The sequence below is a fragment of the Theobroma cacao genome, chromosome 1 (genome assembly GCF_000208745.1).
Source record: "Theobroma cacao cultivar B97-61/B2 chromosome 1, Criollo_cocoa_genome_V2, whole genome shotgun sequence".
In the NCBI taxonomy this organism is placed as follows: Eukaryota; Viridiplantae; Streptophyta; class Magnoliopsida; order Malvales; family Malvaceae; genus Theobroma; species Theobroma cacao.
The window spans coordinates 13,683,494-13,754,360 of record NC_030850.1 but is presented as its reverse complement, the minus strand read 5'-3'; the positions used below and the strand labels follow the sequence as shown (position 1 = coordinate 13,754,360).

Genomic DNA, 70,867 nt, shown 5'->3' with positions numbered 1-70,867 from the left:
GTTTATGTTTGTCATGTGATCGAAATGTTCATTCTGCTAATGCACTGTCAAAACGCCATTCAAGAACATTGTTATGTGAAAGATGCAATTTGCAACCTGCATTTGTTAGATGTGCAGAAGAAAGGATTTCCCTGTGTCAGAACTGCGATTGGATGGGTCACGGTACCTCTACCTCGAATTCAACACATAAGAGGCAAACGATTAATTGTTACTCCGGTTGCCCATCAGCTGCAGAACTTTCTTCCGTATGGTCATTTGTTTTGGAATCCCCTTCAGCAGGTGAATCTGCTTGCGAGCAGGAATTGGGTCTGATGAGCATCACTGAGAACGCAGAGACGACTTCCTGGGACCCTACAGAAAACACCATTAGCCAGAATGGTACTGGTGTTGCAGAGGTGAATGATGACCTTGATGCCGATAAGGGGAGTAGTTGGGGTGGATCTGCATCAGTTCCTGAACTCAGATCTGCACCACGACTTCTGGATCAGCCAGCTGGATCAACAGATTTATTGCCCAAGGTAAATGATGAATTCGGAATATTTATTTTAGATATACTGTTTTTGAGATACCTTGAGGCCTTTGGTATCTCAGTTTAATGGGGTAAAGAACTATGATAAGCATTTCAAGAAAGTTGGTTGGCTTTTTCAAATGTATCATGCAATCTGTGCTAAATGCTGAAAAACAAATTAACAGTGAGTTTTTAGTGATAACTGCGCTTTTTGGTCAGGAACAAGCGTTGAGGTTAAGGTCACAACTTACTTTTCATATTAATTTCCTTCTGCGGAAGAATTTTATTCCAAACTTTTAGCTTGACTTAATTGGGCTTGGCTTCTGTGTGTGTGTGCTAATGTAAAAGATATCAGTTTTTGACTAAAACTACAGTGTACCACGAATTTGTATTCAGCTTGTTCTTTTAGTGGTCTCTTTAGATATTTTTATTTCTTGGCCCAAAAGCAACTTAAGTTTTAGGGTGATATTATAGAGAACTATTAGGCCTTTACAGTATGATTATAGAAATCTGTAACCTGGTCATTTATTCTGCCAAAACATAATGCCTATTTTTACCATGGGTTTTTAAATGTGGAATCCTGATCTCCTCTAATTTATGCACATGAATGACTTTCTGGACTCTAGGCTAATGCCACATCTATGTGGGTGAAGTTGTATCTTTTAATCTGGAGGGAGAAGGGGGGTCTGAAAGTAATGGATTGAAAAAAATGGGGAAAGTTGGTTGAGGTTATTGTTGGAAGTTATCAAAAAAAAATTTTAAACATTAAAAGTGTGATTAGAATAACCATTTGTTATTAGTGAATTTGTTGGATTTTAGCATTAGATGGTCCAAGTTCATTTTTGACATATTTGCAAAAACCTTCATTGTTGAAAATTTCCGCAAGTTTCGTTTAATTATCAATAGAGATAATATTTTCCGTTTTAGGAACCTTTACAAATTTTTACTTTATTAATGTGCAGTTATGTTGCCCTCAAACAAAGTGTCCTGGACTTTGTGAAGATGATCTCTATGCTGACTTCAACATGGATGAAGTTGATTTGAACCTTGAAAACTATGAAGAACTCTTTGGGGTTACTCTCAATCATTCAGAAGAACTTTTTGAGAATGGTGGAATCGATAGCTTATTTGGGACGAAGGATATGTCTGCTGCTGATTCCAATTGTCAGGGTGCAGTGGCTGCTGAGGTTCTTTCATCTCTTTTGATCTTGCTTTATGGTGCCTGTGTTATCTTTTTTCTGATGATTGTATTCTCATTTTCCTAGATGTTATGCTTTTTTCTGGTGTTCTTAAATAGTAGTTATGACATTTAGCCTATACCATATTTCAGCTGTCAGTTAACGTGAAAATGGAAGCATTCCTTGCCAAATTAAAATAGAGAAAACAAATTGATACAGCACTGAGAAGCTTTAATTTGATGAATGGGTTGTAAGCTTTAGTTGTTGGTAAAGTACAAGTTCAGTATGGTTGTCATTGTTCTTTTTCAACTAAATTTTCCATGCTGTTACTCAATGGCAATTATTAATTTTAGTGCGGTATCGCTAGCATCAATAACCTTGATTTTGAGACATGATTAATGTACCAAAAAGGAAGTTTACTATCCTTCCATGTGCTGGTTCTTCATTTTGTATAAGTGATCAGAGGCAAAAATCCCTGTTTACTTGGGTCAGTATTATCTGTAGGAAAACAATAACCCTGATTTTCGGACATGACCAATGTACCAAAAAGGAAGCTTACTTCCTTCCATTTTCTTGGTCTTCGTTTGGAATTGTGAGTACTCTTTTGACAGTTTCCAGAGGTACTAATATCTGATTTTTTAGTGTCATCCAGATTATTGGTAATTCAACTTTCTTGTAAATTTTGTATGTGTCAACAGTTTGCATACCAACATTGGCAGTTTAATGTGCTTGGATATTACTTGCATGTTATATCTCCCTTAGGAGTCACACTGTAAAGAATCATTCTATAATTCAAGCCCCTGAGCATTTTAAGTTTGTACTTGGCAAATGTTCTTATGGTCAGAACTAAATATGCTTGTCCAGGGATCATCTGTTGGATTGGTCAATGCCATCCAGCCAGCATGTAGCAATGCGGCATCTGCTGATTCCATGATGAGCAATAAAACTGATTCAGTTCTTTGTTTTACGGCAAGGCAGGCCCATTCAAGCCTCTCATTTTCTGGCCTTACTGGAGAGAGTAGTGCAGGAGATTACCAAGATTGTGGGGCTTCATCAATGCTTCTCATGGGAGAGCCTCCTTGGTGTCCTCCATGTAATGAGAACTCCTTCTCATCAGCAACTCGAAGTGATGCTGTCATGCGTTACAAGGAAAAGAAGAAGACACGGAAGTAAGTATATGCCAATAGCCCATATAAAATGTACATATGTTCTACTTTGACCACCTTGACATATAGTTACTAAGTTGATGACTTTGTGGTTTTAGTCCTTCTTGCTTTACAACTTTCTGGAATTTAGATGTTCTTCCTTTTTATTCCCCTTCTGGCTCTGAATTTCTAGTTCTATGGGTATGGACTTATTATATGGTTTACCAAGTGGACAATATCATGCCTCAAGTTCTTGTTCCTCTCTTGCTCTCTTTAGTTTTCCTTCTTGTGGACCTTCTCTATTTGTCTCTTAAGTGTCAATTTAGTTGTGTGCTTTCAGTACAGACCCGACAACAGAACTCACATGCCACCAAATAAAAGCATCATGTCTAGATAATTTTAATATTTGTGTTCTTACTTGTATCTCATTATCATAATCTGTAAGCTGTGCATTTTAGTTACATTGAAGGAGTTCATTTTCACTGTGGTGCTCTCTTCTAAGTAAGGAAATGTGGATTTGCATTCCTGTAGCTATCCACAATCCTTGCCTCAACTCTTAACATTTGATTTTACTGCAAGTCTTGTTCACAATCCTCAATTTTTTTAAAAAAAATATTATTCCACCTGTTGGAGGAATTTATATGTTTAAAATTTGTCCTTGTTGCACGGTGATAGGTTTGAGAAGCGTGTGAGATATGCCTCTCGGAAAGCAAGGGCTGATGTGAGAAAGCGTGTAAAGGGGCGCTTTGTTAAAGCTGGCGATGCCTATGATTATGATCCATTGAACCAAACCAGAAGCTGCTGAGAGTACAATTTTTTAACCATGCTTAGAAAAAGGAAAGAATCACAAGATGTTAGTTGGAAAGAATTGGTTATTGTTACCTAAAATGGTGAAATTGTTGATGCTCTTATATGTTTTTTTAGCTAGTTAAATGACAGGCTGTATGCTTGTATCACAGGGCTCCAGGTTTTTATGAGGAGAAGTTGGATATAAAAATGCCATGAATAAATCGCCAAGGCCTGGTTCTCCGTTACCATAAAGATTGATGGATCAGGACATCATTTGGCAAGATCTGCCTTAGATCGCCGTTGCTGCTGAGCCTTTGGTTTCCACCTGCCATTACTGTTGAGCAAAAGTTCACCTGCTCAATTCGTTTTTTACTAGGGAAAGGAGAATGCTTATTGGTCCTCCAGACATATTTATGCTCAGTGTTGGTTATGTTGACAATTATATATCTTCAGCTCTTCTATAAAAGCTGCTGCTGTAATGACATGTGAAGAAGCCCAGCTAACAATTGTCAAAGTCGCCGGCAAAAAGCATGCAGCTGTAATTTTGCTCTTAGTTTTTTTCTGTTGACATGTATAGCATAGATCTATATGTGCAGTTGAGAGAGTGACATGTCCGCCGTGCCCGAGTAACAGTTGCTAGGTCAGGCAATAAGCATGCAGTTGTAATATTTCCTTCCTCTGGTGGTGGACGTGTACAACACAGGGTAAGCATATGCACTTAGGATGAAATTGTGTGTAATAACTTATACAAAATACATTCTCTATATTCTTTTATCCCCCTACACTGAATGTGAAAAGATTTCAAGGATATCCACTCTGCCTATGCTGCAATTTTCGAAGGGTTGGGTTTGTCACTTTAATATGCAGTGTTTTATCGTTCTTGACTCTCACCTTCGATGGGCGTGCGAGCTCTCGACTTGCCGTGCCTGTTTCAGGTTTTCTAGTTTCTTTACTAGCAAATAAATAGCAAAGCAAAAATGATTCAGCATGTTTTGTTTTGTATCTTGGACCTTTAGTACTAACCTCTGACAGATGTAGCTAAAATGAACAAGTGCAACGTTTGGCATTGAAACATGGCAATGCTTGCTGAGAATTTGGTATATCTGTTCAAACCAACAAGAATCAAGAACCAACGGGGCTTTTAGCTGAGTACGTACCATCCTTTCGTATACAAACTTTCCTCATGGTGTGGAGTGAACAATGCCATCTTAATAGCATCTCCCAAGGGAGAGTGAATTCATTTTGGAAGATTTGAAGCTCAACATGAAGAGAATTGTCTACTGCAAGCCGACCAATGAAGAGGACCCAGCAAAGGGCTCCTCCGTCTAAATGATAACGGTATTTGAGGTGAATGATCTCGTCCTTGATACTTCCTGCCGAGAGTAACCATGGCTTCAGATATGTTCCATATACAATTCATTTTACATATCGAAGCTAATTTTGCATTGATACCCCGACCCTTGTGTTTCACAAACAAATTTTTTCAAACAAAAATATTATATTGGTTGATTGCACTTGCTTCTCTAATTCATAGGCTAATAACCATGCTCCAAAATTTTCATTTCATTCCATCAAGGATGGGTGAAGATAGGAAGAAAAAACAACCATTCCTCTGGGTTGAATTCATTTATAATGATAACTGACTATTGCACAGCATTGGAAACAAGTAAAAGAAACAAGAAAAAGAAAGGGTCATTTCTGTGATTATAACAGGTCACCTCATGGTTGGCGAAAACACTATTACCAACTGTAAGAGATAACATTTAAGCTCCTTAAGTTCAAAGGATATCAATCATCATCTGAACCACTATCCTCAGACATCCTTCCAACATCATCAGCTACTGCTGAGTCCTGTGTGCAAGTAGCAGACAAAACTTGTTATCCAAAAAGAACAGGTAAATGCATGCAGTCTCTGCCTGCATTTGATGTCTGTGTCTGGGAGAGAGAGAGAGAGAGAGGCATGACTTGTGTAATATTCAGAAGAATGAATATTCTTACCGCCATTTTATCCCAGCTCTTCAACTTAGGATTTGTTAACATGTAATTATCACGCAATGGGGCCCAAGCAGGTCCATCATCATTCCTAGGATCAGATGATTTATTACCCTGCATGTCATAAAACGGAGTGAGCAATTACAGTAAAAACTTCTGCAAAATCCAAAAAAAAAAAAGAAAACTAAATGCATTTAATGTGTAGTCCCCACTCAAGTATGGGCCCAATTATATAGTTTTTACTTAGCTTTGCACAGACAAAATGATCGTATTTTCTAAATTTTAGTATATCAACAGCAATAATATCCAAAAGTGCATAGTGGAATGATATAGCAGGATGCAAGAAACTTATAAAATAGTTAAGAAAATAACCAACCTTACTAGAAGAGTCATGTGCTGTCAACGATGGCTTGCCTAGCTCTGAAAAGAAGGCTTCTTTCCTTCGCTTCCTTATCACTAGCATGATGCATGGAATATAAAGTCAGAAAACTGGAACTAGGGTAGTAATCACCTTATTAGGGTTGTCCATGGCTAAACAAAATTTTCTAGTAATCTTTTAATAGCAGAAAAAATTAAGTACCATGAGCATTCATATTCGCATATAAAGAAAATGTATGGTCAACAATATTTTTGGCAAGGCATCTCTATAAGTAATACTGATGATAATAACAACTGTAGATCATATTTCAGTTTCAGCCTCTACAACTAAGGTTTCAAAAGCATAACATATTTAACTGTATTATGACAAAATCCAATTAATCTTTTCATTTGTATATCATGCATGCAAATATAGTTTCTATAAGCTTCAACACCTAAAAAACCAGTGATCAGATCTTGCTGCAGATATAGGACAAAGATGCATGTTTACTCCAATGCATAGAAGTAATGATTATGCTTCAACCTTCAATGCTATGCTTTTGAAAGCATAAAGTGTTCACCATTTAATTATAGAAAAATGACAATAATGTAAGTCTATATGTATATATACCAATAGGCTTGCAGTCCTACGTGAGGTGAATTATAGAATGACAAACATATCAGATGATTGTCTGGCGATAATAGTATATCATGTCTTTCTCGTGGATCTGATCATAAAAAACACTAAACACAGCTGTGAAAGAAGCTTTAGATAAGCAAAGAGCCAAGAATAAGCATTTCAAGTTATTCAAAAATGCCAAATGCCAAAAACAGGGCCTCAGCTTAGGGATCCAGAACAGGGTTTTCTTGGCAGCCAGGATGTTAGATAATGCACATTTCACAAAATCAGCAAATTTGCTTTCAAATGATCAACAATATATACAACTTATAGCCGTAGAGATTAGCTGCATACTTTTCGCATCTTTAGACCTTGAAGGGTCCAATCCTTTCTGAGCCTTTTGTGCTTTGTTCACCTACACAACATATCAAACAACAAATTTAGAACCCACAATTGATAGTAATAACTAACAATCTAACAAAACAAACTCAAAAGACTATTAACTTTTGACAGTAAAAGAGGGATGGTTGGGCTTTCATAAAACAACTTACAGCGTTAAATAACTTGACCACTGAAATTCCCAGCAACACATAAACAACAAAACTTAATTAGCATGAGAAAAAAATATGCAATAAATTAAACAAAAATAAAGGTGTTAAAATACACTACCTCCTTTTGTAGCAATACCAATTAGAAACTTCTCACGCGAATCCAAGTAATTAGCAGGCTTCACATGCCCCTTTTCTGCAACCTGTAACATTCATAGCACATATATAAACAGCACAGCAACAGAAAAGTCATGAAAAAAAATTTAGTAGTATAGTTTTGGGAAAATACCAAATGTTTTTCTTTCTTAGCTTCTCCCTTAACTTTCCTTTCAGCTTCCTCTTCTGCTAGCTTCTTTGCAACAAGCTGCTTATGCCCTGATAATACTGGACCCTATTTTAGAAAAAAAAAAAACAAAAAGGTTCCAAAAGTCACTCATTGAAAAAAAAATAAAAAAGGAGAAAAAGAACCAAGTTTGGAAACTAGCTTTACCAATGAATCATCAGCTACACTCCTCTTTATAATGTTCTTAAATGCCAACCTGAATGCTCTAACACCTTCTGTAAACCTCATAATCCCAGGTTGAATTTCATCATCTTCAGCTTCTTCACCTTCGTTTTCGTCAGAGGAATCATCTCCGCCGCCGCCCATTCGGATATCATCAAGGGCTGCCTCCTCCTCCTCCTCCGCCTCCTCCTCATCATCGGAATTGTAGTCACGGGCGCGTTTCTCAAACAGATTTCTCATCTTTTTACTCACTCTAAGCTTTTTCCCTTTACCCTCCAACATCTTAAGTTTCTTATTCTTGGGTTTGTTACCTTTCTTTTTACCCAAATTTCTTTTCCTTTTCCCAGGAACGCTGCCTTCCTCCACCATCATCATGTTCTGCTTTCAACAGAAAAAGACCGAAACAAAAGAACGAGAGAGAATTGCTAAACCCTTTTTAAACCCTAATAATACAGAGTGAGAGGGGAGTGTCTGAAACTCAGGAGAGAGATGTTCTCTTTTCCCCAATTAACTTTATATAGTTTGTTTTGGAATTCTTTGTTTGGGCCTTTTTCTTTCGTTATGGGCCTTAAGGCTCCTCTTCATTTTTTGCTATTGGGCCTTATTTTCAATGAGAACCAGAGCTTGGGATTGGCGCTGGCACTTGTACCAGCCCAGTAAGAAGCGGGCTTCTTTTATGTCTTTATTTTCGTTTATTTGTTATTTGAGGTAATTAAAATAAATCAGTCATTTTAATTTTAACTGGAATTTAACTTAGCAAATTCTGTCAATTGTGGCCCACCACCCATACAAGCCACCAGTGACGCGGCTCACCTAAGGCCACACCCCGCAACAACTCTCTCTTAATAGTTACATGTGGAAAACCACTTTTTATAACTTGTAATACCCTTTTATTGATATGTTCACGTGACATTATCTGAGAGTTCCATAAAACCCTCTTTTTATATAAAGTTATAAATAGATATATGTAAAAATCATGCCTAAAGAATTTGGTAGTGAAATAAATTTTATTTTACTATGTAATAAACTTATGTCATTTATTCATTTTATTTTAATGTGCAAATGTTTCATATTCATTTTTATTTTATTTTTTCTTTAACCATAAAGTAGTTTTATTTCTAGACTCATTAACAATTAATCTTTAGTTATTAAAATAATATTTTAATATTTTTCAATATGATTATATTTAAACTAGCTTTTAACCCACGCAATGCATTTTTTTATTTTATAACTTCAATTTTTTTTTTTAATATAAACTCGTAAAAATTACTTGATTCATATTTTATCAAATAATCTTTTGTTTTGGTTAAAACATGTTCTTTTATTAATATATAAGCTTAGAAAGGATATATATATATAAATAGGCACACTCCATTAAGCATTTGTTTTAATACTACTATATTAATTAGATTAATTAGAGCTCTGAATTATATTAAACTTACAATTAATTGAGTATTATAACAATGGAAAATGTTTATGTAATTAATTTGGTCTTCCCGGCATAAAGTTAAAATCTTGCATTAATTTCTTTTTGAAAAAAAAATCTTGTTGTGGAAATTGCCCAATAATCAACAAAAATAAAATTTAGTGAAAATAAGCAAACAAAAAAACACAAGAATTTACGTGGTTCGGCCTCTTGTCTACGTCCACGGAGTGAAACTGTTCTTCTATTATTGAGAATTTAAAGTACAATAAATTGACCTTTATGGTTTCCCAAAACAACTCAAGATCCCTTGCACACTCTTCCCCAATAACCTCCCAAGAACATTCACTCAAACCACTCTAGCTCCACCTAGAGCAAAAGATAGAGTTACAAGATGTTCCATCTCTTGAGCTCTCAAAGCACTATTTGCAATTCTAAAGCCTAGAAATCCACTTTTTTAGTATAAAAGTCCAAAGTATAATGGATTAAAATTCAATGTGGAATAAGAAGCTTAAAACCATACAACTATTCAATATTGTATACAAACAAGAATCCTAATCAAATAAGGTCTAGAATTCTAGTNCCTAATCAAATAAGATATAGAATTCTAGTCAACCTAAAACTCAACAAACCTCCACCTTTGACTTGAATTCAAACTCCTTAAACCTCTTCCACTTGTCGCACCTAATTGCAACTTCCTAACTCCACTTACTTTCCAACACCTTAAACAACTCTCCAAGCATAAGACTTTCTAAATCATTGGCCTTTATAATTACCACGACTACACATACCGAATCAAGCATGGTCCACAACACTTGATTCCACAAAACGGCCAATGCACCTGTGTAGCCATCAAGTCAATGGCGCTAATTGACTTCGGAAAGGGACCTGGACGGCCCTTTCAATTCACTATTGACAAGATTTTTCATCCTTTCACCATCGTCTACACCATGGGAACCTTTCATCACCTCCTTGACAAATGAAATCTCATTTTGGTAGCTACCATCCCCTATGCACTGTTTCCATCCTTTCGAGGCCTCACATTCTAGATGATACAAGTCATTATGCAAATTCCCCCTCATCAGGACCATGTCGCCTTGTGTGACTTTTACTACTCCATCACAAGCAGAATATCCATACTCTTTGGAGTCTAACAGGTTCAATGATATTAGATTCTTACGCATCTTTGGGACATAGGCCACACCACGCAAAGAGCGCACAACTCCATCAAACATTTTGATTTTCACCACTCCAAGACCCATGACCTTCACTATTGACTTATTACCCAAAGTCAAATTCTCAGCCACCCCTTCTTGAAGTAAATCAAAACAATCCTTTTGATAACATATGTGAGTAGCAAAAGCAGAATCTAAATACCAGTCAGAATTTGCATCCATATTTTCTGAAATTGTAAGGACATCACAATCATCACCTTCAGCAACGAAAGCACACTCATCTTTGTTCTTGTTACTTTCATCCCCTTGTGTAGGACAATCCTTTTTAATATGCTCATACCCTTTGCATTTAAAGCATTGAACATTGTTGGATCTAGACTTGCCACCCTTAGATCCCTTACCAGTTGACTTCTTCCTATTAGTCTCAATTACCAATGCCAAGCCATATGGATCTCTATCTCCTTCTTTACTTTTCTTTCGGGCTTCATGAGACATTAACGTTGCTTATGCTTGTTCTAACGTTATTATATCCATCCCACATATAAGAGATTCCACAAATACCTCATAGGAGTCTGGAAGCGAAGCCAGGAATAATAGTACCTTTTCCTCTTCCTCCACCTTGACATCAACCTTCTTCAACTGATCAATGATTCCATCGAATTCATTCATATGTTTCATGAGGTCTCCATTCTCCTCCATCTTTAACCGATACAACTTTCGCCTAAGCTGCAACTTGTTAGAAAAACTTTTCGCCAAGTAAATTTTCTCTAACTTTGCCCATAATCTTATAGTAGAATCATCATCAATAACATGATTAAACACATTATCTCCAATGCAAAGCCGACTAGTGCTCACACACCTTTCCTCCAACTCTGCCCATTCAACATCCTTCATGTCATCTGGTTGCCCTTCCTCCTTTCCTAGCAAGGGGCGCATTAAACCTTACTGCACAAGAAGATCTTTCATCATTCTCTGCCACTGCGTGAAACTAGTCTTCCTATCAAACTTCTCAATTGAAAAATTCGTAGAACTAGTAACTTTCGACATCCTTGTTGAATCTTGAATTTACCGAACCCGAAGCTCTAATACTAGTTTGTTGTGAAAATTGCCCAATAATCAACAAAGATAAAATTTAAAGAAAATAAACAAACAGAAAAACACAAGAATTTACGTGGTTCGGCCTTTTGCTTATGTCCACGGAGTGAAACTGTTCTTCTATTATTGAGAATTTAAAGTACAATAAATTGACCTTTATGATTTCCCAAAACAACTCAAGATCCCTTGCACACTCTTCCTCAATAACCTTCCAAGAACATTCACTCAAACCACTCTAGCTCCATCTAGAGTAAAAGATAGAGTTACAAGATGTTCCCTCTCTTGAGCTCTCAAAGCATTACTTGTAATTCTAAAGTCTAGAAATTCACTTTTATAGTATAAAATTTCAAAATAGAATGTGATTAGGATTCGATGTGAAATAAGAAGTTTAAAACCATACAACTACTTAATATTGTATATAAATAAAAATCCTAATCAAATAAGATTTAAAATTCTAATCAACCTAAAACTCAACAAATCTCATAAAAAATATATTGAAAAAAAATCTCATAAGAGTCTCAACTCATAAGTAAACACAAGCATTGGCCCTTGGGCAACTCTCAAGATTAACTGGTATGTATTATGTCATTGGAAAGGGGGTGGTTGAAGATGAGAGGGGAAAGGACGGAGGTGGAGGATTGCCCAGGACAAAGAAAAGGAAGGAAGGGACACAAATTCAGAAACACAGTCCTTTCTTCCTTAGCCCAAAAAGATGGGTACGCCCACGTGATGTTCAGGCGATACAACGAACCTGCCTAGTAATGTTACATGTTCCTAAATAGATGTCTGAGTCTAACACGTGTTTCACAATTTAACCATTTATTTTTATTTTTAGTATATTATATGCTATGATATGCTATGCTATTCAATTCTCCAAGTGTCTAGGCTCAGCGTATGTTGTCCTTGGCGTCAGAAGTGGACCAACCTCCATTTTTTGCACATTTTCTACATGATTTTATTCAATCAATATTCATTTTTAACCTTCAACTTATTATTGTATTAAAAAGTAAAATTTTAATGTAAAAATTATTCACATGTTGTGTGAACAAAGATTATAACTCAATAAATAATTAGATTACAATGAAGTTCAAAATGAGATGAACTCAATCTCAAATATTTATTATTTTCGTAAAATCTTTGAAGATTATGAATACCAGATCATAATTATACTTGAAGGTGACTAGATCTACCACTCAACTTCGAACGTCGTGACTTCAAATATTCCCAAATCAGCTTCACTAAATAACTCCTAAATCCAATGTACCTTACCTGCTACCTCTTCATACTCTGACTGACAGTTATGACATCAGCCTACTGCTTGCCACCTCTTCATCTACAAACCCCTAGATTCTTCTAAGGTTAAAGTTATTCAATGTCACTTTAATTAATCTGAATACCGTAGGTTCCATTTCACCGTCAATCATTGATATTGGACAATTTATACATATATATGCAGAGAAATGCTGTCTTTTTTATTTTATTTGGTTTTTCTGATTTTGAAAGTTAATATGATCACAGTCATTGTCAAATTGGGAACGATAATCAACATTCTTTAATCACTTCTCCACCTAAACCAATCATGCCAATTAGTGCATATGGGTTCGTGACACGTGTCCTTCTGGTGTAGCAATAATCATGCATTGCAAAAAACAATGGACCAGTACTTTTGCTGTTTGTATAATAGCCAGATTATCTTTCTTTTACTTCAGAGTTTTCCTTTCCAGTCATTTGCCTTTGAGATTCTTCACTCATTCTTCCTTTTAACTTTCCAAGATTTCAATGTCAACTAGCAGTATTTCTATTTGAAACTGACAGAAGAAATGCTCTCTCTCATTCTGTCTCTTATGGTCAAAAGTGAAATATTTGGGGTTACTTGCCTTAGCTTCTTTAATTCACGAGTCATTTTCCAAATACCAACACTTTTGAAATATTTGACTTAACCTTAATTAGTTCATGGTACTCCACGAACTTACGCACTGAATTCTCTTTCTATTGGACAAAGGAACGATCAGAGATTAGGCAGAAAAGCAAAAGAGAAAGAGTGGTGCATTCATTCATATCCAAATGTTGGTTTTGCCACACCAATCTTCATTGCGAGACTTTCTCTTTACAAGTTTCTCATCAGCCTGAAACAGTGGCTACAAATAATGCTACATTTGCAGAATTAAATTATACGTAAAATGATTAGAAGGGTTGGTCCCAACGAGTTGACTGTGTTTTAACCATTTTAAGATCAAAAATTATTTTATTATGTGAATTCATATACGTCATACTATAAACTTTAATTACATATCGCATCTTACTTTATCAAATTTATGAATCACATGGTAAGAATGGCCTATAAAAAGTTTGGAAAGAGTGACGACACAGCAATATTTGTGGTTAGTCAGAAGGCTAGAATGGGAGAGAAAAAATCTAAAATAGTCTAAGGGGGAGGAACTTTTTTACGTTTTAGGTGCATTTTTTAAGTTTGTTCGGCCACAAGGGACAAATTATCCCTCAATTTAGCACTCGGCGTCCCCCACAGCACTAACAAATGAGGAAAAATACAAATAAAAAAATCTAAGTCAGTAGACAAGCCGTATCTTTCACTTGAACCAAAATGCCACCCAATTCCTGTGTTAATCATACATTAAAATCTGGACCAAATCCCCGTATTACTTTACAAACGTAAATATAACTCGTTGCCATCCCCCCCAGCCCAATTTCTTGTCTTGTTCGTCTTTCCTTTTCCAAGCAATGCCACTTTCTACAGCATTGATGGTGACGAGTCATAGGTTCATGGAACGATACTGCGTCCAGACAAAAGATGCCTGTCGGATGTTTCTTGCACTATCATCTTTTGCCTAATTTGCCATTGCCACCCTCTCAAAGACTACAGTCAACAACACTTCACAATCAAATTGGGTCTTTCTAGAGCACTGTTCGTGCAACAAGCAAACTCCATGGATGCAAGCAGCCAGGACAGTGGCCATTTCTTCGTCTTCCTTGTTCTTACAAGTGGAAAGATAAAAATCCAACGGATATGAACGTCCAAGGATTCAAGAGATGGTCCCACTGTCCTCCAAATCGATGGAGACAAGACTTGCTATAGGAATAATGCAATAACATTGTCACAGATTTAAAGCACATCCGACTGCTTGACACATGGACATCAAAGCTGGGGGACTTTGGATTCTGTCCCAGATCCCATTGATCAGCTGACATTTTTCGAATGCCCCATTTAGAATTTGCCACGTAGAAAAGAAATATTTGGAATCAAGACTGTGGAGATAAATGTACTTAGGTCCCCCCACCCCGCCAAGTATATTGTTTTCTATGTGAAAATGGTTCATCATTTAGCAGAAACTGAGACACATTTGTAGTGCTGAGAAAATGACTAAGGAAAAGAAATGAGGGCATCGTCTCAAGTTGGGGACAAGTAATCACAGAATAAATGCCACTTGTCAATGTGCAGCTAAGATATGATGAAGGGAAGGAAGGGAGGGAGCGGCCTACCCATTTCATTGTGACAAACAGAGAATAGGGCCAAAACTGCTTTGTCTTTTTTGCTTCAAGGCTCCATCTTTCAATTTCGACAGAGTTAATTGCTCATTTATGGTGTGCCTACAACAGGACAAAGCTGGACATTTCATGCTAATCTCTTGCTTATCAGACTTCGAATGTGTACGATTGACGTGAAAAGGCGACAGCCATTTGATTTTTTGTTTACGTATATTTTTAGTGCAAGATTTACATTATTTGGTAAAGTATAAGAGTTTGAAATACACAAAGCAAATCAATAGACTCTAAGAAGCTAAATTAATTAGGATTTACCAGCAACGTATTTTCAATACTAATATTTGAATTAGTTAGAGATGTCAACGGGTAAGTATTAATTACTTTTAAAGTATTTTAATTAGAATTATATTATTTGATAGAATATTTGAAAATTATAAATATTCGATGTAATTTTTAAATTGTTACTTGAATCCATACTTAAATATCTTAAATACTACTTGTTAAATATTTGATTAAAATAGTCAAAATAAAATTTTATGTATATTATTAGTGAATATTAAATTAATAAATTAAAGTTAGTTCATCTAAAAAAATTATAAATTTAAAATCATATTTAGAACATTTAATGTATTTTAGTAAGTATTATATTAATTATAAAAAAATTATAAACAAAAAATAATGTATATATAATTAAAATTAAAAATTATATTTCTAATTGAATTCGAGTATTGATCACTACTTGTACCCTACTCAAACGTAATAGTATTACCATCCCAACTCGATTATGGAGTACCGTAACCTTATTTAATCAAGTCGAGTAATGTAGAATACCCAATTACAAGGTAACTATTGATATTGATAGAACTAGTCTTGGATTTGAGTATGATTTTGGCTTCAACATCATGCCTTGCAAGTTGTTGGAACCATTTATTATACCAATCTTAATAGAAAGTTAGATTGGAGAGAAATGTTTGGTCAATAAATCTGCCATCTGATTGTTTGATGCAATATATATATATATATATATATATATATATATTAATATAGAAGANCAATATATATATATATATATATATATATATATATTTAACATGAAGCAGACCTGGATCAACTGTTTCTTTAACAAAGTGTGAGACTGACACATGGGTATGTAGCACTTATATTGTCACAAAATATGGCTGGAAAGAATAGAAGAGTGCTGAGCTTTAAGGTTCAACAAGTAAAGACTAAATTTATGTGAGTTTAGAAACTATTATAAGAATAGACCTGAATTATGCCTTAGTGGATGAAGGAGCAACAATCTTTTGTTTCTTTCAACTCCAAGAAACACTAGTACCACCAATGTAAATAATATGTGCAGAAGTGAATGCCCTATTGTCAGGACTTTAATTTGGTTTTTCCTCCAACATTGATATTAGATGCTTTGAGATTTAGCACCATTAAAAACAGAAGCTTAAAATTGGGCATAAATAGAATAGCTAAGGGTAGTTCAAGAAAACCCAACTTGCCAATATGATCAGGTTTTGATCTTTAGGAAGTAAAGTTGCCAAGTTGGTAACTATGAAAGAAATTTGTACTAATAAGAAGGAAGGTTGATGATGCAACTTCAATTTTCAATCTAACTTATATATAGATATAGACTGATGTGTAACAAATGCATAATGTCTACTGAAACGCCCATGTATTTTATCATCAACTTGATAAATTAATTTTAAAATATAAAACTTTCTTATTATAATAGATTGTTCAAAAAGATCTCCCGTTCTTCCATCAAATATTTTGCTTTTTCTTGGATACTCGGGTTCAAATATTTATGGATTTGCTATTTGCTTACCAGCAGCATATAATTCGGAAAACATTAATTTTCTCGAAACCTCTATGATATTTTTTGCAAATTAGAATACGCTGCAATATAATAAATGTGGTCGTTAGGATTAATCATTTAAAAATGATGACGTAGTAAGTAAAATTTATTCGAATGTTTATAATTGATCAGCGTTGTACTTATATATATATATTAATAATTATTATTTGTAGATTTTTTTAAAATCTTTCATATATTATTAATAAAATTATTTAAAATCTTTTAAACCCTTTTACAATTTTAAATAGTTAATAAGTTGCAATTCATTAACAATTCATAAAGTTATACATTTTTCAATGCATTTAATATAAGAATTTCACTGAATTCAAGAATTAATGTGGTATAAAATAAAAAATTTGTGCTGACTAGGGCTCAAAGGTTCTTTGTAAAGTTAATTATTTATAATAATATTTTTATTTTAAATGTTGTAGTTGATAATTAAGGTCACAAGTTTTATAACTAAAAACTAAAAGCTTTGGTTAACTATATACAAAGCGAGTGAGAGAGTACAAAGGTGTATAATATTTTGTTGATAAGAAATGAAAATATTTGTTTTCTCCAAAATGAAAGAAGAGAGAGTGAAAAAGGTTTTTCATTAAATAAAAAAAGTAAAAATAATAATTATCCTGTAGTCAAAATATTTGACTTGTAGTTTCCAGTTCAAACTTGAAAACTTTTCACAATAATTTAGATACTATAAGTGGGAAGCGGGAACTTCCAGCTAAAACAGAGAAAGAGAGTTTCTTTTCACTTTCCCCTTTTTGCTGCTATAACTGCTGAAAGAATCTTATCTAATCCAATGTAAAAATTAAGTTAACTTAAGCTTAAAGACACAACGACACTAAACTGAAGTAAAAAGACGGATTGATGATATAAAGTAACCATGGTTAAAGGGACATAGAGTCCGGAAAACCCGGAAGAGTAACCATAGTTTACGTTTTCGAGTTAGGGTGGGGGTTGCTATAAAAGGAGAGAACGATGGCACAGCAGCCATTACCAGACTTCAAAAAGCCTACATATTTCATTTCTCTTACAACCCCAGTTTCCTTTCTCTATGCTTCATTAATCCCATGCAAAAAAAATCGTGCTTATTTCTTGTTCTTGATACCTTTACAGAGCAAAGTTCACCATTTTTGTGTAAGTTTCTTTGCTAAAAAAAAAAGTTTATTTATTTATTTATTTATTTTTGTAAAGCTGGCTTTTGTGTTCTTCCAGGGTCTTTAAAGAAATGTTGGTTTTTTATAATGAGCAAATGAAAGATGTTATGGGTAACTTTGTGGGGCTATTTTGATTATGTATGAAAATGTTAGATCTCATATTACCTTGGTGATGCATTTTTTGTTTTTTCAATTGGGGTGTGGTTTGTTGTTTATTTAATTGGTTTTTCCAAATTGGATTTGATATCATTTCCTTTCCCCTTTTGTGATAACGTTAATTTTCTATTTTGACCATGTTTATTACATCAAGGTTTGAGCATGGCTAGATCTTTAGAAGCGAAAAGCCTATGAAAGGTGTTCCATTTAGCATTGATCTTTGCAGGGATGTTAGATATAGAAAGTTTTGAGTGCTCTCAATTCACCTGTTGCTGGATTCTTCATTTGTAATCATATAAAGTAATTATTTGCCTTGGAAATAATCTTTCGATTTCTTTCAGTCTTTTACTTTATGGAATAGTGGAATCAAAATCTTTATTTAAAGCCTATCCTATAGGCTATAAGCTTTCCCCAATCTTTCCACCAGATGTGCATCTTATCACCCTCTGGGTCATGTGGCCTCTAATAAGAAGCCATTTTTAACTCATCCTCATCAATGTTGTACTTGTTCTGTTTTATTCATTAAAAATATCAGAATTCTTTGGTGATTTTTCTCCTCTAATGTTCAGTAACATCACTTTCCCAATTGAATGCTGGTTCTCTTGCAGTTTTCCAGGGTTTGCACTCATCAGTCATCACTTGTCATCTGAAGGTTTTCCCCCTCTGCTTTTAAGGTAATTTTCAAAATCAATTATAATGATCTTACTTCTCTTTTTCATTGGTGTTTGTGTTGGTCACTGATTTGTTCATCTTTGAGGTTATCTGCATGTGAGTTTTGGAACTAAAAACTTTATGATCTGCTTTTCCTTTGCATAATTTGATAAATTTTGCATTGTTCTATTCTTTGTATGGTATTTTAAATGGCTGTTTGATGTTTTCCAGGTCATATATATCAACAAGAGAGTAGCATCGTTGCTTTTCCTTAATTAGTTCCTTGGCAACTGATTAATATTATCTTCTTGCAACGACCTTTTCCTTTATATAATCAGTTGTTCAGCTAAACTTGCTTAATCTTGAGTTTCTCAAATTGCACATCCCTTTTCTGAATCCCTCATCAAGATTCGACCTTGGTACAAAAATGGGTCTCTCAAGTCTCCCAGCTCCATCAGAAGGAGTGCTATGTATACTCTTGGTAAACACAGCGTTATCCATATCTATAGTTAAAGGCATAATCCGATCAATCCTTCACATTGTTGGTATCCATCTCTCGTCATCCTCATCAGCTTCAGACTCCGTTGAAAACCCCTCAGAATCATTTGACTTCCACCTTAGTACTTCTGATAGTTACATTGACGAGTTCCGGAGTAGGACCCCAGCAATTCGGTTTGATGCTGTATGTAGCTGCAAGCGGCCTGAGCATGACTGTCCAGTTTGTCTGACTCAATTTGAGCCTGAATCAGAGATTAACCGTTTGTCCTGTGGCCATCTATTTCACAAGGTGTGCTTGGAAAAATGGTTGAAGTATTGGAACGTTACATGCCCTCTTTGCAGGACTCCCCTGCTGCCTGAAGAGGAGGCTTCTTGCTTTTGGTGAGAATTTTACGAGTGTGCAGAGTTGAGGAAATTTCCTTGTACAGCGTGTTTAGTGTACAGGTATTTACATAAATGTTATCAGCCTTGGCTTAGAGTTAGGTGTGTGTTGTTACCCTCAAGTTTACCTTGATGTGGTGATTTGTTATTGGATATCAGAATTTAATGTGCATATTGTGAGGGTTTCTGATGTTACATGCATCTCACTACTGTCTTTAGCTTCTATAGTTCATGGAGATTTTGTTTTCTTTTTTGCTTCGCTTTTTAGTGCAATGAGATAGATTGAACAGAAAACTAGGTTAGCGTAACTAAAATCTGCTGACAGGATGTGTTTTAGAATGATATGTTGATGTCAGGTTTCTGATGTTTTTATGGTATCTATCTGGCTTCTATCTCAGATCATGTTTCAACTTTCAAGTTTGTGTTAGGATTTCTATCTTTTTGTCACACTCTAATGCCTTTGAGTACATTGAAATGATGCCATCATTTTATTTTACCTGTTACAAGTGGGATTTATGCTACCATAGCTCTTCATTTGTTTACTCAAAAGTACCCAAGTCCTTCGTCCTATGCATATTGGAAACCTTGAAGTGGAAACCTGGACAAGGCATCAACCATTTTTCTATAATAAACACTTAGAAGATAAGAGTCATGTCACTTATTTACCAACATCCAACTTTCATGCCTTAAGTCTGGGAAAGAGTTTGAACATGTATAGTCTACTCCATTTACTTGGGGTGTTCAACAAAATCACCAAGGTTTGGTTTTTTGGCCAAAAAGCAACAAGATTTAATGAATGATGTTATATATTGGGAACTGAGATCTTCTTGTCCCTTTACTAGCTCTTCTCCAAAGAGAATGCCCATCTCAGCAGATTTCAAGTTTGGAATCAATCAAAAAGTTTGAATTGCATCATCTTCAAACAGGGGCAACTATCCCTTAGTTTACTAGTCTTAGTCTGCGAATATTCTCCAGTATCAGTTACAACAATAACAGCCATACACCTCTCCGCATGTAGTACAGAAGCTGAAGCATGGTTTTGTCCCTATATTCAACAGGTAGATAGCTTATCAAACATCTGTTTGTAACTTCCATGGTCACGACATGCAGTTTTGGCATGGAGTCACGTTTTTGATTTTAATGGAAGAAAACATTTCAACTCATTCAAGCCAAGTTACATCAAGGAGGTGCTAGACATATTGAGTTGATGACAAAAGGGCAAAATGATTTTTAGCTTCACCATTGAACCCAGAGTTTTACAAGCTTTGACAGTACTTAAACCAAAGGGGACAGAGGCTGAAGGGGAATACAAAATTGATTTGTTAACTTGGAAGACACCACATATTGAATGTGTTCTTTATGTGGTCCTTGCTCTTTGATGATCACTGTATTTCTTTGCTTGGTGTCCAATTTCTTATCCATGGCTACTTGACTGTTTCTATTACTTTAAAAAAAAAAATAAAAAATAAAAAATATGTATTCGCACACGCATACACTTTAACCATTTTTAACTTAAAAAAAATATCTATCTTTATTTAAAGAGCAGGATTTAAATTTCTTTGCCAGTAATATATAAACTTGCTAATTAAATTGAAGAATTGATCAATCAATTCAAATTTCAAATATTTATAAATTATATATGTTTTTTTATAATTTATATAAAAGTAAAGTTGAAAAAAGAATTTGATTGATGAATAACCATATTTATTATTATGATTTAAAAATTTTCTCATTATTAGTATTTATATTTATTTAATTTATAAATATATAAAAATTTTAATTAAATCCAATGACTTTCATTAAAAAATATTTTACTTAAATATAATAATATTGAATAATTTATAGCTAAATATTATAAAAATTCAATTACGTATAATTGAAACATTAATTATCTTTTGTATATCATTATGTTTCAATTATAATTTTCTTTTATTTATAAACAATTAACTTTACACAAATTAATTTTATATTTTTATATAATTATTTTTACAAATAATTGAAAAACAAGTTCAGTTGACAATAAATATTAATAAAGAAAAAAAAGAAAAAACAAAAATCTAATAAAAATTTCCAATATCATAGAGCACACGTGTGACAAATGTACAAACGTGCCACGGAAGGCGCCAAGACAAAAAAGGAATCCCCGTATTATCTGCCGTTAACGCAAGAAAAAAACCCCATTTATCCATTTATCCTCCAACTCTCCAGTCCAACGCCTTTACGCTGTCACCGAGCTCCAGACAGTGAACCTCCACTCTCTCTCAAATGACGAAACTGCCCATATTATCTCCTAAAAGTTACCAGCCTGGCCATGCGCTGCTTCACTGAGCTGCGGCACCCCACTTTCATGGCTATCTTAGAATCTTGGCCTCGGCCTTGCAGTCTCTTCTCTCCGCGAACACCGTCTTGTTTGCTTCGCTCCTTTATGTTCTTATCACCGTAAGTTCCGCTTTTCTCCAACTAGGTTTCCATTTTTCACAATGTTCATCGCCTTCTTTAAGGATTACGGATGAATGGGTTTTTTATAAAGTTGTAAAAGGCGGGAGCTTTTATTCAATTACTATGGTTCTTTTGATTTTCTTTAGTGTTTAAATAGTGTTTAATTCAGAAAGTCATTTCTTGCATTGATTCGATAGCCTTCTTAACGGTTAGGTTTTATTATTGAATTAAAACTTTAAATGGGGTTAGTTTTTTATATATATATATAATTGGGGGAAGGGGGATGTGAGCCCTGCTCTTTAGGCAGGGACCATGCACCAACCAATGATCCAAATGCTTGGGTGCTCAAATGGGGTTAGTTGGGTGGGAATAGTATGCACTAACAGGAGCTTTAGCATTCCTTTGTTATGGAAGTTTTTGAATGGATAATTTGCATTTCATGCTAAATGCAACTATAAGGACAAGACCTTGTTGAGGAAAGAATAGTTTTTACTTGTTGTTACACTCATTCTGTTGGTTATCACCATATTATCAACCTCTTTTTTGCAATGATGTTTTAACGTAATTCCAAAGTCAATCAAGTTGTATTTTGCAATAGTAATGATGCTTTAATAAACATGTTTATCAATCTTCTTGGCTGACCTATAATTGAAATTGTCAGACACATTCATAAGAGAAAACAGCACCTAATGAACTCGAGCTGTGAAAATCATGTTTGTGCTTTTTGTTGAATTATTCTTCTTTAACGTCTGGAGTCTGTTTTGTTAACTGGGAAAACTACTTGTTCAGAAAGCAAACATAAAAATTGGGTTGAAATGATGTTTGTATTTAAAATTCTCATCACCTTTGCTTCCGCTCTCTCTGTCCAAATCACTATTGATTGTACTGTTGAAGCAGGTTTACAGACCATCACATTGCCCTTGGGAGTGTGTTCAGATTTACACTTTGTGCTGGAAATCATAATTCTTTGACAAGATTGCCAATAATGTCCATGAAGAAAGGTAAATGAGAGTCCGATTTTGCAATTTTTTATTGACTTATACCATAAGTTGCCTTTATCATGCTGTAGATGTGATAAGATTTCCTAATCTGACGGAAAACACTTACTGTTGTTAGATTATACACAACCAAATATATTTTTTAGAATTTTCTAGTTGCAGAGTATGGCATCTTGGTTTTCCAGCTGACAGGTAACAACGGGAATGACAGAAATATAGACTTTTTATGTTGTTCCTGGAAATATAAACCCTTTGAAGATTATTACAATTGCTCAAAAATGTATCCTTTAAATTAATAGGAAAAACCGTCCACTAGCTTTCAGACTTCTCTTTTTTAACTTCATTTGTGAAGCTGACATGTTTATCTTTATAGTATCCACATCTCATGTAACCCTTTCAGGAATTACTTTCCTATAGTTCAGAATGGCTGATGAACTAGACTAAATTTCTCAGGCCTGTCGACCGTCACTTTTGAAGGACTATGTGAGGTAGTTTGGACTGTAGAAGCAGATTTGGCAGAAGGTCAACTTCTCTACATTAGTGGGGAATCTGTTGCCTTAGGCTGCTGGGAACCAGAGACGGCAATCCTTATGTCTCCTACTGTACATGCAAACATATGGAGGGCTGAAGTGAAGGTAGTGTCATCCAACTCTGATAAGTGGCAAGATTTTTCTGTTGACAAACTTTGAAATGTAAAACAATATCAAAAGTGGAGCAAATAAATCTATATCTATGGTTTATATTTAACGACATGTCAAATAGTAGTCATTCTATCCAAAATTTGTCTTCTTTGCACTTCTTGCATATGAGATTATACATTTTGGATAGAAGGATTACTGAGCCTAGTTAATTCTTTCTTGGTTCACTTCACCAAGGCAGAGTTTCGGAGAAGGTCCATGAGAAGACAAGTTCTTTGTTATCGAGTTAGTCTAAAGTCTCGAGGACTCCTGTCTGTACATAAGCCTCCTTTTTATTCTTTTCCCTCCTAGGAAATAATGAAATTTTTTCTGAGAAATAATAACGAATAGCAATATCCTTTAGCTCTCTTTATTGTTTACAAAGGAATTTTGATGTGTAGGGTCTGTCTTTTTATTAAAAAAAGTAGCTGGATAATAATTGTTACCAATTCATGCAAAAATGAACCTGACCATTTGCCTAACTTATATTTACTGCATAGTCCATCTAATTACCTTTTATATTTGGCAGATAGCGTGCGGTGTAAGTTTCAAGTATAATTATTTCATAAAAGGAAAAATGCAGCCTTTATCTGACATCACTTGGAGACCTGGACCGCAATTTTCTTTGTCAGTTCCTCCATGTAAGAAGCAAGAAAGAAGGATTGTGGTGAGAGATTCATGGATGAGGTCTAAAACTGAATGCTGTCCACCTCATGTATGGGGGTCATGGATTGAGGAAACTGATATTCCTATAAAACCTTCAGTCTCAGTTCAAGTTGAAGGTAATATCTCTATTTTGGGACTTTTTGTATGCAGCTTACTTCTTTAAAATGTTTCTGAACACTCAACTGGTTCCAGTGCTTTGACAGATGAAGAGATGATGAAACATCTCAAAAGTGATCTAAACGAGTCAGAGCCATTCTTGAATGACCTTACAGTCAAGGATGAAATAGAACCAAGTGATGTGGTTGCAATTTGTGATTCAGAGGAGGGATTATATTCTTATACACTTCTTTCTGAAAGAGACCAGCCTGTCGAGGAACCTTGGTTTTTTCATTCATCTCCATTCTTTTTCACATATGGGGATGATCTGGAGGCTGATATGTTAAAATACAACGACAGTGTCAAAGATGAGATTACAAGGTTGGAAGCAAATAATCAGCAATACCAAATTACAGAAAAATTCTTGCCCGAAGAAAGCAGTCCTATAATTTCCAAAAAGGACTCTGTATCTACTGTTATATTGATTAACTCTTCAATATGTACCATGCAAAGGATTGCTGTACTGGAAGATGGTAAATTGGTTGAGTTGCTACTTGAACCAGTTAAAAGCCATGTGCAGTGTGATAGTGTATATGTAGGAGTAGTTACAAAACTTGTTCCTCATATGGGTGGCGCATTTGTAAATATCGGAAGCTCTAGACATTCTCTTATGGACATAAAGCACAACAGGGGACCATTCATATTCCCTCCATTTCGTCGGAGGACAAAGAAACGAGTCAAAGGTTTGGTTTCTGGAGCCCCTAGTCAGCATTTAGCAACTAATGATATTGAACCTCCCTCAGAAGATGTTTTCATTGAAGATGCAACAGAAGATGACTCTGAGGATGAGGAGGTGCAATTTATGCATAATGACTCTGAGGATAATGATGTTGATGAGGATTTTGATGTTTCAGAAGTCACCAATGAGAGTGTTAATGGTAGTGTAGTTGACTATGCTGAAGTAGATGCTGATTTTGAGGACTTGTCAGATGGAGAGCATCACCTAGTAGAAGGAAGTCTTCTTGGTTCCTCTTCGTTAGGAATATCTAATGGCTCTTCAGTATCACATTTCCAATATATAAAGGATGCTGATGAAAACAAGTGGGACCATGTCCGAAAGGGAACCAAAATAATTGTGCAAGTTGTCAAAGAAGGATTGGGTACAAAAGGTCCTACATTGACTGCTTATCCAAAATTAAGAAGCCGATTCTGGGTATTTTCCCTTTTACCTTATTTCCCCTCCTTTAATCCCCTCTCTGCTCTTTCTCTAATCATGGTCCATTAAGTTGCTTGTTTTTATGAACTATTTCACCTGGGTTGCAGATATTACTCACTTGTTGCGACAGAATTGGAGTCTCAAAAAAGGTCACTGGTGTTGAGCGTACGCGTCTGAAAGTCATAGCAAAAACTTTGCAGCCTCAGGGCTTTGGTTTAACCGTAAGGACTGTTGCTGCTGGCCATTCTTTGGAGGAGCTGCAGAAGGACTTGGAAGGTTTGCTTTCAACTTGGAAAAATATACTAGAACACGCTAAATCTGCAGCTCTTGCTGCAGATGAAGGTGTAGAAGGAGCAACACCTGTTTTGCTGCATAGAGCAATGGGTCAAACACTCTCAGTTGTCCAGGATTACTTTAATGATAAGGCAAGGCTCTGTCATTTATTTTGTCTCCCATCTTCGATTCACCTATACCTTTTCAATGCTTTATTTTACATCATAAGCTTACATGATAGTCGCTCATCCCCTAATATCACTACTTTTTGTATCTACCTTCAGGTTAACAAAATGGTAGTTGATTCGCCAAGAACATATCATGAGGTATTGCATTATTGGGACTGAAAGGCAATGGATGCATCTGTTTCTGCATGCAGGCATGCATGTGCATTTTTGTTTCCATTGGTGGTGTATACTTACTTTTGTGTTTTCTATTTGATGAAATTTTAACTCATAGTTAAATCTGAATTGGTTTTACTTCTAAAGCAAAAATTGGCTTATATCTTTTTACCCAGAATTTCTGATTTCACTTTATAAGTGCTATTCATACATCTCACTCTCTTTTTATTAATTATTTGCTATGAAATAGGAAGATCTCAACTTCTCTTTTTGGTGTCAGGTTACAAACTATCTTCAGGATATAGCTCCTGATCTTTGTGATCGAGTAGAGTTACATGATAAAGGAATTCCCCTTTTTGATGAATTCAACGTTGAGGAAGAGATCAACAATATCCTTAGCAAAAGGCGAGGATTACTTTGTTCTGCAAATGCTTTCAATTTTTGGCATTATTTGTAGCTGTGAGGATGGGATCTTGAGCTATTTGTTAATTCTTATAATATCTCCAGATTGATTTGATTCCTTATAATCAGCTGATCTGGAGTTCCTGGGTTAAAGTTTTAAAAATTAGCAGCATTCGGGAGTTAACTAGATAAAGTTTCAAACACCAGAACCATGACAAGAGGCTTAAAAGATGGTTGTCATTCTATCTTTTGTGCCTGTAAGAGGGGATTTTAGCTATATTTAAAGCCATTACCTGAATTGGGGTGCACAGACCCAAAAACTGACAGTCAAATATCGGTTCCCTTAGTTGGTGTCAGACTTTTGTAGGCATCTCGTGGACTGTTTGGTCCATTTCTTGAACTTAAATGTTCAAGAACAAGCTATGATTTCAGAAATGATCTGAAAAAGTATATAAATAAATAAGGTGAATAGTCGTAATCCATTCCTATCAAATGAGCCAAACTGATCATTGCTGTTTTAAAATTACTAATATTTTTCCTCAAATTCTTAATTATTAATGTAAGGTTGCCTCTGTGTTATCGGGCAAAATTTTTATACCTTTTTGTTCCCCGTCTGATGTCAACTACAACTCTTGCAACAGGGTTCCACTCCCTAATGGAGGCTCCCTGGTGATTGAACAAACAGAGGCCTTAGTCTCTATTGATGTGAATGGAGGACATGGGATGTTTGGTCATGGAACATCACAGGAAAAAGCTACTTTAGATGTCAACCTTGCAGCTGCAAAACAAGTATGACACTGTTTTTCTTCTTTTTTAACTTTGTATGCACATGCCATGATCAGTATATAATAAGTTGGTGTCTGTCAATTGCAGAGAGGAAATATGCCGCTAGATCATGGATCCTAAATTTTTTCTTTACTTTGATCAAAATATAATTAGTTTCTGTTTCTCAGTTTCTTTCTACTCTATCTATAACTATTTTATATCGCATCTGAGATGGGTAATCATTTTTTCTTTTAGTGGCTGGAGGTTGCTGCTCTAAACTGGAGCCTTGTGTATGCCACTAATTAATCTGCCTGATATAAACATTTATATTAAGATGTAAAAAGTTGGACTCTTGTTCCCTTTGATATAAACACAATCATGCTAATTAACATTCAAATTAAGAAGTTTTGCATTCAGTATGTGTTAGAGGAGGAGGTAAAAGGGGAACAGTATCGGTGTGAATATCTTTAACTAAGTACTTCTTTTATGTGCACAATTAATCTTACTTGCAGTCTCTTGTTCTTTTCATATGTTGTTTTCAATAAATTATCTGACCATGCTTACCATTACACTGAAGGATTTATTACTTATTGAACAATATTACTTTTCAGATTGCAAGGGAGTTACGGCTTAGGGATATCGGTGGCATTATTGTAGTTGATTTCATTGATATGGAAGATGACTGTGAGTATCTAGAACTACTCAATCACACCTTTGAAAGGCTATATATTTTGCTTAAACCATCACATATATATTTCAGTTCGTATGAATATTTTCTATCCATCTCATTAGGGGAACTGCTCCAGTGCACCTTGAAGATGCTAGATAACATACTGTCTCTCACCCTCTTCGTTTTCCTAATATCTCTAGTAGAACTACTCAAGTGCACCTTGTATATGCTACATGCTTGAACTAGTAAAACAAGTTGTGTTCTAACTTCTAAGGAGGAAGGAAATATCTCACTGATGTTTACTTGGCTCTCTAACTTTCAGCAAATAAGAGACTAGTATATGAAGAAGTTAAGAAAGCAGTTGAGAGAGACCGATCAATGGTGAAAGTCTCTGAATTATCGAAACATGGACTCATGGAAATAACAAGAAAGAGGGTATGCTGGTTTCTGAATATTTTCTTTGTTTAAGTTTTGGAGAACTTTCACAGGGTACCAACAGATGATGCAGATCTAATCTTGTTCCCAATTTATATCTAAGTTCGAACTTATGATAAAACCATATTTTCAGATTACAATATTTGCTTTTCAATTTTTTGAGTGAATTACTTCTTTTAACTTATAAGTGGTGGTAATCTTGAATAGGTTCGGCCTAGTGTGACATTTATGATTAGCGAACCATGCACTTGTTGTCATGGTACTGGGAGGGTTGAAGCTTTAGAGACCTCCTTCTCAAAAATTGAACAAGAAATTTGTCGATCACTTGTAAGTTATATATATTTTCAAAACATTACTGACTTTGTCAACTGGCAGGATAAGGGTTGGATGAAGTTTTGTTCTAATTAATGATTATAAAAAGAAGATGATCTGTTGATACCCTTTTTCTTTTTTGGCATCAGGCTGTGATGAAACAGAAGGCTGACCCTGAAAATCCAAAATCTTGGCCAAGATTTGTACTGAGGGTTGACCAACACATGTGCAATTACTTAACTTCCGGAAAAAGGACAAGACTTGCAATCTTGAGCAGTTCTCTGAAAGTTTGGATTCTTTTGAAGGTACACCATGTTCATTGAGTTATATTCTTGTTTCATTTCTGCAGTGTTAAAACAATTTAGTATAATATAAATACCACAATTCCATCTTATTGCCCTTTGACTTAGCATTCAAATATTCAATTGCTGTTTGCTGGGTGCTTGGCATTATTTGCCTATAAACCTGTGTGTTCATCTTCTCATCATCCCTTGATTTCCTTGAACATTCTTGAAATCTATTTAGGCTGTAATGTGTCCAGTTCTGGATCATGCTTCATTTGAACAATTTATCCATCTTCAACCTTGACATCCTTGACCACTAATATCATTTGTGCTTCTGCAAAAATTGGCTGAAAACGGTGTTATTTTTGTATGTCGACATTGCCTGAAAATAGAATTGTCAGGATGATAGTATATATTCTACACTGGTATGTTTTCACTGATCACCAGAATTTTAATACCACAGGTCGCTAGAGGTTTCACCCGTGGAGCATTTGAATTGAAACCATTTACAGATGAGAAAGCAGACAAAAATCAGCATCAAGTTGCAATTTCAATGTTACGAACTGCAGAAGCTGGAACTGGCAAATCTGGCAAGAAACTGACTCTGGTTCCAGTTAAAAGGGCTAAGGCTAATAGGAAATAATTAAGAGATTTTGGTGTTCTATATGCTGGGGCTTCTTCCTCTGGGTCATACATTCAGAAGAGAAGGATCAGGGTAACAAAGAGGGTACAGGGGGAAGAGGTGGTTTAGTATCAAGTTGTTTTCCAGGTCTGCCTTCTAGCTGTTAGTACGATGCGAGTCAAGCCTGGCTAGGTCTACTACATTGTTTTGCTTTTTGAATTGTTTGGTTCATATTGATTGGCAAGCCAATTTTGATTCTGAGAACATCTATCTTCACAGCAATGTTCAATGGTTCCTATTTTCACCTTGACTCTACCCCTATATCATTTGCTGAAGATAAAAGTTGGTTTAAAAAATTTATAAAGCTCAAAATGAGTATAGAGTTTTCCACAAAATCAACCGTTTTGGAAGGGGAGGGGGGGCAGCATAGAGCATGATCATCCAATCAAAATCTTGGGGGTGTCTGTCTGCAAGGCAGCGTCTTCATCTTGCTTGAGATGAACACTTTATTAAGTGCCATCACCCTAGCTTGTAACAAGTACCAAGTTCTCTACTTTTGTCATTGAACATTGAGGCTATGCTTCAAGCATTGGCAGTGCCACTCGGCGCAAGAAAAGAAAACAGGATGATCGAATTTTATTTAGAGTTTAAAATTTATCTCAAAGGGTTGTTAAAGGCAAGTTTGTCCTTAAAGTTGCACATGTATACGCCCTCGTAAAATTTTGAACATGAAGCTGTGGTATCATTACATGCTGGGTTAAAGATTATAATAAAACATAAGAGCTGAGCTCCGAGATCTGCAGCTCCTAGTCACTCCAACGCCATTACGTCTACTACATTGACTAGCAGTTTACTTTGTGCAGATATGATGATGACAACCTTATGATTCAGGAAATGGCATATTTCAGCATTCTTTCCATAGAAATTAGCAAAGTTCTTCCTTTCAATCTTTATTACAGAGCTCTTCTTTTAGATTTTACGTCTTTTAGATTACTCTAGGCTAAATGGACAAAAGCATAATATCTACAGAGCAAGGTTTAAGGTTCCTGAAAAAGTAAAGACCAATTTAAAAAGGCAATTACCCAAAAAGCAAATTCCATCACAAGACTATATTATGGCACAGGGTAGATGAACACGGTTGAAAAAGAAAGTTGAACTAGTCTAGAACCTCATATGATGCCAAGTCATGAAACATTGATAATCAATATTCTACAAGTACAAAATTCACGAAATGCCACTCAATGACAAAACTACTAAATAAGGCATACAGTTTATTAAAGGTAACAAAGACAATAGCTAAAAATACCCAAATGTCGCAGTGAAGTCTCTGACCTCCTGTATAGGGGATTAACTGGCTGCTCTATTGCAGGTGTTAACACCATCTTTGCAATCGTTAGTTAGATCATTGAAAGTCTCAATCTGCTTCTTCCCTCTCAAGAAAACTTCTGTATCGACAGAGACCCTCATGTACCCATCAAATTCAACTGGAACTCCATTGTTCAGCTTGGTTGTCTCTGAATACCACTCACTGTTCTCATCCCAAAGATCCTTATAGTCATTAAGAAAATGAGTGGAATATTTGTCTTTCAAAGGTTCAAAGAAGGATGTATCAGGTTCATTTGTTGCAATATACACGTTCCTCCCATCTTCAATCTTATTCTGCAAGGTTGAGATAAGTGCATCAGGTGAGGTATCTTGCGCAAGATTAGGCCACAGATCCCTGTTCCTCACCTTCTCCCCTCTTACAATGTGAACAGAATCATAATCCCAGTTCAACCTTGATGCAATTGCTGACACTATATCCATCAACCTTCTTGATTTCCATACCAGATGCCATGGCCTTTGAACAATAGATTCTGTCTCTCCTTCACAAACCCTGTACCAGTAATTATCTGGCTCCACAGATCCAAACTTTCTCATAATCAAAGAATCCTTCACCTCGGACAGCTTCATTGGCGTCACCCTAAAATCTTCAACAAGATGAAGACTCAACCCATCTTTCTTTTGCCATTTATTCCAATCTTGCCAAAACTGCTCCTGATCCAACACGGATGCTGCCTCCTTCAGATGCTCAAAATCAAAGTAAAACCTAAAGTCTTTCCCTTCCTCATCCTGATTTGATGAGGTGTAAATTGAAGACAAACAAAGGGTCAAATCCATAACCAGAGTTCGATTCAAATACTGCGCCTCACCCAATGCACATAAGAAACTCCACAAATAATGGTTCATGCTCTTGCACCTATCTCCACCACCCACATAAATCAAGTACTTCCCATGTCTAAATGCATTCTCAGACTCAACCACCGGGAGTGAATCATTCACTGTTTCCCCAACAACAGGCAAAGACACCGCACCTTGCTCCTGCCTACCAGACGTCTTCTCAAATCCAGGCTTTTGATTCTTATTTTTCTTCTTCCTTGCATTCACACCTGAATGATAATCTCCAATGCTCACCACACTAAGCGTACAATTCTCCAATCTATTAATCACAAACCGCCTATAATCCTTATAAAAAGCAGCTGTCTTCCCTTCCTTAGGCCTAAAGCGCCATGCCATATCGCAAGTATTCTCCTCGGGGCCAGGAGCCGGCTTCCCAAACCGATAAAAATGTATATCCTTAAATTGCTCGATTGCCACTTTCATCATCAAATGGAATACTTCCGGGTCCTTACAATTGAGTGGTCCTTTCGAATCACCTTCACATCCAGATGAACTAGTTCCATCTGTAGTCGCCTCTTTGATTTCTACTACATCTGTCACATTGATAAAAGTGGCAAATGCAGTCTGGTTGGCGGCCATAAAGTCCTCTCCGGTTCTAACAACCGTGTTATCAGATTGAAATGTGGCATTAGATGTGGAAGTGAGGAAAGTTGTGATCTTTGTGGAAGGGTGGAAAAGAGGGTCCTCTGGCTGATAAGTAGCAGCTATAATAGTGAAAACTAGGACACCTACTACAAATAGAGTGAAACAAAGATTGCCAATCATATGTAAAGCATTTTGTCCTAGATTCTCTGGCCTAAAGCTTCCAGTTCTAGACAACCCAGAACGACCCAACATATTTTTAGGAACTAAATCTACTTGTTAAGACCAAAACAAAAGTTACCAGATTACTAAAATGCAAGAATTCAGTAAAAAGATTAAGGCTTTACAGATCTGGGTTCACAGATCTTGAAGCTAAAAATGTGGCAAGTAATTGAAGACTTTGACTTACCTTTTTGAAGATGAAGCTAAAGCAAAGAGAAAAACAGCGAAGAAATTGAAAACCCAATGTTCCTCTCTCTCTCTATATCTAGAGTGAATGCCAGAGAGAGTGTGAGCTGGCCTTACTAAGATTTTCTCTCAATTTCTGAGGCTTTATTTCCTTTCTCTTTTCATTTTTTTTTTTAATTTTCTATTGTTTGATTCATTAAACTACAAGGAAATGTGACATTGTGACCCAAATGCGCAATGCGCACATTCCTTCTGATTATTACACGTGGAAGTTTGGCTGACTTGGACGGGTAAGATCAGTGGGTGCGCGGGATGTTGTTTGTTTATTTGTTTTATTGTGAAAGGACTGCTCTTGCGTTTACTCCTGGAGACAAGCACACCGACAGAGTAAAACACGTACTAATTTTGGGTCAACATTTACTCTTAAAACTTGAACTTAAAGGCCCTCATTAAGAAGTAAAATTGATTATCATGATTTTTTTCAAAAATAAAATAAAAATATTTTAACATAATATTATTAATAATTTGTTTTTTTAAAACATTGCTTAACTTGACTCATGATTTTAATAAGATAAAATTGAAGTGTAGTTTTTAAAATCAAGGTAAATTTAAATTACACCTTAAAATTGTTAACTCAAGGTTGAAAAATTAAAGTTAAAAAAATTTATTTTGGATTAAATAAATTTATATGATTAATAATTAATTAATTATTATTAATTAAAATATTATTTGTTATTTTTATATTATGTGACGTTGAAATTAAAAGTAAAAATATCATGTAAGCATATCATTATAATACGTCAACACTTCACGTTAACTTAGAATAATTAGTTAAGAATTAATTGTAAAAACTTATTTGATTGATTTAGAATAATTAATTAATCATTAATTATAAAGACCTATTCTATTTAAAATAAAAATATAAAAATTTGATTAAAAGTGATAAAAAATAAAAATTTATAAAATTTATTTTAATAATTTAAGGACTTTTTTAAGGTGTTATGTTTATAATAAAGCATTAACATACACAAAATAATTATTACATTTAAAAAGAAACTAAACAAACCAACAGTGGGATGGACAAAACTCATCTTGAGACTTTGAATCTAAAATTTAGAAATATCAACAAATTTTTTTGTCATTGAGATTAAATTATAAATTAAGCATTTCAATAATTAAAAAAATCTAAATTAATAGTAGTACTAAGCAATTTGATAAAAGAATTTATTTTTTTTTAATTTTTCAAATCAATAGATTACTTTATAAGTTAATTGGATACTCAAAAATATTATGTAACTTAATTCTGAAATCTTTTATCCACGGCATATTTTTTTTATAATTAGTTATTTATAAGATTTATAAGTGGTGAATTTCTATATAATTTTTTGTTAGGATTGAATAATTATAAGATCGTAGGAAGAAAATTTTACAATATTTTCCCTTGTACCAAACATAACTCATGTTGAATTGTCGGTTTAACTATTTCATCAGCCCATAAAGGAACCCCAACTTTAAATATTTCGATAAGGAGCTCTTTAAACTTTCCAAACCTCTGCTTTATCTTTTGTCATTTGTCAATTAACATTAGTTACTTGATACAATCAAACACCATCAACATCAAAATCAACACCTTTTTCTTTTCTTTTTTTGTTTTTTCAGTATGGATTTCTTTTCCCAGTAACTCTCTGCCATTGTGGGATAAGACGTGGAAGCTGCTTTCCTCTTGCAGCCTGTCAAAATTCCATTGTTGGAGGGTTTTCTTTACGCTAAAACCATTATCCAACTGGGGCAGAGTAAGTTTCTGTACCAATGCTTTGCTTTTTATATGAACCGTGGAAGAGTGTGTTCTTTTCACCCCGGACTTTTTCCAATTACAAGTGTTGATATTATGAAGAGGGGAGGGAGGACCCCAGACTTGTGGTATATGTGATCCACATGTGGGTGGAGGAGCACATAATCATGTCCCCCCGTCTGTCCCTGACAGGACCATCACTCGCAACATTTTGGTTGCAAAAGTCCCAATATCCTCTGTCTCAACACATGATCAACCAATGCACCTAATTTGATATTGCCAACACAAGTTGAGCACTGTGACTGTTGCATTTCAATGCTTTCGAAATTACTACCCTTTTGGCAATAGAAGCATACTCATGTTAGATTCAAATTCCATTAACCTAACAATGTAACCTTTCCATTGAACAAAAAGGATGTCATGGAGGGATTTTCTCAATGGTTAAAAGTTGTTAAACCTTGACAATAAGGTTCCAACATTAAGTTTTTGTTGGTGATAGTCTTTTGACGCAACACTCATGCTGGATACGTTACACCCTTGCCTAATCTAAAGCCCCATCTACCCGAATTTTGTATATTACAAACAGGGGAAAAAACAGATGAACTTACCTCCTGTAGTACTATCAGCCAATGAAGTGGTCTACAGGAAAATAAAAAAGAGTGAATAAGTTTATAGTCAGGGAGACTGAAGAGTTGTACATCATGAAAATGGGAGCTGTAGACAACTTTGGTCAGAGAAAGTATTCGGTCACAAACTTAATTCAGTGCTGCCTCTCCTATGATTTCATCAGTGGAAATGTACATGTATAATAACAGAGAGGTTTTTTATATATACACGAGGATCAGGGTCAAGATGTACAACACACACCCATGAGGTAGTAAATAGCACCTCCCAAAGGTAAAAACTCCTAGCGAAACCTAATCCAGATATTTTACTCTATTGATTCCCACTCTCTTTGATGGTAATCTAGAATGGACACAAATTTGAACTGGTGTGCTTGCTTCCTGCGCAGAAAGCACGCATCATGCAGATGGAACTTTGGCAGGTGTGCAAGATGCAGCCCTATGTTGGATACGATTCATGCTGAGTTCCATACTTCTTTGAACCATATCTTCCAGTAACCTCTTGGCAGTTTCAGCAGCTTTATCTGCTCCATCTACACGGGTAGCAATATCATACACGATTTTCTCCAGAACCGAGGAAGCCAATTTCTTTTCCTGAGGAGTATCTCTGAGCAAATCCAAGAGAGTACGAGCTCTTTCTTGAGCTATGCTCGTGCCCTCTACAGTCAGTCGCAGAAGCCCTGGGATTGCACCTTCTTTAAGAATGAGTTCCCTATATTTTTCTCGGCAGCTCTGGCACAAAGAAAGCAAAGCTCCAACAGCATGCTGTGTGCTGAAAAGAGAGCCATCTTCAACAGTCTCTACCAAGGTTAAAATCCCACCATCTGAATCAGTGATTGCAACTCGCCCTTCTTCAGATTTAGAAAGGATTTCAAGAAGGGCTGTTGCTTTTTCAGCAAACTTGGAATATTTCTTGCATTCTTTGAGTAGGTTGATAAGTGGGGAAACTGCTTTAGCATCAAGAATAGGAATTGAATTCTCTTTGCAGGTCGATAGGTTGTGTAAAGCAGTAACAGCATCAACTTTTCCTTGAACACTTCCAGACCTAAGGATTTGAACCAGAAGGGGTGCAGCCCCAGAGGCTGCAATTGTGGGCTTGTTAGGTGCAGCAGCTGAGAGCGTTAATATTGCTGCTGTGGCCAATTCTCGCAAACCACTGTTTTGAAATTTGAGAAGCTCTACAAGAGGAGGGACAGCCCCTGCTGTCACTATATTGACCTTGTTTCTGATAACACAAAATAAAGATAACAAATGGATAAATATTAACTACATATTCACAATTGTACATTAATATTTTAATTAACCAATGAAGAAGAAAACAAGTACAGAATTGCATAACTACATGAAAGAAAATGATTCAAGCAAAAAAAGTCGCATAATTATAAATGACATTTCTCATCATTGTGAACCATCCATCACATAATTGAAATAAACTTTCTTGGACCAGACAGTCTAATTAACATGGGGAAAGCAAATAGAATCATGTTGTTGAAGCTAGAATGACTGTCCAACATATATTTGAGTTTTTGCAGACTATTAACTACGAAGAATACAGCATTCAGAGACATCAGATGGGGTATGCATTTATGCTAAATTTACACATCTGAAGACAAAGAGATTCAAATTGCATCAAGAAACCACCTTTAGGAGAGCTTCTCACCCAAAATATTCATTTTGACATTAGAATCAAAACAATCAGAAATACAAAGAGCTAAGCTACATCTAAATCAATCACTTAATTAACTACTTTGTTTGGACAAAGACCAAATAGAGATGCAATAGAATCCAAAAAATAAATAAATAAATAAAACCAAGTTCCATAAAACCAAAAACAATCATCAAAACAGCACCCCATAGTCCAATATTCTCAACGTTTACGCCCAAATAAAAGGAAATGAAAAATTTCCCACCTTGATAGAAACTAATTGAGTTCATTGAGTTGATAATTTACTCAAAGAACTAAACAATCCAAGCCCACCCCATCTGATTAACTTTTATCATGTTTTCCCTCTAGCCCCTTTCTCCCCTATTTTTCCAGCAACCAAACAAAGACAACTCTACCAAGAGATTCTAAAAAGAAACAAAAACCCATAAAAGAACTGAAACTTTAAAATAAACCCAACATGGATCTATGTTCAAAAAACACAAAAGCAGATGAAAAGTAGAGACCTTTCATTTCTAACAGCAAGGTTGAGGAGAGCAAGAAGAGAAGCTTCACGTGCATCAAGATTAGGAGACAAAAGCATGAAAACAAGAGGCTGAATAACACCAGCAGCAGCAAACTTTGAACGCGTCTTAACAGTTGATTTTCTGACCACTCTTCTTATATCTCTAGCAGCTTCAATCTTGGCCTGAAGATCTCCATTTATGAGCTTCTCCGAAAGCTCTAGTATGAGGGTTTGTTTCTGGTGGTTCCAAGTTTCTTCTTCTTGGTCTTTGCTGTCGGTGCTGGCGGTGGTCGTTGGGGTTGCTGGTGGTGTCTCCTCCTCCTCTTGGTCATGACCCATTTTTTTTTCCTTCTTCCTTTTTGGGTTCTTTCTCAAAGCTGTGAAGCTGCAGCTGATGTTCTGTATAGGGAGGGTTTGGTGTCTCGGTTTCCTGCCCTTTTTATCTTTGGATTGCGTTTTTGTGTCTCTTTGTCCTAAGAAGACAAAAGCAAAACTCCAAATACAAAATATCAAAAGATAAAACATATATACTCAAGTCTTAATTATTACTGCTAAAGTATGATTATTTTTCTTTATCATAATTACTTCATTACTTAACTTGGGAGAAAGGGTTTGAAAGTTAGGAGACGAGATTTTTAAGTTGTTTTTTTTTTTAATTTTATTTCCTTTAAAGGAAAGAAAAAGGGCAATACGAAAATATCATGTCTTTTTCCTTTTTTTTTTTTTCTAGCATTGAAACAACTAATGGAAACTACTGTATTTTTTTACCTAATGCTTGATTGAACCAAAAATAAAATTAATTTGATTTTTTTTAAAAAAGGGTGATTACATTCCTTTTTTGTCAACTTTTTGGTTTCTTTTCTGTTCTGTCTATTGCTAGCTAAATAAAATAATAATTAGTTTTTAGCTTAATAATTATGTCAAATTGAGCTTACCATAAGTCAAGGGTTTCATTTATCTAATATACAGTCTTTTTTGCAATTGATATAAAAGTTTACTTAACTCTTCTTCATCGGATCATTAAATATCAAGCTCAAAGTGAGTTAGTGCAATAAAATCATTTCTCTACCTAATAAATATATCTAAAAATACGGATCCGTAACAATTACCCCACCTTGAAGTGAAAATAGACTTATAAATGATTTAAAATCTAATCCCCATTTTTCCCTAGTTTAGAATACCTTTTGTATTTAACCTAAAAATATATCTATTTTTGGGAGAAAAATAAAGGACTAGTATTAAGATATAAGATATAAATCAAATGAAGCAATAACAAGCAAGGAATTATGTGCTGCTTCGAGTAGATCAAGAAAAAAAGTAGTATATGCTGCCAGAGACATAGAAACAAGGTGGCCTTGGTTAGGTTAATCATCAAATTAATCACCACAAAACAATATTCTTCAAAGTCTCCAAATACCCTTGAAACAAAACAACAGACGGATTTTTTTGGTGTGGGATAATATATATATATAGCTCATAAAATATTATTGTTAGTAGCAGAATAATCATATCATTCACCAGGCCCATGGCGTTCACTAATTGCTGTAAGACTTGGCTGCCATAGGACACCATGTTTTGCCTTCAGCTTCCCTCCTTGCGACTCCACATTGGATTGCTTCTTGGAACTCTTGGCAATGCCTTCATCCTTGCTCTTTTTAGCGGCAGGCAAACCACCCGTCTGCTTGGTATCAATGCCTACAAAACGTACATGCTTCTTTGTCCCATTTTTCTTTCTGCTAGTACTGAAGGAACCACTTACCATACGTGAATCACTAACTTCATTTCGTTGGAGAAAGGACTTGCTTGTGAAACCACCCTTAGAGACATCAAAAGAAGACTGTGACACAAAAGAGCTGACAGAAACTTCTGCATTGGGTTTTTTGATCCTTCGCCGAAGCTTTCTTACAGTACGACGGGGAACCACATAGAACTTTTCACCTGGAGTGAGGATCTCATCCGACCGGACCAATGAATCCCATGGCCTCCTGAAAACTTCTGGCCTAGCTAATATGGAAGAAGGGTACTTGTTCATGATATTAACTGCAGGCATTGCCATGTAGTAGCACTCGACGATTCCACCAGCTTGGACAATCTTCAGAACCGAGGAGGTCTCGCGACCCTCCTCTGGCTCTTCCCGAGGTTGCGCCACGGGTTTAGGCCGAGCACGGCTAGAGAAAGGGGCAAGTTTATGGACATTCAGGAACTTTTTAAGCATACCAGCGATTCCAGTGACAAATTGCAAGTTTTTGCTGAAGCGCAGCTTGTAACACAACCACTTAGACACAGCCTTTAATCTTTGAAGCAACGATAAGAACAAGAAGAATACAAATTCCATTTCTTTACAGGTCTATATTAACTTTTGCCGACTACAAGTTCAAAGGGGGGTTTTAACAGTGGAATGATAACATCTATGAAGAATCACTATGGAGAGTCCGTGACCGGCCATTCTTTTGTTGTTTAGCTTGCGTTGACATATTTCAAGATGCTTGAGATATGCTGCCAGCTTAGGAGAAGAGCAAATCTGCTTTGTAGCATCACCCGACAACAGAAGAAAACTGTAACTTGTAAGCTATGGATAATTGGATATGGTTTCATTCGTCTATAAATTCATTTCCTCAAATCAATAATGATAAAAATGAAGAGCCCCTTGTCAGGATATATTCGTTTGTAAAGACCAGGTTCGACTTGGTTCATGTTCTCATTTACAGGCTCTACACCTTATACATGTAGGCGAGAAGAAAATTGTGCTGCTCATAATTGGCAGGAAGATGTCCTGACAAGGTTTAGTCTATTATCCAATGCTTATCGAGTATGATGAATGTTTTAAATATTATCAATTCAAATAAGACGAGAAAAGGAATGGGGTATAACAAAAACAGCAGGATATAAATAAAATAATCATTATCATCAGTGGCCACCAGGTTGTAGTTAGCACTTAGCATTGTGTACAAGTGAAGCAAGACAGAGATTAAAGAACATTCCCTCCCTCTCCAAGGGTAACATTTAACGAAATTACAGAAACGTCCACCTTTTGACAACAAATATGTTTGGAATTGTACAAGCCAAGGGAAGAGATAACCCCGACCCCACTAGTCATGAAAAGCATTTGCATCAAATTAGTCAAGTCTCAAGTGAGAAACAGAAACAATTGAAACTGTTCGCCTTTGCTTAATCGCTTATACCAATTACAACAGTTCAGTACATCCTTTTCTTGCTATCAAAATTCACTTTACAGGTAAGACAGAGGAAAGATAAGAAGAAAGGAATTGGAAAGAATTTTCCACCAACCCAAATCTTACCTTCCAATACTCCTAAAAAAACCTCAAATAAATAGAAAAAGAATGGAAAAGATTCTCAGCACTCAGATAGTAGATCTAAGAGTTCAAAAACTTCAAAAGAAAAAATGAGGGGCATAAGCTTAAAACTATGAAAAGGAAAATTGGTAACATCATATAGCAAGAGAAAGACCTGCACATGCCTACCTTCACTAACTTTAAATGGTCAAATATCAGTTACAGGCGAACTGCATCCTTTATGCCCTCAACCCAAGCAAACAGAAGATACTTTTGGCAATTTTTTCCCAGCCTCCTCAAACAGATTTACACTCTCAACTCTGGCCAATGTTGTATCTTCTTGGTGCTCCCCTCCATTCAAACCTGTTGGAGTTCCCAAAAATACCCCAGATTGGACATTGCATGTCTTGTTTGGTTGGTTTACAAAAACGAACATATTTATCACTGTTTTAATAGTTACTAGGCCAGTTCATCTGCGCGTGTTGAGGCTGCTGATAGACACCGGCAGCAGGTCCCACCATATCAACAGCTCCAGCCATAGTCTGAGCCTGTTGTAGAAGAGGATGAACAGCTGCTGCCGTTACTGCTTGTGGATGATAGATACCAGCAAAGGAGCCAGGAGCAACCTGTGTTGGAGCAAAAGTTACATTCTGACCCTGAGGGGGAAGGCTATAGAATGAACTTGCTGGCAGGCTGGACATGTCTCGACCAGGAGGAGCAATCCATACAGCTGAACCTTCACTCTGCAGGAAAGCAAAAACGTGAAACAATCATCCCAGAAGGAAAAAAAAATTTTTTAAAAATTAAAAAGAAACTAATAAATTAGTCAAGAATGGTAAATGCCAAATGACATTATTTCCCAAACCTATGTTCATTCACATCACAACAGACAGCAAGCTTCTTCAGCTTTAAAAGGGATAAAATTAAGCATCTATATCAATATAAAATTTTATTGATATTCCATTTTTGTCATATGTTTTCCCTTTTGCACCCAAGCATTTGTCTCATTGGTTGGTGCATAATCCCCCTGCCTAAAGAGTAGGGTTCGAATCCCCTCTCCCCCAATTATAAAAAAAAAAAACTGTTAGCAAGCAACAAACAACATATCTGAATGCTTAGAATAGAAAGGAGCAGGTAACTGTACTATGTAGAACAATAACAAACAATCAAATCAACTGATGGGAACATGATCATCATCATTAGGCATTAAGTTAACACAAATTTTGTGCATCAGTGCAGCATTGTCTTGGATCCATCAAGAATATAGATTTATGCTGATAATGAAGCAGAAATTAAGTATCAACTTTGCCACAGAGACCCCTATACTGGAACAAATTGAAAAACAAGAAGTCCATTGACATTTGCAGGCTTCTGAAAACTGAAATGTAAGCAGATGGAAAAAGAGTAGAAAAATCATCCAATGTCATATACATGACTCAAACACCACCCAGGCACCCAAATTTCCCTGCTGCAAAAATCTACTGCGCCAACCCACCCCCCACCCCCGTGAAATCCCAACACTACCACAAAGGCCATCACACAATCTATGGCTAGTTTGACTGTAAATACTTGCATAATATAAAGGATTTTTAAGATACATATAACCATTACTATGAAAAGAAAACTAGATTCTATATATAAAAAAAGAAAAAGAAACCCCAAACACTGGATGAAATTGGGACATGAACCTACAAGCCACTATCGAAATTATTGTTTCTTACATTCTCATCTTATGTTATAAATACTTTTTTAAGAAATAAAATGATGAATCAATCATAGTAAAAGACAGAAATGGGGATACGTTGCCAACCTGCTGCCCGGTGATGTAGACATTGCTTTCCTTGAACTGAGATGCACCAAGATCCTCATTTGTTGTTGAGTTCCCAGCTGTTGCAGTAGAACTGGGATTATAACCTGCTGGGGAAGAGCCATATGGCCCATAAGCACTTGGCATTCCAATATGAGTAGAATTTGCTGTATTACTTCCAGGTTTAAATTGAGGAAGCGAAAATTTGACTCCTGTAGTAGGCACCGCTGGCGCAGAAGGATAAACAGCACCAGCTTGAGGTTGTTGAGGAAATGCGCCATTGTTTATAAATTGGTGGATGGCAGGAGAAGGAACATAGAAAGGGGAGTAAAAGGGGGCATACTGAATGTAGTTTGGAGGATAATGTGGTAAATGCACCCCAGCTGGTGAGCGGTAGACAGGGACTGGTTGCTGAGTCACAGAGATAGAACTTTGCATCAGCCCAGCAGCTTGAGTCACTAGAGGAGTTGGACTTGCCGTAGTCAGTACCAAAGAGTTTCCACCCTGCCAACAGATGCAGATAAGCTCCAAATTCCAACAGTACTTAATTTAATATATATGCGATATGCATGTGTTGAGTTTGGATGTGTCCAGTGGAAAAAGCAGATGATAAATCAGTGTTAGCATGTAATGCATGTAATGCTTCAAAGCAAGATGAAGTATACAAGTAGTCAACTGCCCCAGCCGACAATCATTTCTGGACACCAAAATGGGTTTCACTAAGTCCCACTTCAGCTCTGCCAAGGAAGCTCCAAAGAATTAGCAGGCTATTGTTGCTATACACAACCACCTACCTCATCAATAACGAACATCCATACATGTGATGCTTATAAATCTAGTAGCCAAGTAGGAGAGCACAGATTCATCACTCTAGAATGTTCAAAAGTTGAGTACCTACTTCACCCTACCAATACTTGCAGCAACTAAAAGTTCAAGCAACAGAACAAAATTCAAGAAAAATTTGTCTGAATGAAATGAACCTGTTTTAAATCAAAAGCTTAACGTGAGAAAGAAAAACAGCCAATCTAAGGTATCACTACGGTGAGCAGACAGGTTTAATCCTTGTCCAGCCAGCAAAATGGTTAAAAATTCAAGCACTATTTAATTAGACCATATAATATGTTCTCCAACATTAAAGTAACACTAGCAGTATTACCCCACACTTTGCTCTGACAATCTGATGGAAAATAATTTAGATTTTTATCAATTTTAAAAATGAAATATAAATAAAATAAGGGGTAGATAATTAAATGTGTATTCTCTACCAGTTGAGAATCTGAGAGAATCATTGTAAAAAAAGGGTTTGTTCTTGTTCAAGGTTACCAATTTCAACTTTTATTCCCCCCACAAGATTCTGCAGGGAATCTCCTAGCTTATGTGGTTAAATGTGAGTGATTAATGGAAATTAGCACAGATGAATGTGTACTGGAATAAATAGTTTTGTATTTAATTTCTGTGTCTGGATGCATTTTTAATTTTGATTTATGAAAAATAAGTTTATATATATTTGATTTCTTTTCATACAATATATAATATAATCAAGTACATGGAAATAAGCCATACAACTCAGTATAAAAATCAACAATAAGGAAAAGGTCAATTTCTGCTCATTATATTCCTTTCTAGTTGAGATTGTCACTCAATCCTACTTTTCCCAACACAAAATCAGGGGTTTGTTCAGTTGTTTCATCCTTTTACGAAGTGATTTCCCCTGAATTATCCCTTTAAAAAGTCTAACTCTAATCATATCCATTAAAAACATTGGCTTCAAGAAGTATCCTAGAAGGTTTATGGCAACAGACCTAGATGCCCAATTTGAAGCAGCCAAAGGCCTAAAGCAAAGTAAAATAAGCTTTGTTGACACTGTTACGCGAACAGTGCCAACAATAGCAACTTTGGTATATTATATAATATGATTTGCATAGCTCAAATAAATTAGTAGATCAGAAAAGGAAGCAATACGCTCATTCAAATAATAACAAATTCAATAACTTATCCAACAACTAGATATTTTAATAAAATAGTCAGTTTTTCAATCTAAAATATTATGTGAGGTGCTTAATCTCTGCAAACCTCTTGAGGAGACTGAGAAGTCTGTGGAGGCAGTACCGCAACATTTCCATTGTATTTTGTGGCAACTCCAGGAGAAGGAAAGGGAGAAACACGACCATCATTATCAACACTTGAACGGTAGAATTGGGCATAATAAGTTGCTGGATCAAATGGTTGTTGAACCTAAACATTAAAGCATTTAATAACAAAAGTAGTTTTAGAGCCAACACCTGGCACAATTGCAATTGACTTTATTGAAACACTACTTTAGAATATAGTAATCAGCCCAATGACCAAAAGCCAAACTCAAACTGAGAATATAACATAAACTATTTAACATATAAATTTTTCCACTAATTTTTACATATAAACTATGCTAAAAGAAATTAAGTTTGAATAGGATATAGACATATCAATAGAGAAGCATATATTAAAGAAAAGAAGGTGTTGGATGCTTACAACAAAGCTTGGAAGGCGAGAAACTTCACGTGCTTGAGATTCAGAGTTTTCAAACGGTGATAATATTGGAGGCACAATACCAAAACTGTAGTTAGGAGATGTATGGACCACAGAGTATTGGTGACCTCCAGAGAACAATGCATTCTCCTGCTTGTTTTCATTATACTCTGGAACGGAACTAGAGACATCACCCTCACCAGACATATTTTCAGGTGCATGTGTAGGTGATGGTGGATGATCAGTGTAATCTCCTTCTTCAGCAGTTGCCAATGAATTTTGATTGCTGGGAATCAGCAACACAACAAGTAAATAAAAACAAGAGCCAAGCATACAAAGCACACCAAATAATAGCAAGATTATGATCCCTAGAAAAATTAGCATTGCTTATTGTAGAAAAAAAAAAAGTCAACATTGCTTAGAAGAGAAGTCAAAAACTACTCCATTGTGATCTTATTATAACAAACCTTGAAGCCTGTTCCTCTGCAGTTTCATCAACGTCCTGTGAAGTTTCAGACAAAGGTGTAGAACTCTTATCGCTCTCCTGAACACCAACATAGGTCGATGTTACTCCAAAACAAGCATCAAAACTTCCAAAACTCAGCTTGGATCTTTCAGATTCAGGGACATGGATATGGTTTGGAATTATAACATGTTGCCGTTGTGGGAGATGTAACTCTTCCAGCTTCTTCTGCAATTTTGAAGTTGCTTCTTCTGAATCAAGAATACTTGAAACAGGCTGAGACTGAGCATTGGCTTCAAGTGAAATAGTAGGAACTTCAGATGCACCAGCTGTTCCAGAACCTTGCCCAGCATTAGAGCTGATTGGCTTAGGTTTCCACTCCTTATTAGAACCAACTGTTGATGACATAGAGGGAATTAATACTTATTTGCATACCTTTAGCAAGACTTTCAACTATCTTTAGGTAAGAACATTGTATTAAGTGGTCCAAGCATTTGTCAGTATCAGCCAAAAACTGTTCCAATAGCAAATATTTTCTTTGAAAGTGATCCAACCATTAGCAAGCAACATGTAAAGAACAAAAATCAAGCAAACTTGTTTTAAAGATCCTACATCTTAAGCTTAAAAAACTGTCCTTTTATCCTTTCTCACAGTTACACAGTTATTTAAGGGGGCTACTTTTTGTTTACTTAAGACTCTTCACCCATCCTTCTGAGTTTTTTTTTTTTTTTTTTCCAAGAAAAGGGTGAATTGGAATCACCCATCGTTCTGAGTTATAATGATTATTTTCATTCAAAACTCACAACAAACATACTACTGAAATCTATCTTGCTTAAAGGAAAAAGGTTAGCAATATCTACTAACCAAAGATAGTTATAGATTTCAATAATAAGGGGCAATATATTGAGTCTGAAAAACATCAGTTGTCAAGCAAACTTGTGCCAACATTGAAGTTAATCTTCCTAGTATATACAAAGTTACATAAATGCCTCTCCAAAGTCTAGAGGCAGTCTTCAAAGGAACACATCAAGGACAAAACCGATAGACCTTCATACCTAGGTTAGATCTAGACAACCTAAGCATCTATGTAGAATCTAGTAAAAGCACATAAGCACATCAGTATCTTCTTTCTCTCATTCTCTATGTATTGGGAGAAAGGTTTATAGCACAAACTCCACAATGTTTCTCTGTTTCTATCCGATTAAGTTTCATAAAATCAAAGAGAAACCCATATCAAGCCTCATCAACTATGACCAATACATAAAAGGTTTTGAAACAGCATTGATCAATCGAATATTCATTCCAATACCTTTCTGAGGGCCAAGTATTTGTTGTGAGCGGGCACTATAGTTGGATGACGGCCGACTCCCTGAAGAACCACCATAGGTTGATGTCGATGAAGGTTGGGAAGACTCACTCAGCGAATTTTTCACTACTCCTGAGGATTTGCCTGGCATCTTTCCTTGCATGAAAGAGCTACTAATCTCAGTAGCTGCTATAAGTCATAAAAAAAACTAATCAGATTGATCAGTACACAGAATAAAAGTTCTCCAAAACTGATTAAATTTTTCAAAATCCTGACCAGAAGCTAAATTGTTGTCAGTAGGGACATTTAGTTCAGTGGAAGCCCGGTGGCTTCCCACTTCGCGTTTGATTGTGCCCAAAGTGCCAGGGAGCCGAGAATCACAAGATGGAACTAGTACAGGGTCCGAAGATGAGAAGCAGATTGCTGATGAAGACACTGGAATAGTCAATGTGGAGCAGTCACTAGAGCTTGCTGTAGGCTGCCCGCTTATGTCCCCACTTCCAAATGCAATGGTGGGTTTGTTTATTGCATCAACAGGGGATGGTGCAGTCCCAAGCTCATTGTTGCCAACGGATGAATTTTCTTCAGGTTGTTTTGCAGCATTTCTTGAACGTGAAGAGGAGATTTCAGCCACTACACCAGTAGGACCATTGGCCATGACAGGTACAGGGCTATAAAACATAATATAAAAATGTAATCAACAAACTGACTGAATTTAAGCCATATTTTCATCAGTAGACACTAATAAAAAATTGAAAATTAAAAACGATAGCAGATCTGTAAATTGTAGCCACCTGGCTACCAGAGTAGATTCTTTAAGTTTTGTCTCCTGAGAGGTTGACAAGGATTGACCACTGCCTTTCTCTCCAACTTGATTGGTTCCATTATCTCTCCCAGAACCAGAACTCTTGGAGCCACCAGCCTCTGCCAAGATAAACAAGCGGCAATTACAGTAAGCACAATTGCTGACAATGATGCAAAAAAAAAATATTAAAATCTAGCACAGCTATCATGACCATTTCATATATCAAACTTAGAGAATTGCAAAGATATAATGACAACAGCAAGTCAACAACCACCATATCAGCACCACACAAGCTAGTAATAGAAACTGCATCTGATACAAAACTCAACAAAACGCAAGGGCCGGGGATAAGAAAACATGTGCAAAACAAAAATTGGCAGCTTGTTCATTGATCTGGTACTAAATTAGTACATGGCTGAAACAAACAAAAGTTCATGCAGCACAATCAACTCATTATTTCAGAGGCCTGACAGTATTTAAAGAACAATAATCTTAACAAATTTTTGTTCCAAAATTTCTGTTTACCAGGTGCTGTGTAACGAGGAGAGAAGTTCCCCCGGCCACCCCTACTTCCCCTTCCCTGTGAACCAGATCTCCACCGAGGCTCTGCAGACTCTTTGTTGTTCAAACTCTGCAACAATGAGAAGTAAACACACATTAACCGAAAAGGATAAATCTGAATCAGAAGCAATCAAAAAGGAAAACAAACTCTTTATCATACTCTCTACATGAAATATAACAAACTACTTCCAACTAGTCTCTGCTCCCAACACCCTCATCTCACAACAAACAAACGAGCATGTAGATAAATAAAATTATGGCACCTCAAACTTTCTTCACATCATAGGCCATGTTAACTTTTGTACTCCCTCCTTATCCTTTTGTCCTCCTGTTGCCAACCAACCCTATACATCCGCAGCACTTCTCACCCCAAACTCTCCAGCTGCCAGAGCAACCTTAAGGAAAAGCAATTGGCTATGGGTAAAACAAAAGTAGGTGCTAGTTATCTAAGCCTCTAACCCTCCATCACCTACTTAAATGTAAGCTTGCTTACTCATCATATAATACCATTGCAACTTTTCTTAACCAATTCTTGATAATAAGAGGGTTCAACATTGCCAAAAAAAAAATGCAAAACTTGCAGAAATTCAGGAAAAAAAAGAGTAAACACCTACAAAGTTTGCAGTAGAATCTCTTACCTCTTTTTTCCTGTCACGTTTTCTTTTGACCTCACGAAAAGGATCTGAGGGAACATTAAAATTTGTCATCTATTTGAAAGAAAAAAAAAATGAAACCCTACTAAACACATGATAGTCAAGCTTTCACAAAGATTGGAACCCATTAAAATGGTAATATATCAGAATCTAGCAGTCACGTAGATATTAACTAGGCTGAAAACCACATATATCTGACAGTTGTTTGCTCAGAATCATGCCATAACTGATATGAAATAGAGAAAACTGATAAGCTTACAGCACATAAAAGGCCATAATACGATATCAATGCTCAATTTGATACCAAATTGAAGCGACCACAAACATCAACATTTGAATAAGTTTGGAACAAAAACAGACAAAATAATCATCCAACAATAACAAAAACATTGGAAAAACTAACTAACAAGTCTTGATATAGTGGTTAAACCAATAACTAAAACAGTAAATTCCTCAGGGTTAATAAGCCACAGCCTTTCACAGATGCATATCATCACATTAAACTTCCTCAAAGCACTAGATGTGGCATTGAATGCTAACGAAAAGCTTCATCAAGCAGGCATACCATTTCACAATTTGCTAGAATGTGAATTAGTATTACAACAGTAAACGCCATATTTAGTAGCTAAGCCTAAGAATAAGATAATGTGAAGGAAGTACAAGAAAGTTAGAATATTGAAACTGGAAATCTTTTCAGAACTAATAACAGAAAATGATAGCTTCATAAAACAACCAACAGATTAATAATGTCCTAAAATATGAACTGAAAGCGGGAATAACTAAAACATGAGCTTGGAGAGATAAAATTTGCTGCAAACATGACCATTTAACAATCAATTTAATAAAAACCCCATTTCTAGAGCTAAATTCCTTTACTTGTAACGATCACACAAACACTTTAAATCCTTAACAAACTCTCAGAAAAGAAATCCGAGAGCCAATAATCACGTAATTTGCAAAGAAAAAATCAAAAATCAAAGCTTGACATTTCCAAATATATAAAGGAATAAAAAAATGAGAAAAAAAAACAAAACGAACATACAAATCAAATCAAAATCTAATTAATCTTATGAACACTACAAACTCATCACACCCAAAAGAATAAATAAATACTAAAAAATAACCCAGTACAGTCCCCGACATCAAAACCCAAATCACCAAAAATGATATTAACATCAAAGATAAACTCGAAAAACCACAGATCACAGCAACACATCAAAAACCCAAAAAAAAAAAATCAAACCCATTTTAGCGAACACCCAAAAAAAGCTGCCCCATTGAAAAAATCCCAAAAAAATGGAAAATTTAGACAGAAAGGGAGTTCAAAGGAGAAGTGAAAGAGAAAGAGTACCCTGAAGGAGGAGCCTCTGAGCGGTTTCATTGGGATCCATAGAACATTCTTTAAGCATTGCATAAATCTCATCTTCACTATGATTACCCGTGATCTCCTTTATGTTTTGGATCGTTTTCCTCACGCTGTTTGGGATTGATGAAACCCTAAACCCCCCACCGCTCATCTTCTTAAAAAAAAAAATAAATTGATTTTTCCTTTTTCTTCCCACTTCTCCTTCAAACAAAGCTCTGTCTCCTTTCCTCTCCTCCCCTTTCCCTTTGTATAACACTAGTAACTATTTCTATATTATTTAGTATAACTACTTTTTTATTAAAATACTAATATTTTATATATATTTACATATATGTATGTATGTATGTATTTATTTTGAGTGTACACAGAGAGAGAGAAATGGAGAGTGAAGGGGGAAGCCACTTAAGAAAAAGAAACACAGAAACAAGAAAATCAGAATTTAATACAAAAATATTGAGAATATTCTTTAATGGGTCTTTCTTTAGAATTGATCCAAATATAACTAGGAGGGAGCAAAATGAAGAGTGTCCATGGAGTGTATGCTTTATTTATTTATTTATTTTTTAATGTTGGTGAGTGGGGTGGTGAGTTTCTTTTTTCTTTTTTTTTTTTATTTGATTTTTTGTTGTTGCATGTTGAGGAGTACGTTTATTGAGATGTTAGAGTGGGTCATTGTATTTACCTGACTACAATAGAAGCCATGTGGTCCAATTGCCAATTGCCAATTTCATCTTCATATCTTGTCTTCGCATCTCCCTCTGTGCACTCTTAGTGTTTTGGGTTTTCATTTTTTTCCATTCCAAAATCCACTAACTCCATGACTTTTCTTCTCAGTTCCCATTTTACAATTTCAACATACTAATTATTTATTTATATTTTTGATAAAAAAAAATTAAAACACAAACCAATGAAAATTATGTTATGAATTATTACAATTTTTTTATGATTATACTATCAAATCATATGAATTGTGTTAAAATTCACTAAAAATTTATATAAAACTCGTATTTATTAATCATGAATCCGTGCGATTTATTATTGCAAATGAATAATTGATAATTATAAAAAGGTGTAAGTTTCTGTTTGGCGTCTTCTTTGGAACTCAATCAAGGGTTTTAAGTTGTGGAATGGATTTAAGGCTATTTGGAAACATTTTAGTGTAATTTAATCTTCTTCTGTTAATTAAAAAAAAAAGTGTTTCAATATTTTATTTGTCCATTCTTATATTGGCACTTGCTATTTTGAATAGAAACAACAATGAACATATTGAATACTTCATGTTTCTTTCTACGTTTATTATTATTATTCATCATTTACCCACATAATGTTGAACAAAAATTAAATTTTGTGACAACGTACATGCATTGCAACTTATTTTATCACTCGATTTGTATGAGTTTGTATAGATTTTTTGAAACGTAATCACAAAATCAAATCTTTCGACAACATATATGCATAGATTTTTTCAAATATAATCAATCAATTATTTTGTAAGAGAAAATTCTCAATAAATTATTAAAAAGTTAAAAAGAATAAGTATTCAAATTTATTTTCTTAAATAGAATAAGTACTTGCCCTTTAGACAAAATGTTTCATGTGATGATGAGGCAAAGATTTGGGAAAAATTTAAAAGAAGCAACTACCCGAACATTCTTGCTTTGCAAAGTAAATGCATTGAGATTTGAGATTTCCTCTTTTTGTAGCATACTAATAATAATAATAATAATAATAATAATGTAGAGATATAATTATTGTAGGTAGATTCTGTTATAATATGTGGAAATGATGAAATAATGCCAAACCTTTTGAGATTGATTTTTAAAAACTAGTAGTAGATGATTAGTTAAAAGAGAGTATTGGAGATTTGTTGTTGACCAAAGCTTATCCTTTGCTTAATGACTTAATAGTGATCGTGTGCCCCATTTTCATCATAATTATCACACACATGGCAAAAGTTAATCACAATGATTGCTGTAAATCATACGGTTCATTAAACTTTTTGGTCCTTAATTATGACAATAAATGTGAAGTAAAAAAATTCAAAAAAATCAATTCATAAAATAAAATGGAAAATTGAATAAATACTCAATTCTGCTTGGATCAAGTTTTTATTACATATATTGGTTTTCGATTCTTAAAATAAAAATTTAAAATTATTCAAACCAAATTGAATTATTTTCTATTAATCTTTACATTGCTTTTTTCTTTTCATCTAATATGAATACATAATTTTATTATAAATTTAATTAAATAAATTAGAAATATTTAAAAATCAAAACATTTAAATCATAAAAATTGAGAAATCAAACTTATCTAAATTTGAAATTTGATTCAAGTCAGTTTAGCTTTTGAAAACCAAAAAAATGACAATTTAATCAATTTTTTTCCTAAAATTGAGCCCAACCTTATAAAATCCTATTATATAATGATAACATAAAATATGGTAAAATAATTATTTGTGCCATTATATAGGTTCGTGCATAAGTTGACTTGCCTTTACTTATGCACATGTTTTATTGGGTACGAGTGTTTTTCATTCTTTTGTTTCATTTACTTTTGTTAAAAAAATATGTTTTTGCTTTGTTTGTTTTTGGATTATGAACTATGTGTAGACATTTCAATTAAAGGTGAAATTGTTTCAAATCAGTTTTGTAAGATGTGTGTAGTAAGAATTGAGAATAAAGATTTGTTTGCAGACTTACATATTTTATATATGTAAGATTTTAATGTAATTTTGGGAGTGGATTCATTATCTTCTCATTTTTGCTAAAGTTAATTGTCTAAAGAGAATGGTTGATTTGAAATTCATGAGAAAACACCTTTTTATTTTTGTGTTAGTGGTGTATATACTCCTTTGCGAGTTGTTTTTGCTCTACAAGCTCGACGATTAGTTCAAAGTGGTTGCAAAAGATACTTAAATGCTGTGATAGAAACTAGGATGAAGGAGTTGATGATTGAAGAGATTTCTATTTCTAAGGCTCTTTATAGTATGGCTCTTATGGAATCGAAAGAGGTCAAAGAGCAATTACAAGAGCTTTTTAATAAGGGTTTTATTAGATTTAGAACTTATTTGATATGACTTTTTTTTAACTTAAAAGTTATTATGAAATACTTAAGAAAAATAATAACTTTTAAAATTAAACTAAAATTGTTTAATAAATTTACTTTTGTAAGCTCTTTTTCATAAGCTCTAATTTTGGTTAAAATTATCATAAAAATATTTTTTTTATAGGGTAATGTTGGAATTATTTTTAACAGATAAAGATATTTTTGGAACAAAAATAAAAATTCTCATGTGTTTTAAAAAAAAAGAGAAGAAAAAGCTCATCTTTCGAGTTTTTTTAAAAATTTTCTCTTAAAGCTTTTTTTTTTAAAAAAATCGTTCTTTAAGAAAAAACTGTTTTTTAAGGGCCTCTTAAAATTTCTATTTGGCCTAACTTCTGCTTTTAAGAAGTAAATAAGTTGAAAAAAAGTCAGGTCAAACAAGCACTTAATGTATCTTTATGAAAAATACCAATATTGTTTGTGAAGAAGAAAGATGACAATAAGAGATTGTGCATCGGTTATCAATAATTGAACAAGATGACTATGAAAAAGAAGTATCTTTTAACATTAATAAATGATTTATTTAATCAATGTAATGGCGCTCAAGTGTTTACAAGATTGATATTTTTTAACATTTTTTTACAAGTTATGATTTGCTTAAACATGCAAGAATTTCAAAGAGTAAAGTTTCATAATTTTGAAGTTTTGATTTTGAGGATTTTTAAGAGCTTTTATTTTGAACCTTGTTTGAATTATATATTTTTTTAAATTCCATTGAAAATTTAAAGTATGGACAATTATACTTTTAAACATTTTTGACTCGTGTATTTAGTCCTATGAAATTCATATGTTTGAACCTTGCATTTTTGTAGAATTATACTTTATTGGTGTACGACATTTGTTATGCCTCAAAACGGGACTATGACAAAGACTTTAAGAACCTTAAATCATTTTTGAACCTTAAAATCAATCTAAAGTACAATGATTTTAACCCTCAAAGGGCCTTAAGAATGTGACACTTGTTGTCATGAGCCAACCTTGTATAGGGCCATGATAGTGTAAAATTTCCTAGGAGTTTAAGTTTTTTGTACTTCCAAAGGAAATGTCACCCTTTCAAACTTTGTAATGGCACTTGGTGACATTTGTAGAAATTCTTGTTAAGTCTTTAAGGGAAAGACTCTTTAGCAAAGAGATGTCCCCATCTCAAGCATTATAATGGTTATTGGTGAAATACTTGTAAAATCTCATAAACTCTTTATAGGGGGTGAGCAGTCGACGGATTGTTGGGCTACCTCACTAGTAAAGGTATATTTGTAGCAAATCATCTAGGGCTACCCCTATGGCCAGACGATGGCTTGACTTGGTCCCTTTGTACTCATTTTCATATTAATAAAACATTTTCCTTTTTGTGGCTCAATGGTTATGTATATGGCATTTAGTATGCCCTATGATTTCAATGTGCATTACCTTAGTCTAATTTGTTACTATTGTTAATGTTTGATACGATATAAACGAGTTATTAGTTGGCTTGCATGAAAGTGTCCACTCAAGCCTTTAACAGACTATCGCATACTTAAACGAAAGACCGTAGTTTGTGACACCTGTCATTGTAAATTGATTGTTGAATGGAGGGTAATTCAGGGTTTTAAAGATAAAGTCAGTGTGCTTTGGTAATTTAGGCAAAACTTATGGGCGTTTTGTGTTTTCTAGATAATGTCGATGGGTGTTTTAGGGTTTTCTTATTTTTTTCAATGGAGTCTTTATGCGTTCCGTCCTACTTTTTTCTAAAATGCTCCTTTAGGTTTCCTTCTTTTTCGTTTTTCTCTCTCTAGGTTCTTTTGGCATTTGGGGTTATTTGCCTTTTTTGCTTCTTGACGACATTGGGAATTTCAAGTTATTTCGTGTGAACATGGTTTGGCTTCGTTGAATTTTTCTAGGTTTTTCTCTATGTTCTTTGTATCTTGGGTTACTTGAATGCTAAATAACTTTGTGTGAGTACAATTGAAATATTTCTCTGATAATTGATGTTAACAGTTGGTCAGGAGCAATTCATGTTTAATTAACTAATCTGGAATTGCAGGTTGTTATATTTGTGGTTTTAGCAATGGTGCTGAGAAGAAAACTTGATATTTTGATCAATTTGGTGCTAACAATGACTGAAAATCCAAAATACCATGGATAAGATAAACTTTTTATTACTGCATGGATGATTGCTCATGTAGGTATTGACAACTTGAAGAAAATAAAGTTTTTGCATGTACAAATCACTTTTTATGGTATGAATTTTGACCATGAATTTTATTTTTTTTTTCACAAGCCACTCAAAGAGATTTAGCAGTAGGGTTGTACATGCAGGTACATGTTTTGTTGCCAATGTTAAATGGCAAGTCAAGTTGTAATGCTCAGTCTAGAGACTTGATTTTACATTTGGCAAAGAGGTTGGATGGCATTTATTTTTAATAAGTTTATTATATTTTTAAATTTTAGGGTTTTAGGATTTGAAAATGTCTATCGCTAATTGTAAGTTTATATATGTTTTTTGATTTATGACAACACTTCTTTTTTTCCTCCCCTATTCCTTTTGATTCAGTTTGTTTCATTTGTTGAGATCAGAATAATTTCTTCTCCAAAAGCTTGTCCTATTTTAGTAAATGGTGCTGTTAGAAAGGGAAAGTGACTAGTGCCACCTTCTACTCTTAAGCTTTTGATGAGGATCGCATTTCCAGCACCCTTAGCTCGAGTTAAGGTAGGTTTTGTGGTCGATCTTTTGCATGATTTTTTTTGACTCAATCATAAGGTTTCTAGAAAATTGAGATCTGCTTGATTTCTAATATATTAATTATTTAGGTAATTGAGAGGTTTAAAGATATTTATCCCACCTTAAAAGAGGTTACCTTTGTTGGTTCTCCTAAAAGCAAAGTAATGAACAAATTGCTTAGAAAATACTGAAATATGCTATAAAAGCTGTTGGAGAAGGTAAAAAGTAAATTCTTCAAGAATGCTTTTCGATGACATCTTAAACCAACAAGTCAGGTGGTACAAAAAATAACTTTTATCTATTTGTGTAGTATTTGATTTTTAACAATATTGCAGGTGTTTGTGATGTTTTTATTTGGTGTTTGACTCAAAATCCTAAGTGTTATAAGCAGTGGGTGAGCATTTTTTAATCTATTTGAAGACTTTTCATCCACATGTTTTGGTTGTTTTGTATTTTTCACTAGCAAAGTTTTCTTTTAATGACAAATCATCATTACTAAACATAAGCAATAATACTTAGCGAATGTTCATCATGTGTTGAAATATAAAGACATGACATGATGATAACTCTATCTTTTATATATTTTGTTGTTCAATTGTGAAGTATCAAGAAATCTAGATACTGCTCAAAAAAGAGGTTCCACAATTCTAAATTCGAAGTTTATTGAGGCTCAGGTTGTATTATTTTTTTACCTTTTAAGATGGTCTTTGTACTAACAAATTGAAGATTGTATTGATTTGAGTTGTTCGCTCATTAGTCTAATAATTACTTAAAAGTATAACCAATATTTGATAGAGTCAGTGATTGGCATATGGATTGCATCTTTACCTACTTTTTCTACCAACTTTAAAAGTTTTTGAAACATCAATCTAAGTTCTGTTTATGTTCATGTGTTTCTTTAGTTCCTGCATCTTATAGCTACCTTGCTAAACACATTAGTTATTTTTTGTTTACAATATTGTATCATATTCTTTGGTATCGATTATAAAGTATTATATTCTCTATACGATGCTTTTGATTTATAGTATTTTATTATTTTTTTATTAGTTTTGAGACACATTTATTTATTCAATATGCTATAGGATATTATCATACTTTTAACACTATATTTATTAACATCATTTTCAAAGAATTTAAGTTACTAAGATTGTTTTATAACAATTAGTGGAAAAAAAGGTCAGTGGTCCCTTTCAAATTCTCATATACTTTATACAACAAAAATCTAATATTATTTTCTTACAATTTTGCAGTAACTAAGCAAACAAAAATAAGGCTCTTCAATCCATCATTGAGGTACAAACTGAAAAGAAAATATCCAAACTAAAAATTTGCAAGATAGATATTTTGGACATATGAGTAAGTTTTGTATTTCTATTCTTTCTTTTGTGGTTAATATTTGCAATTAAAAAAATTAATTGAGTGGGATTAGAAATATTGCTTTGTGTTTGTATAAACTATTTATTAAAAATAACACTAAAAAGTTAAATTGTGGATGAATATTAACTAATACTACTTGTTGTATAAAGATTAAAAATTACTTTTGATACAACACTAAAAAGTTGGACATATGACTAACTTATTTTCTTCTCCTGCATGTATATTTTTGTTTGTTCACAGGATTGAAGCCTCTTGGGAGGATTTGTCTTGTCTTGGGGTGCTGATGTTCGTCTTATCCTTAGGATGCTGTGATGATGGAGGTTATTGTTCTGTTCAGCTAGAAGAGGTCGGTTAGCCTAAGAGTGCTATACAGATTAATGATGCAGGGAATGATGATGCTAGTCTGATTGCTGACTAAGTTTCAAACTATCCCGTTTTTGACTAAAGCTTTTGATGGACGGCTCTAATTGTCGAGGCAAATGGAGTTGGGTTGTAGTGTGATGACGCTATGGTAGTCCTTGGATTTTTTTGGTTTTAACAAGGAGCTTGTAAATACTCATGATGGTGGCCTCATCTACTTGGCAACCTGATTTTATTTTTTCATGTTTTCATGATGGTTTTTGCGGCCTTGACTTTGATAGAAAGCTTAGGGTCCTGTATATCTTGGCTTCTTTTACCACACATGGGTAGACTTTTGTAAAATCTCTATGAGTAATGAAATTAGTTTAACTGCCCTTCAAAAAAAAAAATTAAGTCACTTTTAACATTTGCTTTTATGTATGATTGAATTGTAATTCTTTTGTCAATAAGTTTATAATATTATTATAAATATTTCTTTTTTATTAGATACATTTACATTACAAAATGGATAATCATGTTTGTCATATTATGGTTATGTCAATGTACAATTTAACAGAAGAGTTCTACTTGATGCTGCAACCAAATTTTTGTTAAATGTTATGTGGAATAAGATGTTGGCAATGTTTGTCTAAACATAACCAACATGTTTTTGAATTTGATATGTTTTTCAAACAATAATGTGTATATTCAGGGAATATGATATCGTATTTCGCAATTGCATGTGAACATATGGATGAATTTTGAGAAGCTTCACCAGAAGTTATTAATTTAGTTTTTATTATTTACTATGCACGATATAAACACTTCTATCAAATTTATTTTCCTATGATGAATTACTTCGGACTGACAAAATGTTATCCAAACCAATGCTAACCATTTTCACTATATTTTATAGCAATCTTTCTATATATCGTAACAAATACAATTTATGTATATATAAAATGTTAAGAACAACATTTGCTTGGATGTCTCCTTCATTGGTGTTTTGTTACAGTTTTTCTGATTAAAAAAATCAGTGTTCAGCTAATACATAAGGCAATCAATTGTTTGGAAATTTTTACAAACTCGTGCAACGAGCGGAGCTGTTTCTAGTTGTATAATAATTCAAATTCGATTATTTACTAACTTAATCTCTATCTTTTATAGATACAAATATAAGCTATCTACTATATAATGAATCTCATGTATAGAGAAGTCTACAATCTGACATGTGGCGTTGTCATTTTTGAGTTTTTGAAAGGTATTTTCAAGCTTTCAATCTACTTTATAATGAATCTCATGCATAGAGGTCTACAGTCTAACATGTGGCATTGTTATTTTTGAGTTTTTGAAGGATATTTTCGATATTCAATATTATTAACGGGTGCCTATATTTGGTTATTTGTAGAGGGCATTTTTAAAATTTCTTTTGCAATGTTGGGGACATTTTCATATTTTTCCTTTAAATGGGAGGATAATTTTAGACTTTCAAGTTTTTTTCTCTTTTTTTTTCCTCTCTAATTAGCCTTTTGGCTTTTTTTCTTCTCTTTGTTTGCTCTTCAATTTTCTCAACAGCTAGCGTCTTTTTCAACAAATTTGCCAACTAATCATTCTCTCACCAATGACAGTTAAATATTGATTTTGTAGTATAGGAGTGATGTGAATGAAATAGAAACATGGTACCAAAGTAAGGGAAGAATTGGAACCAAAAGGCACCGTATTCTAAAGGACTTTGTAACCGGTGAAGTTATTGGAGGAGCTATAAGGTGCACTTGAGCTTCTCTCTTCCTCACACCTTCTTCCCCATTTTGCCTTTTTGTGTATATTATAAGATTTATAACATGCAAAGACTTGGAGGGAACTATAATTTTCTATACATTGTAGTCCACAATGAACATTTACATTAAAATTATAAATTATGCATTGGTTATTTAGATTTTATCCTACGAACAAATCATCTTGTAAAACTTGTTGCTCTTGTCCATGTTTATAATCTGGTCCTAACTTGATGTAGTGCTTCCATCTTGATTTTAAGTCTCTATCATAAATGCCATTTAAGAATTTCTTCATATGTGCTATGTCTTTTCTAAATCAACTGTGTTTATCTTAATTAATGTGTGCTTATATATTTCACGAAATTAGATGTATACTAATAGCTAAACTCATGCTTTATTGATTGAAGGTTGTAGACAAATCACAAGTTTATACTCAACATGCATATGTGAGACCTCTTAAAGTTGGTAGGTTTATAATTCTTCAAAATGTTACTAATATAATTTTTTTTAGTTAGTTGCATTTGTGCTGTCATAGTAGATTTAGTTTTTTGAGTTTAAGTTTGTTAAAACATGCATGCATACATAAGCTACTATATGTTTCAAGTAATTATCACTAATATTACCCTATTCTCTGGTTAATGTCTTTCCTGTCTTCTATTTTTTATTTGGTGAAGTTGCTATGATTTTGGGTATTGATGAAAAGAAGGGACCTCAACTCTACAAGTGCGATCCAACTAGCCATTTTTATAGTCACAAGGTACTTTGCAAATAAATTGTTATTGCTCATTGAGTTGAGGATTCTTGATTCTGTTTCTAAATACCTGGTTTTGCAAGCCATATATATTATTATTAAGGAAACTATGAGAAATAACCTTCCTCATAAACCCAATTTAAAAATAACCCTCATTATAATTTTAACTGTTTTTATCTAATTTTTAGCATGACTTAACAACAATGCTCTTTAAACAATTTCAAACAAATTAAATGGTCTCGATTTTCTCTATCCTACCATCCATACAAAAATTTCAAATTTAAATCTCGATTTCTCTCTCTTACCAAATATTGTCTATCTCACCATCTAACTTTATCTTGTCATCCAAAAGAGCAGAGATGACATCAAGGTATTTTTTTTTTGTTCTTGGGTTTATTGGTTTATATTTTACAGAATCCCAAAGTTGAGGAGTTGAAATCGATTAGACATATCTATAAATTAGAACACTGTATGACTTTGGTAACTTAAACTTGGCTTGGAGTAGGCAAATCAATTAGTTATGTGTCAATAGTTTTTAGGCATTACGAGTCTAGTTTTTAGACATTGCGAGACTGACTTTTAGGCATTGCATGACTTAATCATTGCATCTCTGGTTTTAGGCATTGCATGACTTAGGCGTTGTGAGACTACCTTTTAAGTATCGTGTGACTTAATTGGTGACTTAGGCATTGCATGACTAGTTTTTAGGCATTGCATGACTGGATTTTAGGTATTATATGACTAGGTTGTAAGCATTGTATGATTAAGTTTTAGGCATTGTGTGACATGTTTTGATAAATTGATTATAACATTTATTTTTCGTTAAATTTCAGTGACGTGACAAATGTGAAGTGTCACGACCCAAATTTCGAGTCATGACCGGCGCAAAGGCCTAATAGACGTAGTCCATTAAGCCCAAGCAAGCCTATCTATTTATCCTACTCCTTATTCCATCAAATATTGCTAAGTCACAAATTATAACTTTAAATTAAAATAGTAATAAACATTATCAACTCGTATTGGCAATACTTATTTATTATATACAAACATTGTCTACAACATGTATTCCAATAATTTACGTTAAGTTCGTCTATACATAACAAAAGAATACTCGACTTCCAACGGAGGGACTCGGACGAATGTACAGCTACTGAATATCGAGACACCTACCAAAAGATGGGTACAAGTCTACAAGGACACCTCGTCCTATTTACCGACTGCCTTGTGATTTGAAAACATGAAGTTGAAAACGGTGAGTATAAACCCAGTGAGTGAACAAGCAACAACAAGGGAGAATTTAAAAATCATGATGCACTTGTTTCAAAACAATGCAATTTAGTTCCATTCATATTAAAAACCCTTCATCAAGCCCTTAAATGATTAATCATTTGAAAATCATGAACCCATACATAACGAACCATTTGAAAAATGAAAGCTTCAATATTACACAAGCAAGTCAAATACGACAACGAATCTTTGCTGCAGCGAAAAGGCATTCTCGCTGCAACGTAGCTGCAGCGAGAATGAATTTTCGTTGCAGCGACGTTGGGATTTAGTTATTAGCCGAATGAGGGTTTCTCAACTGGCCGAGGGTTTCTCACTAAACCTTCCAATTTTAAACTTAACTCATCTAATCCTTAATGTTGGAAGTCCATGCTCCGATATGGTAGCAAAGAAGTGAAAGATAGGGCATCAATTGGACAAGATAGGAGACCAAAACAGAAGTTTTTTCGCTACAGCGAGATTGAATCTCGCTGCAGTGAAATTGTAACCCAGAAACAAAAGGTTTCTCGCTGCAGTGAAATTTAACTAATGAAACAGAGAGTTTTTCGTTGTAGCGAGATTCTTTTTCACTGCAGCAAGAAGCTACAGTGACTATCTCGCTGCAGCGTAATACATTTTCACTGCAGCGAGAACCAGTTCTGATGAAGGTTCTCAAACTTGAGAGTTTCTCGCTGCAACAAGAATGAATTTTGCTGTAGCGAAAACAGAACAAAAAGAGAAAAGTTTTCCCTCACTCAACAAAAAGGCCATCTTGCTAAACTAACAAAATAAACATACAGCACATGAAAATTTTCAAAGTGCAATGTATCAAATTTCTCATATATGTCAATCATATATCACATTCATAAGTTTTCATTTCATAAGTCTAGATGTGCATAATTACATAGATATACATCAACATCATCATAATCATACCCGGCTCATGTACATCCCCCCACATCGTGCACATAGTCGACACCATCATGTGCATCCCCCCACATAGTGCATAATCAGTGCCATCGTGTACATCCCCCCACATCGTGCACACGAGCACTATCATCATCCATCTCTCACGCCACCATTATCACCGGCATGTGCATTCCCCCACATCGTGCACACACACGGTTACAGTCATTATACACAATATCATTCATCATGCACAACACATACATTTATATATCATCATACTACAATAGTGCATGAATCCATAGCAATCACATATCACAATATAAAACCATTTTGCAAAAGCTTGTTCCCAAGGCACTTGTCTTTATGAAAAACTTGATAATTCATTCAAATGGGTGGCAAATACATTATATTACCCAAAACAAGTTTTGAAGGCAGTCCACTCACCAATTGATTGTAGAGCCTTTAGATGACTCCAATTTTCTTAATTGTCCAAATGAGATTATGGGGCTTCCTTAGAACCTTAGGGCTCCTTTGTAGTCAAATTCTCTTCCAATTGCTTCCAAATCAATGGGATAATTCTTTTTTTCTCTCTCTAAAACGTCTAACTAGTGAGAGAAAGTGCAAAAATGAGATTTATCAAGGGTTTTAAAGTGAGAGGATGAAATAGCATAAGGGTTTATGGAAGGGTGCACTAAAAGCATGAAAATTAAAGCTAGAGAGAGAAAGTTATGGAAGCTTGAAGAAAACTCCCATGAAGGAATTGAAGAAACGTGAGAGGGAAGAAGGAAGAAGAAGACAAGCTATTGGAAATTTCCAGAAGGTGTTGGAAATTCAAGATATTTATAGGCCAAATTTATCTATTCCCTTAAAATTACGAAATTCCCCCTCCACTAATTAACTTACTCTCCTCCAATCTTTTATGCAATCTTTTTGTTCTTTTGACATTGGGACAAGGTCCATAATGGTCTAAACATACTCGGGTTCATAAAAACTTAAAATTTTAACTCAAGGTGAAAAATGACCATTTTGCCCCTATCGTGAAAATTATTGTCATTTCTAGTTTTCTTCATGTTTTCATCATTACACGTCATTTATGCAGTCTTATACCTATTTAGGCCTTAAAATATCATAAAACTTTCTTTTGAAAGCTTATTAGAGAAAATGACGAAACTACACCTGGCTCGTATTATTACATCTATACTTAGTTACGAGCCTATAGAGGTTGGGGTCTCACATGAAGCTTATGATTATATGCGATGGTTATTAGGTCAATGACACTTACAAGGGTGGTGAGACATAAGTAAGGGGTGTTGAGAGTGATTTGTCATTTTTAGGGCCTGATGAGGCTAGTTGAAGATGTTGTTGGGGTAAACTCACAAAATCACGAAATCGAGCTACATGTATTGCTCAGTCATGTCGTAGGGGTTTCATGCTCAGTTAGTAGGGATGATGAAGATGTAGCTAGTATTCTACGAGATGAGAGGGGAAATATAGTGTTTGTGACTGTTAAGGAATAACATACAAATGTTATGCCATATAAACAAGTTGTCCAACACAATAATCACCTAAATTACATTTATATTGCTTCATGCATACCACACCATGCAGTCCCTAATTGACAACAATGGCGATCATAATCGACTTATGCATATGAGTTTGAGCAGCCCAGTACACACACAAGGTGTCTACAAATACTGTTTCCACAATTCCGATCAGCATGTGCATCGAACCAATACTCAGTTCTTGCCAACAAATGCAACCATCACCCGAGACTGTAGTGGGTCCATTGCCATTCTCAAACAACACTACAACGGTCGCGAGTGATGATGATGCCTCTGCTAAGATGTAAGATGACTATGCAAAAGATGACACTATTGATTGGAATGATGACGATTATGTTGGTGGGCATGATGATTGTTTAGAGGAGGACAGATGTGATGATAATGACATTTCGTATTACAATCATGCGGATGGTGATACAGAACATACCACAACTGTTGTCTTAGAAGATGATCAGTGCGATGACCCCATTTACAACAACCCTATTACTGGTGACAGTGGGATTCGATCGCCTGATGACAGTGAATAAGAAAGGGTAAAAGTAGGGATGTCTAGTCAATGCAGGGCCTTCCAAACAGTTTCGAGGGGTCCAGATCAATTGATGATCGCTTATACTGAGGAAATGTGTTTCCCTCGAAGGCTGAATTGAAACAAGTTTTGAACATATTGGCACTAAAAGAGCATTTCGATATTAGAGTTAAAAAGTCATGTCAAGCTCGTTTTGAGGTTGTTTGTAAGAACAAGGCATGCAAGTTTGCTGTGTGTGCAACAAAATTACCTGAAGGAGATTATTGGCAAGTTTGCACATTCCACAAGGTACACACGTGTACTGTTGATGGTTTGTAAGGTGGGTACTAAACAACGAGCACAAGTTTAATTGATGAACTTATGCCCCCCCAAGTTGCAAGAAAATAATGTAACACCATTGAGATAAAAGGAAATAATGGAAGAGATTAACTACAAGTGGGGATTGCAATGCTTGTATGGTAAGGCTTGACAAGGGAAGGTGGGGATGGCAAAGAGTACCCTATTACAGGGTACTGGTGAGTACTCGACTTGGTTATATAAGATTATGGTACCTTATAATCTGATTTAGGTGAAATTTAGGTAAAATTTGGGTACTACCCTTTGGGTACCCAATACCCGAAGCCAATTATGTTTTTTTTTTAATTTTATCTAATTAAAGACAAACTCATATTGTTAATTAAATTAATCATTGAACTATGATTACTAATTAACTTGTAATATCTTTTAATACATATACTCTATATATTGTGTTAATTTATAAGGAATATAACTACTATTATATATGTACTTTTAGTATATATACTTTAAATATAAATATTTTTACTTTTTATTTTATATTAACATTGCAAAAATTATAAATATTAAAATTATTAATTATAATATATGTACCTTTGTTTATATAAATTTATAAAATATATACCTAATAAGAAGTTGTGAGATCAGAATTGTTTTGAAACCTGGCTATTTTTTTTTAATTTCATTTACTTAAGGACAAACCCATAGAGTTAATTAAACTTGTAATGTTGTTTAAGTTGTTGTTTGAAAATTTGTTTTTAGTTATTTAAGTTGGCATTTGAGATATTTGTTTTTGTTATTTAAATTTAAATTTTATTGCTTGTGTGCTTTCATAAATTTAATTATTAGTGAATTATATGGAATATGGATGAAAATATTATTGTATATAGATACGGATACGGATTAGGTTTTGGGTAATTAGGTACCCATGAAGAGTATTTAAATAATTTTTTTACATAATTAGGTTTTTAAATGGGTTCAGGTAATTATCGGGTAGTGGATATGTATTAGGGTTCCAGTTAAGGTAGTAAATTTAAAAAATATTCGAGTAATTACAAGGTTTGGGTACCTTATTTATTAATTAGGTTCAGGTTCAAGTACTTCAAAATTAACGAGTACCCTACCCGTTAAGATCCTTAAATGAAGGAGTATGCAAAGAGTCTTGTTTTCGATCCCTCGAAAGAGTCATTCCAACTCTTACCCTCGTATTTCCATATGTTAGAAAGTGAAAATCCTGGCACAGTCACAACTATGGCTACCAACCAGGCACAACAATTCAAATATAGTTTATGGGCATACAGGGCATGTATTCGAGGGTTCAGGGCTGTAATACGGCCTGTAGTTACTATTGATGCTACACATTTGAAAAGTAGATTCAAGGGTATTCTATTGTTGTTATCTACAAAGACGCGAATGAGCAAATATATTCAGTTGCATTTGGCATTGGCCACATTAAGGATAAAAAATCGTGGTCGTGGTTTCTTACCCAATTGCATCGTGCGATGGTTGTCTTGAAAATGCAATATTCATTTCTAATTAGCATCTTGGCATTGAGAATACAGTTGAGAAAGTGTATCATGATGCATACCACAGTTTATGTGATTACCATTTGGGAAAAAATGTAAAAAGCCAGTTAAGCACGAAGACATTGCAGTAATTTTCACCCTTGTAGCCAATTGCTATAAGGTAATCGATTTCAACAAAGATATGAAGTAGCTGAAATAGATTTGCAAGGATGCTTATGACCACCTTATGAAATTACGCCTTAAGAGATGGGCACGTGCACGGTCAACAGTAAGGTGTTACAAACTCATGACATCTAATATTGCAGAGTGTATTAACTCATGTCTGAGGTAGGTAAGAAAAATGCCAATCACTATCTTGATTGAGTGCATTAGAGGCAAGTTCCAGCGTTGGTTCCATGAACAACACAAGGAAGCCTTCAATGTGACCACACTCTTCAACCTTTGGGCTACCTATTTGTTGAAAACATAGTTCAATGAAGCATGTCACTTTTCTACACAAACAATAGATCGAGTGGAGTTCTTAATTATAGGCTTGAGTAAGGACAAAGTAGTAGACTTGTCCATCAAGATGTGTTCATGTGGGGAGTTCTAGATTGATTTACTCCCCTACAACCATGCTAAGGCCACAATAAGGTACGAATATCCATGTTTATTATTTGCTTTGTAATGAATTGAACTTTTACATGGTTCCTCAACTAAGTTCATTATTTTTGCAGTAAGTGCGAACGTGTAGCCATTGAATTTTGCTCAGACTATTACAAAACTCAATCTTGGGTGGAGGGTTATGTTGTTCCTATTCACCCTGTTGGACATCCTAGTGATTAGGAAATCTCCCCTAATGCAAAACAAATTGTCGTTTTGCCACCACCTTGGCGAGGTCAAGCGAGAAGATCTAGGAGGATAAGGATTCCATTGGTTGGGGAAGGTAGTCGATGACCGAAATGTTCGCAATGCAAGAGCTATGGTCATAATGGACAAAATTACCTAACACTGTTTGTAGTTCCATCAACAAATCCGGCACTATCTTCTAGTCAATCGGCACTTTAACGATGATGATGACCGAAAGCATGTTCAACTTGTAAACAATTCGGGCATACACGCAACAATTGTCTAATACAAATGACAAACTTTGGAAACATATGGGGTCTTGTAGACGAATACAGTGGCTCATCAGAATGAAGTATATCACATATACCATGATTTGTATCTTGATTAATTAGTGGAGCTAGAATACTTTTGTTATGATATTTTGATCATTGTTTATAAACTTGATGTTTAGCCCAGTATATATGGTCCATTACCTTTGACAGATTAAACGTGTAACATCATTGTTAATTACTTTTCAATATATATTTGTTTTCTTATATCTCATTAATGCTTAATATGATCAATGAACTTATTTGTTAATTAGTTTTCCTATGCCTTGCCATTGATAGAAACATGTGGTAAATAATTCCCAAACTATAAAAGAAAATGAGAAAAAAAAGGAAGAAAACATGCGGCTATATATTTCCATTATTTTCAAGAAAAATCTTACTACTTTGTTTGCTAGCCTTTGATAGAAATTGATTAATTTTAGAATAAAGGATGAGAATGTTGATGGGAGGAATAAAATTATAAGCTTTTGTCAATTTGCTTCACTTAATATGGGAAGAAATTGCCAATTTCTTAAGTCGACAAAAATTTGATTTGGGTGTTAAAAAGCCTTAAATTGCAAGAAAATCATGTTTAATATAATGCAATGCCTAAAAACTAATCATGCAATACCAATGCCTAAAAACCAGTTACGTGATGTGTAAGTCACACAACACAATGCTAGATGTGGAGTGACGCAATGCCTAATAATGCCTCAAAACTAGTTACTCAATGCCTAAGTCTCGTAGTACATAACAACCAGTCACACAATGCATAAAATCCAGTCATGCAATACTTAAAAAAATGTCACATATTGCCTTATCAATCAGTCACGTGATGCCCATATGTTATACTCATGTTTAATTTTGGATTGTAAATTGTGTACGCTATCTACAAAAGATATGATTTCCATAATTGTAAAGCTATACATAATTCAAAAGTTTATACCTCAAAGTTACTTTACAAACTTAAGTCTGAATAAAAAATAAACAAAGTTACTTTGCATCAATACTATTAGCAAAAATCTCTAGTGAATATAGTTTCCTTAGCCCTTTAATGGCATTTTTCCTCAGGGTCGTGTCACCCGTACAGATCAACCACTCCATTGCAGCGATTACCTAGTTTTTGCAAGTGTTTCCATCTTCTTGTATCAAGGTTAAACGATTTAATTGCTGGCTCATATGTATCCAAGGTCATGTTCTGATAACTCTATGATGTAGAGTTATTTGGGCTTAATTTTGATAATAATTTAACTTAATTCTTGTAATAATGTATAAAAATTAGTAGATTAGTTTAATTATTTTAAATTAGTTATTTTAGGCAAGTCAATCTAATCTTAGTTAATTTTATACTTAATTTGGTGTTAATGTGGTTAAGATAGGTTGTTATTGATTTATTTGTGCTTTTGTAGGTATTTGATAAAAGAAGACTTTAGTGAAAGAAGGAGAACAATTTTGAGGTACAGACTTACACTGCACATGTTTTGATATTTTGACCATAACTTTCTCTACAGAGCTTCAAATAAAGCGATTCTTAGACCATTGGAAAGATAAGAGATAAATATACAACTTTTATACTTATTACTTCACCTTGTTCAGCTTGGAAGGTGGTCAAAAATCTTGTTGAAGTTAACATACTGTAGCAGTCCTAGAGCAATTACGATTTCTGTTAATTAATTTGGCAAGGCTACGACTCACATAGTCTGATAAGGAAATCCTAGTTCGAATTGACTTTTTTCTTCACCCAACTTGGGCCAATTTCAAAGCCTATAAAAACAACGTTTTCGAGGAGAAAAGAGGAGAACGAAGAAAACACCAAATTGAAAGCTGAAAGTCAAGCTGTAAAGTCATTGAAGCTAAGAAGATTTTGAAGGATTCAAAAAAAACTTGGAAGATCAAGATTATAATTCTTGAGTTTTATCTTTTTGATTATTCTTTTATTTTCTTTGTTTGTTTTTATTGTTTAAACTTTATTTGATGATGATGTGTGACTTAATGGAGAACTAAATTGTTAATCTAAGATTATGATTGAACTCAATATGTAGTCTGATTTATTTATCTCTTTTTTGCTTATTTTTGGTAGATTTAAGTTGTTTATTTTATTCTTTTTTTAATGTTTCTAATTACCTGATCACCAATTATATTGAATTGGAAACCTAGGTTACACATTGACGAAGGAGATTTAGGTAGATCTTAAATAAAATAGCGTATGATCGAATACACCCAACTGATTAGGTGGTTTGATTTGCACATAGGGTAGACATACATTTATAAGCCATACGTAGCCAGGATTAGAGCACAAATTTAATGAATCTTTCTTCAATTAAATTTGTATAAACATATAGAAAATTAATTGGGAGAGGTATTTTTATGAGAAACTCGATAAAGACTTATAAATAATGTATGACTTGAGGGTAGTAATTTAATCCACTAAATTGAGTTAAAGAGAGAGACAATAATCAGATGAGTATTGAGGGATATTATAATCTTAGGTCTGGTAGTTGATTGAAGTTTTAGTTTAGTAGTTTTAATTTTTCTTTTTAATAATTTTAAAATTTGATTATTTAAATAAGATTAGGATGTTATAATTTTAGTAGTTAATAGTAGGAATTAAAACAATTTTTCATGGGGACGATACTTTATTAATTACTATATTGCTTGTTAACGATACGTGCACTTGCGTGAGAAATCAACAACATGTTCTATGATGTGCTTTGTCAAAGTATCCAGATTGGTGGCATATAATGGGAAACAGCGCGGTTAAGGGATGCATTTGCACATCACGTAATGGGGACTTAATTGCATCTAAACAACCATATGAAGAGTCCACCAACATTATACCCCAATTGACCAAGTTGATATGCACTACAACCCAGTGGCTGTTAAAATGGCACGACGCCAAAATCGAGTCTTTTGCATGCCATGGCTTCTCCCATGATGGACTGTCACCCCTCACATAATCAAATAGAAATTCAAGAATAACCACCTTTTTTGGCTTGAACTTCGAATTAGAGGGTTTAAAGTCCATTTCATAGCACAAGGCATACTAAATATCCTATCAATTAAGTTACGCTCAATAATAAGACATCATGAACTAAATCTCTAAATAAATATTTTAATAATTAAAACTCATTATAATATACTTTCATAGAAAAATGTGTCAACAATGCATACGCTTGGTTCGTACAACAAGGAATGGTGCTTACGATTGTGCTTACACATGATATTGATGCATACATCAATGTGTTGGTTGTCCATCTACTCATCTTACTTCTCCAATAGCTTGAAAATTTGAGGGCTATCCTACCTTCTGATG

The 70,867-nt window shown here is 34.5% G+C and overlaps 7 protein-coding genes and 1 long non-coding RNA gene across 19 annotated transcripts in view; 4 read left to right on the top strand and 4 right to left on the bottom strand.

The window, feature by feature from the left end:
- The window catches only part of LOC18612516 (zinc finger protein CONSTANS-LIKE 9), a 5,763-nt gene extending 1,333 nt beyond the window's left edge, over positions 1-4,430 (top strand). Inside the window, exons 2-6 of one of the 7 annotated variants that reach the window (XM_007049357.2) lie at positions 1-518; positions 1,471-1,695; positions 2,665-2,855; positions 3,507-3,668; positions 3,791-4,430. The exon at positions 1-518 is cut by the window's left edge and continues 208 nt beyond it. In XM_007049357.2, coding sequence (XP_007049419.2) covers positions 1-518; positions 1,471-1,695; positions 2,665-2,855; positions 3,507-3,636 — 1,064 coding nt within the window. In that variant the 3' untranslated portion in view covers positions 3,637-3,668; positions 3,791-4,430. Of the gene's footprint in view, positions 519-1,470; positions 1,696-2,550; positions 2,856-3,506 lie in introns of all 7 variants that reach the window. The other 6 variants (XM_007049356.2, XM_007049353.2, XM_007049355.2 and 3 more) reach the window with 6 other exon arrangements.
- Positions 5,166-8,126, bottom strand: LOC18612515 (RRP15-like protein). The gene is made up of 8 exons (XM_007049350.2): positions 7,627-8,126; positions 7,426-7,527; positions 7,258-7,339; positions 7,140-7,159; positions 6,943-7,003; positions 5,989-6,068; positions 5,619-5,726; positions 5,166-5,471 (listed from the first exon to the last, which is right to left on the bottom strand). Exons 1-8 carry the CDS (start codon positions 8,014-8,016, stop codon positions 5,409-5,411), a joined length of 906 nt encoding a protein of 301 aa, XP_007049412.1. The 5' UTR covers positions 8,017-8,126; the 3' UTR covers positions 5,166-5,408.
- Positions 17,636-19,959, top strand: LOC18612514 (probable E3 ubiquitin-protein ligase XERICO). 2 transcript variants are annotated; one of them, XM_018114025.1, is made up of 4 exons: positions 17,686-17,836; positions 18,167-18,312; positions 18,621-18,686; positions 18,895-19,959. In XM_018114025.1, exon 4 carries the CDS (start codon positions 19,091-19,093, stop codon positions 19,544-19,546), a length of 456 nt encoding a protein of 151 aa, XP_017969514.1. In that variant the 5' UTR covers positions 17,686-17,836; positions 18,167-18,312; positions 18,621-18,686; positions 18,895-19,090; the 3' UTR covers positions 19,547-19,959. The 2 variants fall into 2 exon arrangements, with proteins under 2 accessions (XP_017969513.1, XP_017969514.1); XM_018114024.1 differs by lacking the exon at positions 18,167-18,312 and having other exon boundaries at positions 17,636-17,836.
- Positions 21,596-30,048, top strand: LOC18612513 (ribonuclease E/G-like protein, chloroplastic). 3 transcript variants are annotated; one of them, XM_018113880.1, is made up of 14 exons: positions 21,599-21,981; positions 22,879-22,982; positions 23,433-23,614; positions 24,186-24,438; positions 24,526-25,631; positions 25,742-26,059; positions 26,192-26,233; positions 26,529-26,653; positions 27,292-27,439; positions 28,027-28,099; positions 28,408-28,520; positions 28,728-28,847; positions 28,982-29,137; positions 29,580-30,048. In XM_018113880.1, exons 1-14 carry the CDS (start codon positions 21,854-21,856, stop codon positions 29,757-29,759), a joined length of 3,048 nt encoding a protein of 1,015 aa, XP_017969369.1. In that variant the 5' UTR covers positions 21,599-21,853; the 3' UTR covers positions 29,760-30,048. The 3 variants fall into 3 exon arrangements, with proteins under 3 accessions (XP_017969370.1, XP_017969369.1, XP_017969371.1); XM_018113881.1 differs by lacking the exon at positions 28,728-28,847 and having other exon boundaries at positions 21,596-21,981; XM_018113882.1 differs by lacking the exons at positions 21,599-21,981; positions 22,879-22,982; positions 23,433-23,614 and having other exon boundaries at positions 24,337-24,438; positions 24,515-25,631.
- On the bottom strand, positions 30,820-33,108 carry LOC18612512. Its single transcript, XM_007049346.2, has one exon. The coding sequence runs from the start codon at positions 32,793-32,795 to the stop codon at positions 31,086-31,088; it is 1,710 nt and encodes a 569-aa protein (XP_007049408.2). The 5' UTR covers positions 32,796-33,108; the 3' UTR covers positions 30,820-31,085.
- On the bottom strand, positions 35,385-38,021 carry LOC18612511 (U-box domain-containing protein 15). Its single transcript, XM_018114256.1, has 2 exons — positions 37,533-38,021; positions 35,385-36,588 (listed from the first exon to the last, which is right to left on the bottom strand). The coding sequence occupies exons 1-2, from the start codon at positions 37,868-37,870 to the stop codon at positions 35,763-35,765; spliced, it is 1,164 nt and encodes a 387-aa protein (XP_017969745.1). The 5' UTR covers positions 37,871-38,021; the 3' UTR covers positions 35,385-35,762.
- Positions 40,664-50,771, bottom strand: LOC18612509 (GBF-interacting protein 1-like). 3 transcript variants are annotated; one of them, XM_007049343.2, is made up of 11 exons: positions 50,279-50,771; positions 48,913-48,956; positions 48,239-48,344; positions 47,703-47,832; positions 47,185-47,579; positions 46,912-47,097; positions 45,607-45,997; positions 45,143-45,425; positions 44,741-44,866; positions 42,635-43,135; positions 40,664-41,567 (listed from the first exon to the last, which is right to left on the bottom strand). In XM_007049343.2, the coding sequence occupies exons 1-11, from the start codon at positions 50,442-50,444 to the stop codon at positions 41,274-41,276; spliced, it is 2,622 nt and encodes an 873-aa protein (XP_007049405.2). In that variant the 5' UTR covers positions 50,445-50,771; the 3' UTR covers positions 40,664-41,273. The 3 variants fall into 3 exon arrangements, with proteins under 3 accessions (XP_007049405.2, XP_007049403.2, XP_017969338.1); XM_007049341.2 differs by having other exon boundaries at positions 44,705-44,866; positions 50,279-50,770; XM_018113849.1 differs by having other exon boundaries at positions 44,705-44,866; positions 46,912-47,094; positions 50,279-50,770.
- On the top strand, positions 55,924-58,173 carry LOC18612508. Its single transcript, XR_001928128.1, has 4 exons — positions 55,924-56,084; positions 56,432-56,490; positions 57,347-57,452; positions 57,714-58,173. It is a non-coding gene; the product is annotated as an uncharacterized LOC18612508 (long non-coding RNA).

Bases quoted from the DNA above. Each gene is read 5' to 3' on its own strand.
- LOC18612515 (XM_007049350.2), bottom strand. From the start codon at position 8,016: ATGATGATGGTGGAGGAAGGCAGCGTTCCTGGGAAAAGGAAAAGAAAT. The intron at 7,340-7,425 runs GTATTTTCCCAA...TGAATGTTACAG, and splicing joins CTAAGAAAGAAAAACATTTG to GTTGCAGAAAAGGGGCATGT. The intron at 5,472-5,618 runs GTAAGAATATTC...ACTTGCACACAG, and splicing joins AGAGCTGGGATAAAATGGCG to GACTCAGCAGTAGCTGATGA.
- LOC18612514 (XM_018114024.1), top strand. From the start codon at position 19,091: ATGGGTCTCTCAAGTCTCCCAGCTCCATCAGAAGGAGTGCTATGTATA.
- LOC18612513 (XM_018113880.1), top strand. From the start codon at position 21,854: ATGCGCTGCTTCACTGAGCTGCGGCACCCCACTTTCATGGCTATCTTA. The intron at 21,982-22,878 runs GTAAGTTCCGCT...CTGTTGAAGCAG, and splicing joins TCCTTTATGTTCTTATCACC to GTTTACAGACCATCACATTG. The intron at 28,848-28,981 runs GTAAGTTATATA...TTTTGGCATCAG, and splicing joins AAGAAATTTGTCGATCACTT to GCTGTGATGAAACAGAAGGC.
- LOC18612512 (XM_007049346.2), bottom strand. From the start codon at position 32,795: ATGTTGGGTCGTTCTGGGTTGTCTAGAACTGGAAGCTTTAGGCCAGAG.
- LOC18612511 (XM_018114256.1), bottom strand. From the start codon at position 37,870: ATGGGTCATGACCAAGAGGAGGAGGAGACACCACCAGCAACCCCAACG. The intron at 36,589-37,532 runs GTCTCTACTTTT...TTGTGTTATCAG, and splicing joins CTTGCTGTTAGAAATGAAAG to AAACAAGGTCAATATAGTGA.
- LOC18612509 (XM_007049341.2), bottom strand. From the start codon at position 50,444: ATGAGCGGTGGGGGGTTTAGGGTTTCATCAATCCCAAACAGCGTGAGG. The intron at 47,833-48,238 runs GTAAACAGAAAT...TTATCTTGGCAG, and splicing joins TCCTCGTTACACAGCACCTG to AGGCTGGTGGCTCCAAGAGT. The intron at 43,136-44,704 runs GTTTGCAGAGAT...ATCTGTTGGCAG, and splicing joins CTTCTCAGTCTCCTCAAGAG to GGTGGAAACTCTTTGGTACT.